Consider the following 70014-nt stretch of genomic DNA (forward strand, 5'->3'; position numbering starts at 1 on the left):
GCCATTTATTATGATGAAATAACACAGCATCAGAAAAATCACAACCTCCAGAATTTGTTAACTCGGAAAGGCATTTTGCTTCACATTCACAAGTTCACATTCAGCAGTGTCATTATATCCTGCATCCCTGATGGGGATTTCAATGTAATGGTTGAAATAACACAGGAGCCCAAGCAGTGTCCTTATTTGGTGTTCTTCAAGGAAGCCCCTCACTTGGGAGTTCACAACACCTGCTGACACGCCTGAGCTATGACACGCCTGAGTTATTAGTCAAGGGCAAGAGTTGCTACACTCTTAAAATGAATATGTTGTCCCTATATCTGGACACAGAGGTGTGTTAAAAAACAATGCAAGTTGTGTTATTTTCAACACATATTGTGTAACAAATTAAAAAGGAAACAACACAAAGTGTGTTGTCACTATCTAGACACATGAGATGTGTTAAAAACAACACAAGTTGTTTCAACACATTCATTTTAAGAGTGTACATATTGTTCCTTGAAGTTGGAGCACTATTATACAAATGTATTACATCTACAAATATATTTACTTGTTTGCTGTGTGAGTGGTTAGTCCCTTTGATTGGTGGTCATATGGGTTATGTTTGATTTGTGCACATAATAATTCTTAGCAATCACACATATAAATGTACTTTTAAGTGATTGTAATGTTCTCAAGACATATTTTCTTAACTCTTTACAATGAATTGTATCAAGTTCTATTTCTCTCCTCCCAAAACCATAAATGTTGGTGGATATTGCAGCTGTATGCCTTAAAAGGACCAGACAGATCTAAATCCTGTGGGATCTCTTTACATAGCCTCCCAACAAATCTTAAGACAGATTTGGTCTGCCACTTCAAGTCACAAGTACCAGCCGTGTCGGTGGGCTCAGTGGAGGATTTCTCGTGTCTAGAATGGTAAGTTTAAATCTTAAATCCATTCATTATTTAGGATGTGGCACCCAGACAAGGCTTTTAATTATTTCCTGTTTGTGTTCACAAAGAACAGGATCACATGTTCATAGTTTTGAAACACTGAGCTTTACATGTGTCTTAACACATCCTCCAGTGCTCTCAAATGGAGAGAAATGATATTGTTGTTGCAGTAACCTATTAATTTGTTCACTGATTTAGTCAACAGTTCATATTCTTCTCTATGGTCAGTTGAAATTAAATAAGTATCTGACAATATAACATTAACCTAAATGTTTGTGAACACTGAACACTGTGTTTTTCCAACCAAACAGGCAAACAAACTGACTCCAGAACAGATCACAGAGTACAAGGGAGTGTTTGAGATGTTTGATGAGGAGGGAAATGGAGACGTGAAGACCCAGGAACTGGAGAGGCTCATGAGTCTGATGGGCATCAACCCCACTAAGAGGGAGCTTGTCCAGATGGCCAAAGATGTGGACCAAAATGGTACGGTTCAGTGGATTTTACCCAGTCAATGCACTTGTCAGTCTCTCAATTCAATGTAATAGAGTCAGTTTTTCGTTGAATTAACATTATTCAAATTCGAATTCAGACATACTGTGGTTCCCTTTATGATAGTGGAACTGAGTGACTTGTATTCTAGAGCCCATTCAAGTGGCACATGTGAAACTTGTCTGTCAGTTCCTTAATGGGTTGTTTTAAAGCAGGCATGCAAATGGGCCAATACCTGATGGGGGTCACTTTGGGGACATGTGGGTTAAAAGCCACAAAGGCCTCATGAATTGTAAGGTGAACACCAGAAGAAACCTGTAGAAAGGAATGCAACAAAAATGTTCGAGTTTGAGGAAATTGCCGGCAGAGAGTTGCCAGTAAGGAAGAGAGTAGCACCCAGACTGTTGTTGCACTTTCACTGGAAGGCATGTCAGGCAAGTCAGGCAAGACTGTAAGCGCACAGCAAAGTGGAAAAAAGTCTTGTTTTTTTCCTATTACATCCGATCGGCGTTAAATGCATTCTGGTGATATTAGGATGATAATTTTAACAATTCATGATTTTTGTACTTGAAAAACACAGGCATTGGTGCAGTGTTCAAATGGGAATCTGATATATATATAATTAATACTCATGCCTACTTATTACCATTTTTTTTTCATTGTTTAAATCAAGGATTACAATGCAATGCATAACTGGAGGAAAGAACACATTACATAATCCACAAAAAACCTGCATTCAAGCAATTTTCACGTATCTCCAAACAATGGGCCAGGGCTTTACTGACCTCTGGTGTCATATTTGTGCAATTGCAGGAAAAGGAACTTTCAATTGTGACAGCTTCTTGGGATTGATGGCCTTGTACCTTGAGAGGACAAAGAATCAGGATGCAGAGCTCCGGGCTGCTTTTAAAGTTTTTGATAAAGAAGCCAAGGGCTACATTGATTGGAACACACTGAAGTATGTTCATCGTTAAAATATATGTCTGTACATAAGTGTTATTTGCCTATAATGAAATGTATTATGTGCTCCTGTCTGTGTAAACTTGGTTTTTATTTAGCTACTGCTTGGAAATAATCAGAACGGGAATATGGACTTCGATAATTAAGCAAAAGATTATAGTAGACCAAAGAGGATCACTTCCATTTTGCCTGTGCACATTGAAGTCTACCTAAAAATAGTACCGAGCACAGATTAGAAAAAAGCACAGAAGAATATGTGGTGACTGACCAAACTATTTTTGCACCGATGTAGCTAAATTTGGAAGGACTGATGATCTTTGTAACTCTCATGGGAGTAATATGAACTGAAGTTTATATAGGAGCTATTTATTTATGTAAATGCCCTTCTTTATGTATGAATTCCCTTCTGTGGTAGATATGTACTGATGAATGCAGGAGAGCCCCTGAATGAGCTGGAGGCGGAGCAGATGATGAAGGAGGCTGACAAAGATGGTGATGGAACCATTGATTACGAAGGTAACAGCATTTACTGTTGGTTTCCAAATATCAATATGGCTGCAGTGTAAATAGCTGCTACATGCAAGATTAATGTGCGTGTATATTTTAAATGTGCTTTATAAATAAATTGTACTTTCTTACTTTATTATGGTAATGCAAAAAATAAAATGGTACCTTGTTGGTATACCTTTATTCTATTTTATGTTAACCATGAATTAATTTTCATGTTCACAGAGTTTGTGGCTATGATGACGGGAGACTCATTCAGGATGAGCTAAATGTCATGATGTGAATTGAGCAATGTGGACTGGATGATCATTATAGAACACCATTAAGAGAAAACAAAAACCTAACAGTGAAAAAAAATTACATTTAAAATGAGATGCCATATATCAAAGTTATTTAAATTATATTAAATAATTAAATTATAAATTATATAAATTGTTTTTTTTATCTTAAGATTCATTATTTGTCATTATTGCATTGTCTTTTTTGAGAACTTCCAGTCATCCTCAATAAACATACAAACGAAAATATCTTCTGAATATTATTGTTCTGTGTTGTAGTGCTTGTTGAGAACAAAATTGTTATTGTAATTGTAAACATGGGCGGATTATGAACTTTCGGGCCCCTGGGCCCAGATTTATTAAGGGCCCCCCACTTATTGTCATATATGTGGGAGGAGGGGTTTGGGGGTCCTCCCCCAGAAATTTTTTTATTTGTTTGATGTGATTTCCTGTATTCTGGTGCATTTTGGGGATGGCCAATACTAAATTCAATCAGATTCATAGCCTACATCCTGATTTGTTGATATTGAGGCAATGATTCCATGCAAAGGCTTGGGCTTCAGGGCCCCCTGACCCCTTGGGGGCCTGGGCCCAGTAGGCCCGTGCAGTAATCCATCCCTGATTGTAAAGTAGATATTGATATTTCCAAATTTTCCAGTACAATAAGCCATCCATCCTTTTCAGTGTGTGTGTGTGTGTCTGTCTGTGTGCATGTCTCTCTCTCTCTCTCTCTCACACCTCTCTCTCTCTGAGAGAGAGAGAGAGATGTGAGAGAGAGAGAATTGTAGTTTGGGATAGACCAATAAGATCAATAAGAATTCTGTTCAACCAGTTTATAACCAGGCATTGGACCCTGTACTAAATATAGAACCAAACAGTAATTTTCTTTGAAGTTGTGACTTGATTTTGAAAGTCTTAAGACCTCCCCTCAGTGGACACCCTACTGATTCAATAAAAACAAAGGCCATAATCTTGAGAAAAGGCTTTTCAAATACCCCAACAAAATGAATGGAAAAGGGCTTAAGGGCATTAAAATGGCACAGCACAAAGCATTCCAAAGTTAACACATGGACATCCATCTTATTATCAGTAAAACAACTTTCTAACCTATGTGTTTACTTTCTTTAGTTAATGGTTATGATATACTGATCTACCATTATTATTTCAAGTATGATCAAATATGTCAATTTCTTAATTCTACACTGCTAAACTGCAAGCACTGACTGCTATTATGAGCGAATACATTCATGTTTGTACAGTATCTTCAGGTCAGCTTTGACAGGAAAGGGTTAATTTTCCATTAGCTGTCTACCCGGATGCAGTCATGGCATCTGGTGTGCACAGCCATAAAATCCTGCTGACATCCCTGGTAAGACAGATGGACAGCCCAAGGAGCCAACCAGAATGTCTGATAACATCCCAGCTGGCCAATGGCACAGTGGTGGGGGATGGCCTGGTGGCTTTGGGCTCGGGGAGCTCAGCCTCTGTGTGTGTGTAGCATCCTTGAAGCTGCTTGCGCTGCTTCAACTGCAAGGAGCAGGAGGAAAACAATGGGGTCTAAAGGGAGAGCTCTGGAGAGCGCTGCAATTAACGCTTGAGTGGGCAGCACAACCATTGGTGCATCCTTGTCTCCCGGAACTACTGACTCACCGGGAATGGATTTTGCTGTTAAAAAATTTACAACCCTTCAGCAATAGATCCTCCTCCTCCTCTTCCTCTTCCTCTGGATCTGAAAGGAAGAAGGAGAAAGAGAAGTGGAAGGGAAAAACAGTGAGAAAGAGACAGCAAGAGAGAGAGAGAGAGAGAGAGAGAGGTTATCTCTTTTCTTACAGGGTCCTCATCATCACACTATCCTGTGGCTCCTACTATCAGCTGTGTCAGTGTATTCCTTCCAGATAAGGTAAGCACCTCCATCTCTAATCTAGAAGGTCAGGAGGGGTTATTCATGCAGTGACGCTGGAGGGATTGCAAGGCCAGTGTTGCTGCAATGTGATAGACTTTTTGTAGGACTCTGGTTAAACAACAGCAACAACAACAAAACACTGATCGAGGAGGCAGTGGGGCATAATTTTTTTCCTCCTGGGAATATTTGTGTGTATGTCTTTGTGCAGTGCTGGAGCTTCATTGGATGAGAAGGGAGGCTCAGATGGGTCTAAGCTGTCTGATTGGCTGGGAGGTTCACATGTTCCTCAGTACCAGCAGACTGAGAGTACACACTCCAGGCAGCGCTGTGGTCTCTGGCTTATTCCTGTCGACTAAATAAGTGTCAGAGTGTACCGTTACATAAGGGGATTACTCTCACAGCTATCCACACACACAAACACACATACACAGAGAGAGAGATCAGTGACATTTCAAACCTGGATGTCACACGGTGCTTAAAACATTAGAAAGTAAACAGGAACTGGACATAAATATACTAGGAAAATACATGTCTCAAAAGGTGTGATTTGCAGACCATAAAATGTTTAATGATTGGCTGATATTGCTGTGCATTTCTGGCATATTCCCTCTTTCTTTCAGAGGATCATGACGCATTTATTTGAGCAATATCAGTAATATCTTTGTTGGTCTTTTGTTATAGTTTTTCTGGAATGGCAACTCAAAGTGCTTTCTCCATTGATGTGTGAATTAGCTGGTGTGGGGAAGCAACACATGGGCAGGAACTTCTTGAAGAGGTTGGCAGAAAGGTAGACAGGGTAGGCTATAGGTGCTATAGCAGGGTAGGCGAATCAGCCAAATACCTCATATTTGTTGTGTTTTGAAAGCCTCAGTAGAACATTGTCTGTTCCCCATAATTACCATTTTCAATCCTTTTGTTTTGACTGCATCACCAGAGAAAAGAGGATTATAGGAGACATTGAACAGTGTCATTTAAGGACAACACATCTATTTTTTTGTGGCAGCAGCACACAAGGTCACATAAAGAGAGTCAAAAATAATCTGCTATTTTCTCCCATTGCAAGAAATACTCGCCATAACCTGTGTGAGTTGACTTTGACACTTTTGTTGGTAAATTGTAACTGGGGAACAGTCAGGTGCCTATCGGTAGTGGGGCAATCTACCTCTCTTTCATGGGGACCCATCTTTCTGCACTGTCATGAGAAGGTGAAGCCAATTGCCTGACCCTTGATTTGTAAAAATATTTTTTGCTTGGAACATCTCTATTTAGGGCCATTTGCTTTGGTTTAAAGTACAACTGCGATCTAAGAACAACCTATTTTTGGATTATAATGAGTGTAAACTTCATTAAGGACAGAAAAATCTTGATCTGAGTAGTTTTGAGTAAGACTGGTTTATGCATTTACAACAAAATAACAAAATAGCATATGGCAATTGCCTGGGGCAATCTGGCTATTGACAAGGCTCAAAAGATCATTGCACTTCTGTGGTATTGTGAAGAGGATCCCTACTGTCACACCGAAGTCATTGTAACTTTGTAAGTGTACAGAAAGAGTATACAAAGGAGTACTTGGGTATTATTCAGTGCCATCTTGTGTCTGTACAAGTCATTTACCAAACTCTCCTCCTTATGTCCATTGATATTTTGTGTGGCATCCGTTAATCGACTTGTATGGACTTCATATAGCAAGATGGCAGCAACTGGAAGAAGAAATAATGTAATGAACTGACTACACAAACAGTACTTTTTTATAACCTTTCTGTACACTTATAAAGTTAAAATTACTTTGGGTTGTCTGTAGGCATCCTCTCTATCAGAGAAGTGTTGTAAAGTGGCTTAAAGTAGGTCTATAGTGATTTACTTTGATGAAGCAAGCTTGCCCCAAGGCTATTGCTATATGCTATTTCATTGTAAATGTATATTTCCGTCTTACTTGAAACTACTTCGATTGGAATAATTTTGGTGTACAGCGAAATGTTACACTCGTTACCATCCAAAATTGACCCTGGGTTGTTCTTAGACAGAAGGTCCTTTTAATTGGAGCTAAACTGGTGCCAAAATTAACCTTGACATTTGACTTTGACTGATTTGGACGATATTTTTAACTGTGTGTAACTTGAGTACAGCAGCCAGAATAAATCAGGTCCAGAGCAACTTAAAATTTGTTGAGTTTGTTGGTGAGTCAGTCGTTGTAGAGATGATGATGATCCTCCTGCTGTGGCCTGTCTTTTTTCCTCTTACTTGTTTTGTTTTAGGGAAATAGTAGATGCTGTTCTTAAAAGCTTTCAGATGTGGTTCTGGAAGTAATGAATGCCGTCAACTTATCAAGTTATTTACCATATGTCTTGCTTTTTTAATCAATTTAAGTCCTTGATAGACCCTCTAGCTGTAGAAGTGATCATATAACTAGTTGTATAAGAGTTCCTAAATAAATATTGGGACATATATGGAAATGATTCGGCAGCTCAACATATCAATACTTTCCAAGGACAACTACACTCTTACAAAATTCTTTCTTGAACCTCATTACATTTTTTATCCTAAAGATGGTGCCAAATCGCTGGGCCAATAAACCACTTATCTACATAACCTGGGGTTGGTTTTCCCATCAGGTTTCCACTACCATTGTCAAATGGCAGAGAGACTATGATTTTGAACACTCTCTCCTATAGTGGCTGGGACAGATAGTCCTGTGTTTCCTGATGCATTAGGGCATTAAGTGTACACATAGACTGTTCTATATATACAGTCTTTGGATGTATATGTCAGTGTTTTCTAACAGTGTCTTTCATGTTAAAGCTAACACGGTCATTCACATGTGTGGTGTATTTGTAAGTTATAAAAATTGCCTTTAACTTCTTATTCTGGATGACAATGAAGTAATTCAGATAACATAATTACTTAGAGAGTGTTTAGTAGCCTACAGTTTATTTCAAATCATTCTTATACAACAGTTAGGTCCAGTCGAACTATTTTTTAATTTCTGATTGGATGAGAGGTATTCCATGAGTCATTACGAATGACTAATGGTGATATCCCAGGACATCCCCACTTTTAAATGATCCAATGCGAACATTCCATTCATTCAAAGCGAGAGAGCAGTGACTTCATAACATCACATTTGAGTGAGAAAATGGAGCAAATAAAGAGTAAGTTCATATATAAAAAGAGGTAGTCACCGCACACTGTTATATTTCTTTTGTGATTTTTATTGAGCAACGCGTTTCGCCAGTTGCTTCATCAGGCTCAATTCAAAACTAAGCAAGTGCTTAGGTCGTGGGGTTGGTAAAGGATATCACCACGACTGTAACTGCCTTCGGCGCCCTCGTAGTTACAGCCGTGGTGATAGCCAGCCTTTACCAGCCCCACTCCCACTCATGTCATATTGCTTAATTATTGTGTTTTGGGCTTCAGAATGTATTTCTTTACATTTTGGACCTAAAAACTGAAAACATCATCTGAATGCATGAAGCCTGAAATGACTTAAAATGTACAACAACAAAAAAACTACACATTGTACATTTTTAATATTTTGAGACAAATCATAAACTTCATATCTGACATTTCCTGTGTCTTATCTCTTGCTACAGTGTTTACATTTGATTTGCATTCAACCATCGACAGTGCTGTGGTGGCATTTTGCATGCAGTTCCTTATGCCTAGCGTCAAATTCCCCTTAAGGCAGGTGAAACTGTGTATCTATGTCGATGTGATGTGCGTCGATGTGATGTGCGTGTGTACCTGTGTTCTCCCTCTTGAACGCCCCTTCACATACGTAAGCCGCGTCTTCTGGGTATTGCTTTTCCTCGGTACAGTATTTGCCAGGCTGTGCCAGGCTGTGTTCTCGCTTTACCATGTGACCACATCCTGCCCACAACACTTGCTACTGCCCGGGCAGGGAAGGGCCGCTGGAACCCGAGATGGTGCACTGAACCGCTTCTGCTTCTTCCATTCCTCAAAGTAAACACAAATACACACAAAGACATGCACACACACACACACACACACACACACACATGCGTATGTAGATGCTCAATTTAAGCATATGGTGTATGTGTTGCAACACCAAACCCTGCTATTGCCAAATCGTTTCGAGACCTCGATTCTCAAGAAAACTAAGCTAAGCAGAAACTGTCTAAGAACACTTTGACATCTTGACAAGTTGAGAAACAGTTGCCCTCAGCTAAACAGATGCTGGCTCAAAGATATGAATGAAGTTCTCTTTAAATTGTGGAGTGTGTCGACACAAGCAAACCACACGTGCATGAATGACATTGGTTGTGTTTGACCTGCCGGTGTCAGTTCGAACCAGTGTGACTGCAATACTCGCAAAGTTGTGGTTAGACACAGCAGGCTTCCTTCTGTCTTAGACCCCACACACAACAAAACCAACATCCTAACGGTCTTCAACTGGATGTGAGGGGGCCTTTTAGTGGTTTGGACATTCAGTGCCACATGCTCATCCACTACACACACACACACACACACAGACTATCTCTCTCTCTCTCTCTCTCTTTCTCTCCATCTCTCTCTCTCACACACACACTCAAAAAAAGATCAAGCTGTAATTAACTGTCACGATTGAATCAGATGTCTTTGAATGACTAAATCAGCCTAATGGTGATGATGATATCATGAGTGCTGATGAGAGACGTGGCCCCGTGTCTTGCAGGTCTAGCGCTGGGACATGTCTCTGGCGGAAGCAGCATCCTGGGAGCAGCCGAGCCGCGGCCCTGTGCCAGCCGAGGCGCAGCACTGAGGCGCAGATCGGAGACGCCACGCTGAGATAACGGGCCCCAGCTCCAGTACCACCCCCACACAGCACCGCCGTCTGATCGTTTGTCTCGTCTGCCACGCTTCCTCCCCCCCCCCCCCTCTCTCTGTCTCTCTCTTTCTCCCTTCTCTCTCTTCTTTCGTCTTCCTCTGTGCATCTCAGCATGGCGGTGTCTACAGCTGCAGGACCGGACCTCCTCCTGACTCCCACGCCCAACCCCACCACCCTGCCCTCGCTGTCCGCCGTGCCTGCCACCCCCACCTCCTTCCCTGTGACCACCGTGGGGCTCACGACTGCCGCGGAGAACATCACGACTGCCGCCGCGCCGACTATCCCTCTGACTACTCTGCTGACCACCACGCTGTCGGGCAACCAGACGGCCTTCAATGGCACAGGGCTGCCCCAGGTGGCGGAGCAGGCGGCGGGTATGGGCATGGTGCTCGTGCCCTTCGGCATCATCACTGTCCTCGGCCTGCTGATAATCGTGGTGAGACGAGCCTTTATTCGACCGGCCCACACAAAACTCAGTTTGTGCCAATGTCCAAAATGTATTAAACACCATGGATTTGGATGACCATTTTTTGCAGCGTGTCAATCATGCCTCCTTCTAGGCCCACAGAATGAATGGATCCCTTTTCATAGTATGAATGTCAGGCTCTGACCGTAATACTACCTTTCTACAGCTGCCACTTTTATAGACTTTCTTGAGCAATGCAAAACCTAGATCCACTATTTTCCCCCAAGATTATAGTCAATCACATGCCTAGAACTTTTGACAATATAGGTTTATGACAAACTTGTCTGTGACTTTAATTCTATGATTTGCTACATAAACAAGGCACCTGTCAACACCTGATCCTTTGGGTTTCATGTGTTTGAGGTTGGAGAGTAAAAATCCCTCAATCCCCCCCCAACATATTACATATGAGAGTTGTATTAGCATTCTTGATGTTATCTTATAGGATAGGCTTGCCTCCAACTAATGTCTATCTATCTATCTCTAAGTTGCTTACTGATACTTATTTGACTGTTGATGTCTTTCCCACAGCTGTTATATGTAAGGAAACGGAAAAGGTAAAAGCTCTTATGCGCACCTTAACACACTGATAAACTGAGATTAATACTTGGGTAGCAGACACTGCCCTTCATAATGGAGTTGTGTACATCAGTCACACCATTAACAATTGTGACTTCTGACCCCGCTGCCAGACTGGAGAAGCTTCGGCACCAGCTCATGCCCATGTACAACTTTGACCCGGGAGAGGAGCAGGACGACCTGGAGCAGGAGCTGCTGGACCATGGGCGAGACGGCAGCCCAGCTGGGCCCAATGCCAAGGTGAGCCAATGCCGCAGTCTGTGGATTAGGAGATTACTTGCAATTTTCAATATTACTCTCACAGGAGAATTTATTTTGCATGACATCTTTCTTTCATGACAATTTTCTCACAGGAGAATTGTTTTTTTTTTTTTTTTACATTTATTTGAGTAAGAGTATGCATGTTTTTGCTTTAGTTGGTCGCCATTTGTAATAAATCAATTGTCTCTCCTAAGAGTGTTTTGATCACATGATTTTGTGTGCTGTTGACCAATCGATCTTTTTTTTTATTAAAAGACATATCTGCTGCTTTTTTGTTCTTTTTCTTTGCATGGCCTTTAAGTTATGACACCTGACTGGTGAAATGGTGGTAGTACCGTGTGGTAAAGTATGCCCAGTTGTGTCTTTGCTTTGAGTGTCTATCACTCTTGTGATCCATTGTTGGCTTCTTCATACCCATCCATGTTTATTTATAGAACTTAAGCTCTCTCTGCAGATCAAACCATAGGAAACAAAGACATGCTGTACCTAACTGTCACAACCAGCCCTCCCCCTCTTTCTCTCTCCTTGTCTCTTGAACCTTTTTTAACTTAAATCAAAAACTATGCCACATCTTCATGCTCAATTTTTTCAGACCTACTTGTTCTTGACCACTCTCAGTTGCATAGTGGTCGATAACTTAAGTATAAGTATACTTTTGATCCCGTGAGGGAAATTTGGTCTCTGCATTTATTCCAATTCGTGAATTAGTGAAACACACTCAGCACACAGTGAACACACAGTGAGGTGAAGCACACACTAATCCCGGCGCAGTGAGCTGCCTGCAACAACAGCGGCGCTCGGGGAGCAGTGAGGGGTTAGGTGCCTTGCTCAAGGGCACTTCAGCCGTACCTACTGGTCGGGGTTTGAACCGGCAACCCTCCGGTTACAAGTCCGAAGTGCTGCCCCCTAGTAGGCCACGGCTGCCCCCTTCTCTGTGTATCAAAGCCCAAAGTCAGCGTGGAATTTGGAATGCATGCAGCTTTGCTTCTTTACCTTTGTCTGATTCTTTTCTTGGTATGAACTTAATCTATTTGAAAAGTTGTGACTAAACACTGTTTCAACTGACCTTGACCAAGTCCTTCAGTGAGGAAACTTAACACCAACAATACACACTTAACCTCCATCTGTATTTATTTCCCCATGTTTTCTTCTGCTCTTGTTCTTCTCCCTTTCTCATCTTCTCTCCTTCCTCTGCATTTTGTCTCTCTTTTTCTCATAATGTTTTTTTGCATTCCCTTATGAGACGTGAGGACTCAACAGTACACCAAAATGTTTCTCCTTCCCCCTTCCAGACACTGACAACAAGCCAGGGTGCCACTCAGAGGCCCAGCCGGCTGGTCTTCACCGATGTGGCTGACGCCATCAACGCATAATGCGCATGAAGCTGACAAACTAAATTGAATGATGACAGGACTAAAGATCTGAAAAGATGGACTGAAGACTTTGAAGCAATGACATCCTTGGAGGACAGCTCCAGGTTTTTGGCCATGACTTTGGGTGTGTGATGAGAGGGAGGAAGATTGTTATCTGTGCTGGTCTGCACCACAAACAACATCTTGTCTTCCAATTCGAATTTGTCTGTCATGGACAGATAATGATGTTTGTTGACGTTGAATGATGAATGGGGGTGATATTAATTTGTTGATATTTCAGGCTTCATGTATTCAAGCAATCATTTCCTGAGTGTCGGTTCTTGTTTATTGTAGGTGTATCTGAGAACATTGCACTATCTGACACCTTTTTGTGTGGAAATTCACTGCTGAATGGATGGCATGTCAACAGTGTTCTTGTATTCAACGTTTATTTCCTTATGGTCACACCAATCCTCTAAATAGGGCATAGAAATATGACTTTATATGAACACCTGTGGGAAGAATTTAGAAAACATGAACTTATCATTGCCGTGGATTCTGCCAGTTAGCGCAGCGTAGGTGATGACGTTCAAGTGTCCCCTTGACTGGAGCTATGTTGCTGGAGCTGGTCAGACGACTGGAATCAGAGTTCTGAACTCTTAAGCTGACTTTTAGATGACACTTGGACACACGCTTCTGTGGCTAAGCGGACGATGTGGACTGGATTCCTTTGATGACTGTTCTGTTGTTTGGATACACTGCTGCATGCATTTTAGTGTCTCATGGAATGTCTTAACGCTGGGTCCTGGGAACCTTCAACAACAATAGTTGGCCAGTTGTGGAAACGACATGCGGATGATAAAGGGAAACAGAAGAGTGATGGATCAGAGGGAGAGAGAAAGAGAGGAATAATAAAAGAAAGAAGAAATGTCCTCTGCCCCACCTGACATACTTTACAAGGGGTCCATTGTGAGAATTTAGTGTTTTAATTATACTTTTGTGACTAAGGGAATAAATACATGAACAAATACTTTCTAAACTGTAAATTAAGTGGTTTTTAAACTTACGCAAGATATAGAGTCTGCTCGACACTGTTACACTACTGTATCCAGTCTGTCTTCAAGGTTAACACCCATGTACCTGCGGTACCTCTACAGCCTCCATCTCTTCTGTCAGGATGGAGAGGGATTTCAATTCAGTCCTGGTCCTTCTAAAGTCTACAGTTGCTTTCACCACATTTAAAACACGGTGGTTATCTTATCCTCCCAAAATGTAACACAAAGCAATCAATCAGTTCCCTGTGCTCAGTCTCTGCAGTTGACAGGCAGAGTTATACAAATAAGTTCCTGTCAATAAATAGATTTTAAAATAGACTTAATTTCACTTATTTTATTATAAACACACTTGATAGTTCAGCCAGTACAGTAGCAGTCAGCTACAGTAATGTGTTTATTTCATCCTGGTGGTGCTAATCATGTTCAGTAATGTAAGGCCAAACGGTTGTATTCAGTTGGGAGTACGGTGTACATTTTAGGACATCCTCAGCTGTCAAAGTCAGGTGTCAGACATCAGATGAAAATGCATCAGGTCTCAGGAAAACTGCTGTCAAGTTTTTACGGAATTACACAGTCATGTCTCAGACATCAGATGAAAAGGAGTCAGGTCTGAGGAAAAGCGCTGTCAGAAAAAGGGGAGTCAGACAAAAAGGTCTCAGATGAAAAGTTATCAGAGTCAGGTTTCAGAAAAAGCAAGTGTAGCCTAATAATTTACAGTAAATATAAAAATTTTGTATTCAAATTAGGGCTGTCAAAATAAGATTCATTTCGATTAAATCATTTGAGAAAAAATAACTGATTAAAAAAAATAGCACAGATTAATCGATTCCGTATGACCTTTGACCCCGAGCCGTTCTAGTCAGTAACAATTAGACTGTAAAATGAAGGAGAGAGAAGAAAATGTGCTGCCTAGATCATTGATTGGAACATTTACTTTTAAAAAACAGCCTGATGGTGTTGATTAAAAATAAAGTGGATTAAAATAAAGTCCTCTGCAATGTCTGCAGCAATGAATTTGCATATCACCGGAGTTCGTCAACTCTAAAGTCGCACATCAATGCAAAGAAATAGTGTTGACATTGAGGGGAGTGTTAATTTATTTTCATTGTGTCCCCTAGGTTATACAGTATCTGTGGCCTGAAATGCCTTGTAAGTGAAAAAAAACTTCTTCCCGAAGCACATTTGAATTTATTTCCTCAGCATATTAGGTCATATTATAGATTATTATGGCCATTATTTGAACAGTGAAAATAATAGTAAAAGAGTTTTTGAACTTTAATGTCACTAATGCTGATTATTCAATGATTCATTTAAATTTAAATATTTAAAATACTTGCACAGCAAAAATTATATATGCGATTAATTTAGATTAATTAATCACAGAGTATGTAATTCATTAAATAAATTTTTGTAATCAATTGACAGCCCTAATTCAAATGACTAAATATGTTTAGCTATTAGTAATTATGCAGATCATAACATACTATAAAGTATAAAGTATACACATAAAGTTTATATGAATTCCAAAATATGAAATAGAAATCTATGACAACCATCACTTTCTATGTGTGTGTGTGTGTGTGTGTGTGTGTGTGTGTGTGTGTGTGTGTGTGTGTGTGAGTGAGTGGAGAGTCAATCAAATTCTATGATTGCCACTGATGTGAATGATCACACAATATTCAGTATTACTGATGGTGTCAAGGAGGTGGGGGCCCCCAAACCAAATCAAATTTAAAAAAATCGCAAAAGTATCGAAATTGAGATTCTTCACTTGGTATTGGTATTGAAACAATAATGTTGGCATCGTGACAACAGGAGTTGGGGATCTGTCCCTACCAAAGCTGAGACTAAACCTACGCCCTTCCTTCCTACTCCAAGAGAGACTCACAGTCACACTAACACCTATAGTGCAGACCTGTTAATCAATTTAATGAAAACACATAGCCACACACAAACAACATCACAACAAACAATATGATAGGAAAACTCAAGGAAAATTTATTAGCAATGTTTTTTTTTTAAAAATACAACAAAATTATGCTTTTGAGGTATAAGGAATGACCATTTCCAATTTTCTCTTTGTCGGGTAAAGGCAATGAAAACTTGGGCAAACTAGCTCAAAGCAACAAAACAAAATACATGATTTAGCATACGATGACAATGAACAGATGTCAACAAATATATTATAATGGAACAAAGGGTTCTAATAAACCTTCATGATTACAAAAGACTAAAAGTGATTTTTTTACTTATTGAAGTTGTCCCAGCAGAAAATATCTTGTTTGTCCTGAAAACAGAACACTTATATTCATATGCAAGTCTGAATATGAAAAAAAAAAAAAAAATTGGCTTTGTTGCAAATAAAGGCTGTTTGGTGAATGCAGGGTGCTTGAACATGACAACATTGGTACCACAGAAGCATCACTCAGCTGACTTGCATTGTTCAAGTAGATGGAGGCTGAGGAGCATGTCAAGTAAATTTTGCAGCGTTAGGAATACTGGCTCAGAGTAACGCACTATATTGGTGTGAGGATGATCCGAAGCTTTGGAGGTACTGAGTTGTGTGCAGAGGCAGTGAATGCAGGAGTTGAAGCCAAATAATAACATCCGCTGATTTCTTACAGCATAAACGCCCAGGTAAATCCATAATCAACCGGAAGTATGGAAATGCAAAGTACACAATATGGATAACAACATTCAATACCAGCATGGTGGGCCATTCAATGACAAAATGAGAAATATAGGATATTGTGTATACAATGAGGTACTACCCCTGTATGTATCAAAATGTCCTGTTGTATCTATACAGACATTTCCATGATATCTACATTTTAAAATACATTTATATTCCGCTGTAGCATAGTTACTTCCATTAAAAAACGGATGCCAGAAGGGCATGTAAAGAGAGGGAATAATATAAATGTATTACATTAAATCTACTGATGGACCAAATGAAAGGACAATTGACTTATGCATCTGTCAATATACAGTATAAAAAAGCCAATGACGAAAAAAACATTACGCTGATAGCTATCAAAGAAAGCCAATCTCAAATCTCAACCCACAGTGTCACTTTAATTGAAGGCCTGTAAAACTTCTAAGAACCAGAAGATAAAGAAGGAAAGTGCCGGTTCACAAACCACACCATCTTGTGACAGAACAGAAACACAGAAACATTTCCCATACTTTGCCATAAATGACCATTACCATATGTGGATTTAAATACACTGAGAAGGCGTAACAATTTGTTTTTGAGTCATTGTGAAAAATTTATTTCATATCTAATTCATAATTCTATTTCAATCATTTCCTTCATTTGAGCAAACACATTTTTTTTTTTTCAAATACAAAATAAGTTTAGCCTTATGTGCCCATATTTCATTTTGAAAACGTTAATCCAACTTCACCATTTAGACATTCAGATGGCTAATTTTACAGGCTTACAGTAATGACGCACACTGCACAAAAATAACAATCATACACCTTTGAGATCAGTAAATGTTTTTGTCATCTTGTTTGATCCTAAAAAATACTGATGTGAATGTTCAAGCATTATCAGATAAATGTAAACTCCTGTGCTTTGTCCAGAGCATATCCTGAGTATTCTGCATTCTGAGAAGGTGTGGGGGGGGGGGGGGGGGGGTGTACAGTATGTTAAGACATCCTGAGGGGTGTGTGTGTATTTGTATGTGTGTGTGTGGGGTGGGGGTGGGGGGCAGTGCACCTGTGTGAGGCAAGCCCGATGTGACTGCTGTGTGGTGGAAGGAGGGGTTGGAGGCGGACCAACCGACCCTCCTGAGGCACTAGCCGTCTTCACAGCCCTCCCTGCACGGGTGGGGGCGCCGTGGGAGAGGGGGGTGCGACGGGTGGAGCCTCCGCTTCATCTCGAGCCGCCTGAGAGGAGCGAGAGATACACAAAAAGGTGGAAATGAGACTTTGTGTGTGTGTATGTGTGTGAGTGTGTGTATGTGTGTGAGTGTGTGTATATGTGTGTATATGTGTGTGTGTGTGTGTGTGTGTGTGCGAGAAAGAGAGAGATAGAGAGAGAGATAGAGAGAGCAAGAATATGAACAAGTGTACGGCTGAGAAATGCGACCGTTGCGTCCAGGAAACCATGCGAAGTAGGGAGTTTAGTGACAGTTTAGTACTTAGTTTCCCTCGCTGCTCCTGAGTCATTTGAGCCGCACTCGTGCCCGTTTGAAAGAGTCTGGGGGAATTTTATGCAGCCTTTTGCAGGTGCCTCTATGAGTGCACTGGGAGTTTCTTTAGGGTTTCAGGTCCCTTGTCTACCGGCTTCTATACGCCCCACAGCAATGCTGTGCCCTGGCTGGCCTCTTCTTTCCCAAATGTACAGAGCACAGGGGTTTTCTTTAACAGCATTACTGAAATAACTCAAACACTCCTATTTCCAATAACAACTGCAAAACTGTTTGATAGGACCTAATTTCAGTAGCTCAACTTTTTTACACACACACACACACACACACACACACACACACACACACACACACACACACACACACACACACACACACACAGACACACAAAGACACATACATTCATACATACACCAATGACAGACAGACTTCAAAGTCAAATTATGCACCAGCAACTTGTTAAGGCACTGAGCTGGCAGCAAATTCAGTTATACACACCACCAAGCTGACTGAAAACACACCAGACAGAGCCCCCTTTGCCAATTTTTTAAAAGATAATTGATAACGAAGGTTTTAGCAAATTAACAGATAAAATATATCTTTAAGCACACTAACAGGTAAAAACAAACTGTCTACTTGTGGTTTTAGGTTTTTAAAATCAAAAGTTCAGGTAGAATGATAGTAATGGGGATTGCCATTATGCTGTCTTTACAGGATAAGGAAGGGGGATTCTAAAAGTCACAGGTTGATGGTACATATTCCTCTTTTTTTCCAGTGTACTGTTGAGTTGACATGACTGGTTAAGATGTCTACTCAACTGCTCTGTATAACTATAGTGTAACACATACCATACCATGTGTAGACTGTAGACTTTGAGTTGTTCACATATTGCATTAGTATGCTCTAGTCAGTGTGTTAAGTCTTACCTGTTGCTCTTCCTCACTCACTTTCTGTGGCTATGGAAAACAAACAGGTTTAAGTTAGAGTTAGAATAATAAACTGGTTTTAGGCACTTAGTTAATTACAAGACAACAGGTTTTCTTGTTAATCTCCAGTTCAGATGTTGGTGTAATGTAACTACTTATTGGAGTAGTGTGTGTCACAGGAATGTGCACTCACCCATTTTCTTGGACGTCCACGTGGCCTTCTCTGACCTGCTGGCTCGACCTTCTGCAACAGTGTGAATGAACGCAGGTTAGCAACCCCCCAAGGAGAACAACAATGGTGGAAAGAATGAATGCTAATAATGACAGAGCTTTTACAATTATTTTTTTAAGGCTTTTCAAGGACTCTCTCAGATCCAAATGCTATTTCACTTAATTTCTAACATGAATGTGAATAGAATGTGTGAAATTAAATGATAATTCAACAGTGAGAAACAGTGGCTTCATAAGAGGTGGAGGGCTCTTGGGGATCAACGCTTTTCAACACAAGCTCTATGACACTCTGGAAGCTCTTGGACCAGATGGGCAGTGGTCGATCAGGGTGTGCATACCTTGGGTGTGACCTGCTTGTTCTTACTTCCTCTGGGCCGCCCACGAGGTCTCCTGGGAGGAGGAGGACCAACAGGCTCCTGAAGATGATGAGAGAGAGAGAGAAAGAGAGAGAAATGGGGAAATTAATGAAAATTAATATGAGAGGGAGAATTGAATGACACGGAGAGAAAAGGAGAGAGGATAAGAGAGAGGGAAAGAAAGAAAGAGAACAAGATAAAAAAAAGTAGAAAAGAGAACATTTCAGAATGACTGGCTATAGACCTGACTCAGGATCTTTCTGATCATTTAACTGATATTTTCATGTGGTCTTCAACTGCCACTTTCAGCTACCTATTCATTTCCAAATCAAAACAGTCTTCATTAGTGCTCTGAAACCACTGAGCCCTTGTACTGCATTCACTGTGCTTTTGATACTGCGCTTCAGATAATATAGTGCCAGTAAATTCCATAGCCTAGGTAATTTGTACAAAATCATCTAAATCAAGACACATCAAATAAATATCAGCCAATGAAAATTGTTTTGTCATGTTTGTCAACTGACCTGGACAAGTGGGCTATTTCGCTTCCATATGTCTGACCTTTTGAGCCCAAGGTTTAGCAGAAACTTGCTTTGGGAATCTAATTCTACTGTCTAATCCTCTGTATTCACCCAACTTCTGTCTTGGCAGTTATTCTACAGTACATTCTACATGTACTAAACATCATTTAAACATAAATAGAAATCAGTTGAATACTTCGTCAAACAGTGTCTTGGTGTGACTTATTTCTGGCCTGATTCTGGCCAGTGTGAAGACTACAGCAAATTAGTTACCTGCCCACTTGCAATTTACCATTGAGGCAGAGGGCTTCCTCTACACACCCACTGGCATGTCATTCTTCTTCACAATCCCAGTCAGAGTGGTATGCGTCATTTACAACACTCTTTGCTAATTAGCTAATTGGGTGTGACCACCCCCAGTGCCAGACAGGGGCATCACTAGCCCTATCTTTGGCTAAATTAACATAACTACAGTTTACAAAAATACTTTTAAGTGACAGAGGTAACCCACACTGCAGCATCAGTGACATTACATAGCCAGCTTTTTTAGTTATTTTAGGAAATGGTCTGATCTCAATTCATCTCATTCTGAGGAAGCCTGCTTTGCCCTGTGATCCAATGGGAGTTGCCACTGGCACCCATATGATTGTAACCTCTGACCTCTTGCTGTTTTCGTGGTCGACCCCTCCCACGCCGTGGTGGCTCAGGCTGTGGCTCTTCCCCTGAGGTAGGCCCCGCCTCCTCGGCGCTCTGACTGCTGGACCCCGCCTCCATCAGCCCTGGTCACCTGACACACCTCGGCAGGCACAGGAGCATGGACTACCTCAGCAGCTTGCTGTCAGGATAGGCTTCAAAGCTGGGCTGCACAACAGGCAGAAGGTCATTATTAACTGGCACAACAAAAGACCTATGTGAAGTGAGAAACTGATCCATTTTTTAAGGCAATACATTGGATTTTAGATTCAACAACACACACTAACCATTTCAAGCGACAAATCCGTCAAAAACTTGTTTAGGGTAATTCTCTTTTTGGTATATGGCACACTAAACAAATGTGGTGAATAAGTACAGTGATAACTGTATGAATACCTCTGGCTCTTCCGAGATCTTATGCGATTCTCTTGCAGTTAAGTGTTAACAAATAGCTTAGGCTACTCACTTCATAGCCTATGTAGGGTGGATTGCCCTAATTTGGGAATTTGTTTGTTTTTCAGACTTCTGTAGTAGGCCTAGGCTAGGCTACAATGTAGGCAACACATTGAATCCACGTCCAATTTTGATCACAGGACCCTACAGCTTTGGCTTTACCATAGTTTCACTGACATTCATTACTTTGGGGAAGAGCCACACCCACTGTAGGTTAGGTGTTCCACATTAGGCAGTGTCCCACAATAGGACAAGTAAGTATATTTTTCGAGTTCTGTGAAAAAAAAAGAATCACCTGTAGATAGCTAAAAGGGCCTAAAGTTAAAAAGTCCCACTCATGGTATGAGTAGGCTATTACTTATCTAAATTGTTATTTCACACCCACATAACTTCTGAAATAACTGAAACTGTAGGCTACCCTATATTTGGGTAGACTACACAACACACATTTCTTATTAGTAGGCCTAATATAGGCTAATATTTGCCTACCGAATATATAATAAAATAAAACAAAAATATAGGCTATTGAAAACATAATAAAGTTAGCCTATTTAAGATTTCCAGGTTTCACACCATGACATTTAAATGGGCAAATCATTGTATCCAGACTTCTAAAAAACGTTTTTTAAAAATAATAGAAATAAAGAGAAGAAACAACATAGCCTAAATAAAAAAAATACACTTGGGCTAATTTAATACATTTAAAAAAATGTCAAATTGTAAACATGACGAAGATCGCAAGCGGTGCTCTCGGCATCCGTACAACGTGCTGCAGACACTCATGTAAACATTGCTTGATCGCTGTCTGAACTGGTCAGCTACAGCCGCATAGGATAGCTTACACTTCGCTATAGCAACGAATCTATGCCAAACTGAATAGTCTTTAATGGACCGTAGTGTGCATTACTCTAAACAATTAGGGTAATCTTTGAATCGTAGGCTTTGTTAGAAAAGTAGTTTAGCCATTAGCCATCATTACTGGGCAAAACAATGTAGGCTATTGCATATTGAGAGTCAATGCCTCTACGAGCAAAATGCTTCTTTAGATACAGATGCATGCTGTTCGTGACTGCTCAAGTCAGACTAACAACATTAGCGACGTTGTTGTGGTGAGAAGGTCTTGAACCTTAAAACAAGTCTGAGTTCCTTCTCCACACCCTTGTTGGAGGAAACTGCGTAGGCTGCTGTAAACATGATGAGCTAATACACTTTTCTGACACTTGAAATGACGTGGAATTTAATAAACATGTTGTTTACTTTCTATAGCTGGCTTCCACGCTACAGCTGTATGAGCTGCATAACACGCACATCAACACAATAGAACGAGCCACAAATAATAATTATTACAATTATAATTATTATTATTATTTTATTCCAAATAAAAGAGGTTCAGTAACCTACTCACATGTGTCTATCTGCGTCTCTCTCTTTTCTCTTCCTCTCTAATGCGCAGAGAGCTGAACAGCTTAAGTCTGCAGCACAGACCAGACTCAAGCATTGCTGACTTTGCCAAGCCTTAGGAGAAATGTAGTCTATAGGCTTTCGTAACAGCCTTTGCCGTATAGCATAGTGAAAGACACCTCCCACTTGAGAGGCGGACCTAAATCACATAAAGATCTCTTCGTGAAATCTATGTTCAAGATATTACATATCTGTGTAATGATGTCTAGACTACTATAACTTGTTGTGTTGTAAATACCTGATGTATCCATAGCAAAACTTTTACATGAGCTTCTTATACTTTATAGGTTTATTTAATCAAAATGTTTTTGAGGATGAAAAATGTACAGAATGGGTTCATTAGTGTGAGTACTCTCCTGTGTGTGTGTGTGTGTGTGTGTGTGTGTGAGTGAGTGTGTGTGTGTAAATGAGCATGCATTGTCTGAGATTGCGTGCGGCTCCAGTCTTGAGGTTTGTTTAAGCTGGATTCCATCAGGCTCATTGGCGCTGGCCTTCAGAAATCCTCCTATAGAACTGCCAGGAATGTGCAGTGCTCACACTTCTGTCCACGGCTCAGATGCATTCATGGCACCAAAGGATGGCCAGCCGGACACCCCATTGCACCAGAGAGGGGAGGAGGTGTGTGTGTGTGTGTGTGTGTGTGTGTGTGTGTGTCTGTCTCTGAACTTCTACATCAAGAATGATGACCACTGTAGGAAGATCTCTGTATTGACACTGGATACCATAATTTCCCGTCTGTTAATAGAGATTTATTGATTTTGCAAATTTCCTCAGCTATGAGGTTAATATGCAGGAGCGGGATTTACATGGGAATGCATTTCTTTTTTCTTCATTCTTCGTTCTGATTAAAGTACTGATCTCATTCTGATTCATTGGATTTTTGGACACTGTGCTTAATACACAGCTGTGGTCAATACAAGGATTTGTCTTTTTTTGTCAGTTTATACATGATGTGGCTAATACATGGGAAATTACTGTCATTTAATAAATAAAAATGATTGTAATTCCAGGTGCAAGTGAAAACAAGAGAGAATGAGAGAGAGATGGAGAGAAAGATAATCATGCAAATACTAAGAAAGAAAGAAAAGTTGTTATGTGTAAATCTATAATAGGCATTACAGTACCTAAATAGATAACTCCATAAATTCTGTAGAGGCGGGGGATGGTTGCATAAACGTTGATGCTGATGTCAGGTGTGCTAAGGTGTGCAGTAATATTTTTCAGTCGTGGTTTTCTTTGTCACGCACATACCAGCCTTGTACCAGCTGTGCTGTCAGTTGGTTGCTTACAAAGCTGTTGCACTTCACAACCAAACAAACCAGATGACAGCCACAGAGCGGAAGTTATGTGTGCGTCACAAGATGCGTGTGTCACTACATAACTTAGAGCATCCTAGGTCCCACCCAGCATCATAACAGTGACGCAGGTTGCAGTATCTCTGAAACGAAACGATAAGTTACTGGTAGTTGCGCATTCCCGCTTACTCAGAGCCATGATTAAAACAGTGAAACGCCGCTCACTCAGAACTTCAGTCACTGATTGGAGTTGTTGTCAGTCTCTGTTCGAGTAGCGTCACACATCGCTTATGAGACCCAACACACACACACACAGACATACACACAAAAATTACTGAGTAGGGGTGTAACGGTACAAAAAAAAAACTATTCGGTGTATGCCCCAGTTCCATTAATTTTTAATTTTTCTGTTAATTTTTGTGCAACGGGAATAATATTTTGAAAAAGAGCAAATTTAAATTTTTATTTTAATTGACTAAACTAGACATACAGTCTGCCACTTAATATGTGTACTCGAATTTGAAACATCATCCACATGCAAAAAAGCCTACAAAAAGACTGCAATTTGGTACATTCGGTACACATCTGTACTGAACCTAACGCCCTGTACCTAAACGGTTTGGTACGAATATGTGTTCCTTTACACCCCTATTACTGAGCATATTGAGCATATTACCTATACTAAGCATATTTATCTGACCCAAATCTCTCATGAAAGACACAAGGCAGACACTGTTAAGTGTACAAAGAGTGTAATGTTCACAGATAAAAATAACAGCAGAATATTTGTGTTTATGCCTAAATTTGGACCATCATCATCAAAAAAGCACTGGGTGTGTGAGGGTGTGTAGAGGTGGCTCTGGACTACTAAGCCATGACCATGACCTTCTTGATCCAGTCCACATAGGCAGAGACGCGGATAAAGATGTTGGGTTGTCCAGGATGGCCACACCGTCGCATGGGGATGATGACCCCCTCCAGCACCCAGCAGTCACTGTACTCACAGGCCAGGGGCCCTCCGTAATCCCGCTGAGAAAGTATGAGAGAAATAGACAGAATGGGAAAAGTGAAAGATCAAAGAGAGAGAGAGAGAAAGAAAGAGTGATGAAAAGAGACATACAAAAGGAGAAGAAAAAAGAAGTCAGCTCTCGAGTAGACTGTGCAAGTGGTAAGCGTGAGCAAGTGTGATGCCTTTACCTCACAGGCACCCACAGGTCCATGGAAAGCCGTGGTGCACATCTCATTCTCCTTTACACGACCTCGGAAGTACTTGTTGCACTCTTTGTTGCTAAGGACAGCCATTTGAGCAACGTTTAACACAGACTCATCCCCTGTGCCTGAAGGGAGAAGGGGGGAGATTGAGAAAGATTTTCAGAGATATTTTCAATAACAATTCACTGTATAGCATAATGTTACAATTTATGATACAAATATGATACAATTGAATGTTAACTTGTAATTTAAGTTATAATCAAATATTACACAGACTACAGATGTTATGCAATGCAACTGTGCTATTGTTATTATTTGTTATCATTATCATAACATTGTATGGATGCATTAGTAGTTAATACAGCTGCTGTTTGATAGGGATTTGATGGTGCGCAAGTCCAGTGGGAGAGAGACTGATGAAGATGGAGGTGAAGAGAGACTGATGAAGATGGAGGTGAAGAGAGACTGATGAAGGTGGAGGTGAAGACAGACTGATGAAGGTGGAGGTAGGTACTCCGATGTGTGTTTACCTTTGGTCTCCCCCCATCCAGCGATCTCACAGGTGGTGTCCTCTGCAACGATGTATCGCTCTGGGGGCAGGCAGATCTGAGAGACGCGCTCATTAAACTGTGCTGGCCTGGAGTGAGAGAGAGGAAGGGAGAGGGAGGACTGACATGAATGGATATGGACACCCAGAGGGGTCGTGAAAATATGGGAGGGGTTGCGAAATGATTTGCAGTCTGAATTAAAGGCAATTTTCTAAAAAATTTTAGACCAACATGTTTAAAAACTGGAATATTCAGTAGCCCTAGATGTAGGTTTACAATTCACAGGGCTCTATCTTGGCGATCTAAAACTCACGCAATGTCACGAGATGTAGGCAGCAACTCTTCTGCACGATAAATGTCCTTAGGTTTTTTATTCAATCATTTAAATATTATTGGGGTAAATGTTGCTTTTTTCAGGCTATGTTTTCGATGGTAACCCATTGTCAGTCAATAGTGAAAGTAATTAACTGTGTATAACTGTTTTGTTGTTGACTATGACGATGAACCACGATGAAGTTAGTTTCACTTTGCCAATGAGTTTAAATAATAGACGAGTGTAGATACGTGTAAGCTATACTCTGCTAGGTTTTAGTAAAGTTTTTAGTGGAATACCTGTTCCACACGGTCTCATGTGGAAGCAGATTCCTTCAAATGTGCCGCTGACTATCAAAATATCGATGCGAACATAAGAACCGCCTTGTGGTGCCAGGCGTCCGACGTTTGATAACGTTTGATAACAAAACCTCCCCCAATGTGGACTGGACAAACCCCTAAGCTATTCGCCAGTGACCATGCGTTTTAGATCGCCGAAATAGAGCCCACAGTGTTTCCATAATGTTCCTCTGAAAGTGGAAGCTCTGTTTACAGAAACTCAAATCTCTACCTGTACCTCTTGCAGTGATGAGCAACTATGCAAACCATGCAATTCTTTTGCCCCAGGACTGCCAGTTATACAATGATATACAATACGATGGGTTCTCCATCGGAAAATAATTCAGATTGTCAAAGGCTGCTATTACCTATACCTATTTGTAACGGTTGGACAGAAGGGGGTTGTGAGACTTGGCCAATGTTTTTAAGAGGAATCACCACACAAAAAGTTAAACTTGAGGAGTGAATTATTTTCACAAAATGTTTAAGGAATCACTGCACTAGACTATCAAATGCTGCTGTGTCTAGTTAAGCAGTTTTAGGCTTAACCTTTACAGCAAACATCACTAATAATGATAAAGATACAGTAAACACCATTTCTCTCTTGTATTATTTTCAATTATACAGTACCATCATTGGGGGCAGCCGTGGCCTACTGGTTAGCGCTTCGGACTTGTAACCGGAGGGTTGCCGGTTCGAACCCCGACCAGTAGGAACGTGCACTGGAACGTGCACTGAAGTGCACTTGAGCAAAGCACCTAACCCCTCACTGCTCCCCAAGCGCTGCTGTAGCAGGCAGCTCACTGCGTCAGTATTAGTGTGTGCTTCACCTCACTGTGTGCTGAGTGTGTTTCAGTAATTCACGGATTGGGATAAATGCAGAGACCAAATTTCCCTCACGGGATCAAAAGAGCATATATACTTATACTTATATGTGCAGTAATATCCAGTTCTTATACAAGTGAGTATATCTAATGATGAAAGTATCCGAAGAACTTTAGAAAGAATTTGTTCATCTGTGTGCATGTGTGTGTAAGAGGGAAAGAGAGGGAAAGAGAGAGAGAGAGCAACAGAGAGAGAAAGAGAAAGAGAGTATGTGTGTGTGTCTTTGTGTATGAGAGAAAGAGAGAAAGAGTGTGTGTCTCTGTGTGTGTTAGTGTTATAAACCACATACTTCTCCAACTGCAGCATGACCAGGTGGGACTCTGAGGGTCCACAGACAATCTTGGTGAGGGAGATGACCTGCCTGTCAGGCTCTCCTGCTTTGGGGTCGCGGAAAAGAGTTCCCATCACTGCAGAGTATCCAGTAAGATCCACATAGCTGCTCACATATAATCAATCATGCACATGCATGCATGTGGGCACACACATACACACACACACACAGGCACACAAAAGCAATAAAGAAGAGATTAATCAGCAACATCAAATTAAAAACAGCAATCATGCAAATTAATGGTCTGTATGAACAAAATGTTGCCTTATGTGAGGCTTTAATATGATCAGAAGTGGAGGGAGCCCTACCAGGAGGAGAAGCACTGCTTTGTGCTGATAACCCATTTGGAATTTACCAGAGATCCCCCACAGAAGTGGTTCCCTTTTCTGTCCAGAGAGAGAGAGCCAGAGGGAGAGATAGAGAGAGCTGAGAAACGGGGAGATTTTTTTGATGGGGGCGAGTCACATACAAATACAACATGTCATTACTGAAGTGATATAATGAATCTTCAAATGAATAATCATATATGCACTCCATATATCAATACTGAAAAATGTTCCACTGAAGCAATGTCAAAGCAAAACAAAACATCTTTCAGTGAACAAATTATTTAACCCCTCCTTCCTGAGCAAGAGGATATGCAGAGGTTTAAAGTGAAGTCAGGGATGTGTACATTTGACAGTGGTAACCTAAACATGTAATTAAGGAGGTTCGTTGAGACTGAAAAAGGCCACAGCAGACCTGTCTCTGAGGCTGACGGTCCAGGGAGAGTTTCCTGGTAAGCCTCCAACGATCCGCAACTTTGGGGAAGGTCGGTTCTCTCGCTTCCCGCACTCACTGAACTCAACTTTCTCTGTTCCCACCAGGCACACACACACATATGAACACACACACACACACACATATATGCATGCATGCACACACACGGATGCACACACACACACACACACACACACACACACACACACACACACCACACACACACACACACACACACGCAGGAAGACTCCGTTTTTGCAAATATATTTCCACTTCTAACTCAAGACCTATAGAGCCCTAATTGATGGACAAAGTGCAAAGTCTTAGGTCTAAGGCAAAAATCAATTTGCTAATTTAACGGCACGGGCAAGAACTTAACATTGCTGAGTCAACTTCCCAATGCTCCCACATGCCACACGATAACTATAATTTCTGCATGAAAACTTTGCCTGTTAAGAGACTTTCCCCTCTGCCTGCCATTTACAGTAAATTATGGCCCATTGAGTTAGACTTATAGACAAAAGAGTATGGGGTGATTCCCCATGTCATGTCTTTCAGTTTTTAGTTGTATACAAAAATAACATGCTAATTACATAAATATGTCCAATAAAGAGTCTGAAGAAATACAAGTAATTGCACATCTATGTAAACACCTAAAATAAAAATCTCACCTGGTGGTCTGATACTGGGCTCAGTAACCACTCCATCTGCAAAATAACATTAGTTAGGATGAAGAACCTTATGGACCCTCCCAATCACAGTGAGGACAGAACTGAAATCACTACACTGCATCGGAAGAATTTCAAAAGAGCCATCTCTAATATGAGGGAAGAGATGCTCTAATCATGCAGAGAAACTCCATAAAATGAAATTAAGCCGCAATCCTCAAAGAGAGTCAGAGAGAAGATAGCAGTAATCATCACTGAAGGAAACGAGAGATTTATTAATGTGTATGAAATGAGAGAACAACTGGAAATGAGTGAAATGAACTGAACATCCAAAGAACAGCACTGATTTGGAGATGTTGGAACAGAGGGAACCTGCTGTTCTTTGCTTTGATGAACAATTTGTTACATTACCACAGCGTTTGATGGCGCAGTAATCAAACTCTGTCTTGGGATCCGTGGTGTAACACCAGGGTCCATGCAGGTCCCCATCTGGGTTGCGGCAGTAGTTCTCTGTCAGGTTTGCATCTGGGTTTGTCTTTGGGTTGATTCTGGAGATACGCAAAAACAAAAGCCACTCAAACCCCAGTTTTTTCAAATATACACTGGAGAGTAGGGATTTAACGATATGAAAATGTAACCTCACGGTTATAGTGACCAAAATTATCACGGTTTTCGGTATTATCGCGAAATTTTTAAAAGTGTGTTCAATATGTTCAGAAAGGACTAATGGGCTGAAATAGTTTCAAAAAGTGTGACAGCATTTACTATTACAAAATATAGGCAAAACCTTATCAAAAGTGCAACATTTAACCAGGGACGCTGGAACACATTTTCATCTGGGGGTGCTCATAGAGGGGGTGCTGTGGGAGGGTAAAAAATTGGTACTGAGTAGATGTGATTCTTTTATTCTGGTGCATTTTAAGGTGGCCTATTGCTACTGGAGAAGGGCATAATTTCATTCACATTCATAGGCCTACATCCTAACTGCACAAACAAACCTGGCTGAGCTGAGCATTCTTAATTCATAGTATAACGTTACCGTGACATTGTGTGTTGTCCCGTTCACTTTTTCCTTGGTCATGTATAATTGGCTTTGTGCCACAATTAAATCCATCAAGTACATAACAGAATCAGTAGGGTACCAGTTTTGTTTCATTGTACCAGGCCTATGTCAAAAGCAGGCTTGGATGAAGCTGGGAAGGATTAAATACATGGTTTCCACACCGTGGTAATCATCCGTGATAATCATGATATTTGAAATGAAAACGATAATTGTTATCGTCAACATTTTTATCGTTACATCCCTACTGGAGAGATGTTAAATTCCTAGTGCTATAGGTAGGGGATTTCACACAATAGGATACTCCATCCTCATTTTGTAAATTGCTTTGGATAAAAGTGTCTGCTAAATTAATCAATGTCCAATGAAGCAGTGGAATTCACGTTAATATTCTGATGAAAGAACTGATACTGCACTTGACAGTTTATACACAGTCTATGCACTGATTCAGACATTTTTGTTGTTGTTGATGAGGTACTGAGGGCTATTCAGTGAACTAAACTGCATTCAAAGATGAGGTGCTTAATAAATCATTTTGGCAGAACTCACTTGGTTTTGTGTGGGGTGTGCCCACTCCACTTCTGGCAGTTGATGCCTTTGCGGGTCTTGTGGACCGTACCCCTGTAGTTCTTTCCACTGTCATGATAGCAATCTGTAATGTGAACACAACTGTCTAGAGTACAATGACTGCCTTGGCGATCTGCCCTTTTTTGTGAGAATTACTGGATTAAATTGGGATTGGGATTGGGCTGATGTGGGTTGTGACACATCTAAAGACTTGTGGTTCTTCATAGGATTCTAAAGAATCAAAAATTCACATGCAGAGAATTTCTTCTTGAAGAATCATTTGGAGACAAAGAGTATGCTACTTTGCATCTATGACTACATCTGGATTTACAGTATTATAGAGCTGAAACCAAACACAGGCAATATGCTGGGCTCTCACTAGAACCGTTAAAGCGAAATGGTTCTATACAGCACCTTCGGCCTCAATGTCGTCAGCACAGCGCTTGATTTGCAGACACAGTGCGGTGCGCATCTCTGGAACCGACGTGAAGCACCAGGGGGCTTCGGATCCATCTGGGTTCCGACAGTAGTTCTCCTCCAGACCCCTGTCAGAGCCAAGAGAAGCTGAGTCAGCTGGGTCACTCAGGACATCACATGACCTCACATCTTCCCTCTCACAGAATAGGACGCTCATTGTTTTGTCACACTAGACCATACAGTCTATGCACTAGACATCAAGTCTTGGGTGTTCTGTATTTTTCAGTACATCTCTCTAAGACGGTATAAATGAGCTCTTTATGTCCTGTCTTTGCCTGATTCTAATTATATCTGACTAATGCACACTAAAGACCCTAAGGTATAATAATGCAGTACAGAGCATGGGGTAAAAACTTGGGGCAAAGACAGCTGCAGTGCAGGCTAGTTGTTACTATGTGCACAAACAGGGCTATGGGATGACCTGTGCTCTGCAAGATCTCTGGGTCAATCAGTCACTGTTGCAGCTCATATGTGTGTGTGTGTTTCTTTCAAGAGACAAAAGGTTAACAGCAAAGGTCAGACGTCGATGTGTGGGAATTCTGAGGCGCGTCTGGCTCACTTGCACTCGTAAATGTGTGGGTAGAAGGGGTGAATGTGAGGCCGCTGGGCCTCCCAGCGCTGGCAGGGGATCCCTGAGGTTGTCTCGTTCACTTTCCCCCGGTAATCCTCCCCACGGCCGCGGAAACAGTTGGTGGTGTAACTGGAGCGGAGGCGCCGCTTCGGAACTTCAGGAGGCTCTGACAGGCAGGGAGGAGAGGAGAGGAGAAGAGAGGAGAGGTGAAGAGATGAGAGGAGAGGAGAGGAGATGAGAGGAGAGGAGAGGAGATGAGAGGAGAGGAGATGACAGGAGAGGTGAAGAGATGAGAGGAGAGGAGAGGAGAGGAGAGGAGAGGAGAGGAGAGGGGAAGAGATGAGATGAGAGGAGAGGAGAGGAGAGGAGATGAGAGGAGAGGAGAGGAATGGAGAAAAGGGCAAAAGAGCCAGAGGATTAGAAGAGCAGGAGATAAGAAAGAATGAGATGAAAGGGGGAGAAAACAGGGAGAAGAGAAGGGTGGACATTGGATGAGGGAAGAGGAAAAGGGGGATGAAATGGTCAAAAAGAGAGAAGTTTCAGGGATCCATGCAGGGATGAGACAAGAAAGAGAAAGCAAATCTTCATCTCAAATCTTCATCTTCAAACAGATTCTACACCACAAATAGCCACCAACAGAGAACCGGCTCTCTTCTGGTTCACACTCAGAGACAGAACTGTGGTGTTGAACTGTGAACTGTGCAGAGCATTTTGACCAAAGATAAATCGGTTCGGAACCTGAAAGTTTGGTTTGGAGCTGGCACCAAAAAAAAGGTTGTTTTTTCCTGTGAACTGTGGGTGTGCCATCCGACAGGCTAGTTATGCATGCAGCACCCTCTGTTGATGACGCATCCTAGGTTCCGTTCAAAACTGGTGGAAATGCACGCTCACTAGATTCACTTGACAGCACCAAAGTTCAAAGGATTCTGAACGGAACCGGTACCAGTACTAGTTCTCTGTTGGTCAAAAAAACCCCAGAGAATGTATGTTGGTTAAACATGTGCATACTGTATACAGCTGCTGACACAAAGGCATTCATGAAAAAGTCATGGTATCATTGTTAAAACTTAATATAGACTTTACAGATGTCCTAAGCTCTGTGTGGCTCATACATAAAGCAAAATGTAAATTTCCCTGTAAATTTCCCTTTGGCTGTTAGGTTCCAAAATGATTCTTGAGGGAAATATGTTTCAATCCTGCTGAGAGGTGTCTGAATGTGATGATATTTAAAATGACCAAAAACATGATTGGGTTTTAGAGCAATAATCTGAAGTGTGTGTGGTTAGAGCACCACCTATTGTTTGTCGGTGAAAATTTCAACAACTGCTTCTTGTGGTTTGGCAGGTTTACAGCCATGTGCTAATGTGCTGTCAAACCACAATCACCTATCAATTTAGTTTATGGATATTAGCAATAATACCATACTTTGGATTTAAACTTGTGAAAATGAGCTGTTTATGACATTGACATTGATGGGCCAGATCTACAGTATTTGGTGGCATCGCAAACTACCAACTTTGGCCACTGTTCATTTGATGCCGTAATTGTGATGGAAGTTGCGTTCTAACACTGGGTGGAGATTGAGCGGAGTGGTACCCAAATATAGCAAATGTTGGCTTACCGCATTTGCGGATCTCACAGTCCTCCCTTTCAACCAGAGGGTCGGTGGTGTAGCACCAGGGCACTGGTGACGCATCAGGGTTGCGGCAGTAGTTATCATCTAGGCTTTTCTCTGGGTACCTGGACCACAAAACACACACACACACACACACACACACACACACATACACACACACACACACACACATATACACACACACACACACACACACACACACACAAATGCACAAACTCAAACACCCACACACACACACACACACACCCACACACACACACACACAACCAGTAAGTAAGACTGTAAGTAAGTGGAGTAAGCGTGTGGTGTGTGTGGAGGGTGGTTGCTGCGTGTGTGAAGGCTGGGTATGGGCGCACTTCTCAGGCTGGTAGATGTGCTGGTGAGGGTGCTGCTGGTCCCATCTCTGACACTCCCGGCCAGTCTTAGTGTGGTCCACCTGCCCCCGATAGTCTTCCCCATTACACGTGATGCATACCTCTGACAGAAACACAAGCACAGGTGCACACACACACACAAAAACAAAACAAAAACGCTCAAACTACTGGTCTTATTTCGCTCTTCCCTTACAACTATTAGTTAGAAAATGACTTGAGTGGAGTAATCTGTACTGAACTACACTCAATTTTCAAGCATTGTTCTGTTGACCTCCACATTAGCTAACTAACACTGTAAAGGTCATACCGTTTTTGCAGTGGGGAATATTGCAGCTCTCGTAGCGGTGCTCTTGGTGAGTGGTGTAACACCAGGGCCCGATCGGATCCCCATCTGGGTTCCGACAATAATTCAATTCCAGGCCATTAGTGGCTGTGGGAGTCCATCTAGCAGCACACAAGGGGTAGCTTTAGTGTGTGTGTGTGTGTGTGTGTGTGTGTGTGTGTGTGTGCATGTGTGTGTATGTATGCCTGTGTGTATGCATGTGTGTGCATGTGTGAGTTTCACGTGTGTGTATGTGCGCGAGTGTGTGTACAGTGTGCATTTGCATACAGTATGTGTTTACCATATACAGCACATGGGAAGTGCGGGAGAAGGGGTGATATGCTGGAACAGAAGTAAGAATGTCAGAGTGACAGAGTGAGATAATCGGGTAGAAACAGAGAGGAAGAGAGGAACAGAGTGGGTGTAATTGTGGTGTGTGTTTGTGCTTAAGTTTGCGACAGATGCAGAGAAAGGAAGCATAAAAGAGAGAGTGGAAATAGTGTAGAGGATCAGAGAAAGGGAGAGAGAGAGGCTGGGGGGGGTTAAGACTGACAGGATGACTGTGTAAAGTTAAAGTTAGAAGCATAGAGGACATGTAGAGGAGAGCGTCTCATGTTTGCTGTAGTGTCCTATGTGACACCTATGACACCTGAGCAGAGAGAAACTCACCTGTGGTCGTGAGGAAACTTTGACCACCACTGCTGACACTTGTGTCCATTTTTTGTCACAGACACTTTCCCACGGTAGTCTTCTCCCTTTCCCACAATGCACTTCCTCACATACACTGAGCATCAAAGAAAACAAACACACAGTTATTGTTTACTTCACAACCATCATAAACAGCAATAGTCACCAAGCAAATCAGATCCATCTGCCATCACTATGTAAGACAACAGATGTCTGGAACTAGAACTGAAAACTGGGATTTGGAAAGCTACTAATGTGGATTACAAAGCTCTTTGAAGACAGAGAAAGATTTAAGGTTATGGCAGGCTATACTTCAGAATGCTTTAGTTAGTTTGTTTTACACTGAGGCAGCTTTCTTAAAAATAGATGGGGCTCTCCAAGACTCTGTAATCAGCAACTGAAATATCCACACAATCTAGCCACTGATAAGCAAACACCCAAAGAAATGGGCATCCCTGTTACTTTGTGTGTGCACTGGCTGAATCCGGTTATTAAGAAATGCTAACATGCTAACAGAGTGTTCAATATCATGACTGAGTTTTATATTAAGTAGCATTCTGATGACAGGCGTTTTAAAATGTAGGAGACCAGACCTTTCTTCTCATAAAGGTCACAGTTCACATTCCTTTTGACCTCTGCATTGTCTCCATCTCCAACCCAGGGGAGCTGTTTGCAGGCAATAGTCGGACGGGTCTCATAGTTGAATGCCCTATAAGAGGAACAATATAATTATAATGCCCAAACAGGTCGACAACACAAAGGGCAATTCCACGCAAAACTGTGACATCCATAAAGCCAACTAAACACCATGGCATTGTGTTGGCATTATGGATGTGTTAGTTTTGCGTGGAATTGCCCTAAACTAGATTTAGAAGCTTAAACTGTATTGTTGTCATTTGCTTTGGTGATATAAAGTTTGAATATTAGTTCCTCTCTCTGTTTACACATGGTTAGACTTATAAGTATCTGATTGTAAATATCAACATAGACTTCTTCAGTTAAACACTAATGACTACACATTTGCAAGGTTTGTGTCATACTGTGGGGGAAAATATCCTAGCATCATAAAACGGCTGAAACACATATTTGTGGGTTTGTATACTTGGCAATAACAGTATATTTGTATCTGTGTTTGTGTATCTTGCATTGTGCATTTGTGAGCTCCCAAATGTGCGTGTGTTTGTGTGTGTGTTTGTGTGTATGTATGTGTGTGTGAGCGAACCTGCAGTCTGTTCCATCTGTACATCTCTGGGCACACTGCTCCAGTGTGAGGCCGGGGATCAGACGCACCCTGTCTACATTCCAGGGTTTAGCCACCAGTTCCCTCCCCTCGGAGCGCTGGTAGTCATTTAGTGCACTGCGACTTCCTGCAAGCAAAACACAAACACAAACATTACAGGACTATTTATGCATGGACCTCTACATTTTAAGAAAATACCCATCCAAGATAAAGCATTTTATGAAACCCAAAGAAATCAGTAAGGAGCATCCTAAAGATGATCACAGACCCAGTAAGGACTGCAAACTTACAAATCCAAATGGTTTTAAAAAGAACTTATGGAAAGGTAAAAACTGCAGATGTATAAGCATGATTACAAAAGTGGCCACAGTGTTGTTGGTGTTTGATGCCTGATCAAACATGATCTGTTCTATTCCTGAATTCACGTAGACTATTGTGATAATGTAGCGGACCCTGGACACACACACAACCTTTGGACCTATAATCCTTTTTTCTACCACAGAAGGAAAAGCACACCAACAAACAATGCAAATATGTAATCACACCAGAGGCAGTCCACAAATGGACAGCCACACACATTCTCTTGGTGTGTATGACTGCAGTTGAACAATTTTGATCCATCATCACAGTTGGCACGAGTGGCAAATTATTCATGTCATATGAACCCTCGAAATTTATGAATAAAATACTTAAAATAAAAACGTTTTGAGACAGAATGACCAGATAGGGCAAATAAGCTATACGTGTTTGTTAACAAGTTACACATATTCAATAAAAAAGATAGACAATATAAAAAGGCAAAATTCCACATGCGTTATTAACATGAAAACGCGTTTACAGGGTATATTGTATTGTTATATTAGTTCTGGCAGCACGTTAAAAACCTTACCGTCGACTGCGAGAAAGCTCCAAAAAACAAAAAACGTGCTGAGAAACGTTGCGTTCATAGTTGCTCATATGGTGACCCTCGGAGGTAGCCTGGGGATGGTCTAGCTGGAACTTGTCCCAAAACTGTTTAGGCTAGTGATCGCTTGGTGTCCTGGCTGATTTCTGAAAAGCTTCATAAAAACTCACCGTTTGTTGTGGTTCAATTCGAAATTGAATAGCCTATTCGTGATACATTTAATTCATGTTACAACATGTCTGTATGACAGAATAAATATTTTAGGAAAGGCCACAAACGGTCCTGACGTCGCTACGAACACCCACACTGGCGCACTGCAACCGTGCAATCAATGAATTAATAGTTAACCAAATCTGACTTTTAAACACGTTTTTCAATGAGTTGCTCTTGGCAAGTTTCCTTTCAATTCTTCATAGCCCACAATTATCCGGATGAATGCATTTAATGCCTTGCCAAAATATGCAGTGCTTGCGAGCCTTGGTCTTTCGTGGAATAAAAATGAAATAAAAAAAAGAGTGCAGTCTGGTGATAAAGTTCATAGTAACCCAGTTTGGTGAGAATAAGGCTATAGGGGGCATATAAGCTACCCTAATCATAGTCAATTCGTTGGGAAACCAAATTATCCAAATTATCCGAAACAATTATTGATAAATAACCTACACCAATAAAGAATAATAATGTCTTTTATATATTTAATATAACACCAGCGAGTGGGTAGATTTGTGTAAAAGAAAATGTAAGCAGTAAGTGGCACAGTTTTCTTATAGGCAATAACATTTTGTGATGAAATTTTGTGATGAAATTAACAAATGTTGAAACATCCTGATTGATCAGGCAGACAAATTATAGGTCAGGGCAATGTGTCTCCTTTACTAACTAACTAACATGAAGGCTAATTTTATGTTCCCTGTCATTATGAAAAAGAACTATAGGACTCTTATAATAGGCTATTTTGGGACGAATTATTATAGCAATATTATAGTAATTTTGGGACATAGCCTACGTAATATTGTATTTTGGGGTTTAAAAGTAATATAAGACTGTACTTTATGAACAGAGGGTAAGGATATTATAGACTAGAGACATTACAGAACATCAGAAGTATTATACACTACTATAGAAATCGTACTTTTCTTTTTTGTGAGGGTGTAAGAACTATATGGGACATTTTGCGAAACATACATTTCCTGGGATTGTTTCAATGAATGAAACTTGTATAATCCAAAAATGTTGTAAACTGACTAGATGATTGATTTAGGAGTTGTTCTGTAAAAAATATGCAATTCATTAGGCTCTCAGGTGTTTTTTTTCCCTTTTTTAAAAACACTTTTTAAAATTACAAATCGTGAAAAATGGGCTATCCCCAGCCAAATCTGAGCTACATCTTTCACAGTTTTGTTGTGATAAAGACTGATGTTTAAAAAAGAAAAATATTTTAAATATGTCATGAAAGTTTCACGTGAGCACATGAAAGTTTCGTGTGCGCACGCAAAACCTTTTCACATGACACTTTCATGTGCGCACATGAAAGTTTCACGTGCGCACCTGAAAGTTTCACGTGAGCACATGAAACTAAACTTTAGATTTTGTTTTGCTCATGTGCCCTTAGGGGCTCCGTAGTTATCCTTCACTGTTATCGGTTAATTAAGCATACATTCTAGAAATAAATGGGATTTTACAACTATCCCCAAGTTTTCATCATGTCACGTTTACATAAAACTGTCACGTTTACATAAAACAGTACATAAAAAATGTGCAGTGTGATTTTAAAGTTACTACTCAAAGGCTGTGACCTCAATTGACCAAAATGCTGAAATATCCTAATAATGGAATTGTTGTATATTTAAAACATGTCTGAAGGTCGCTAAAATCCCTGCTTATATGTAAACAGTTTTGATTCTAGCATGTTCACAGGCAGAGCAATGGCCATTAAATTGACTGACCGTCACATCACATGTGTAACAGCCCTATATAACTGCCATGGTGCATGACAGGGCCTGACAAATAGCCTATTAGTTTCTAACAGTTATTTTCAGAAATGCATTTTATTCAAGAATAAAAACTGAGATGGCACAATAGGTGTTCATCATAGTTTAAGATGGCCTCTATGACTCAATATAATAATACTTTTTTTATTTTTATAAATGTATTTCTATATATACTGTATATAAATGTATGTTTCTGGTAGAATGTCCCATATGACAAACTAAGTAGGCTACTTTCTTTCTGTAGAGGGACTCAAGAAATTCCCTCAAGAATTTGAAATGCCTTCATGCATGTTAACTTCAGGGCCACCGTACATGTACAATTTTTAGTCAGCCGTTAGAGGTCAGTAAAATTCTTTTAAAAAAATGTAAACTTCCTGTGAGAAAAAAAAAGAATGAACTTCAATCCAATGGTCTCAAGATAATGGTTGTTGTTGAGTAGGCTACATTTGGTTACAGTAACAGATCGCGCGCCACCCGTTTTCAAACTATTTTGTCGATACAGTTGATGATACAGTTGCAAGAGCAATATACTTTCTGTTTGCATTATTACTTTACTGGAAGATGTCTACAGTGAAACTCTCAGAGGGTACAATGACTGTGGACATTTGCGGTGGGACTCCGCTGTTCTACCGACAGGGTGAACCAGGAACGGGAGAGCCTCGCCTCTCTGTGCTCCTGTTGCATGGTATCCGCTTCTCCTCCGAGAACTGGCTCAATATCGGCACCCTTGAGACATTGGCAAAGGCTGGCTGTCGAGCTGTGGCTATTGATCTGCCAGGTAGTGTGTTTGTACCCTGTTGCAAAAATGGGAATCCCCAGAATTTCCTGTTTGCGAGGTTGTTGGCCTTTAGTGTTTAATTTAGGTATAGCCTAAAGAGGACTCGGCTCAAACTTGTAGCAACTAGAACTTTCTGGTACTGAGAGGAGGAAACAAGACAATATCTGGATTTTGACTTTATTAACGTTACTTTTAGAATTCTGTCAACACGGATACGCTTTTAAGTAATCTCCCACGAGAGAAGGTGAATTTATGAACATGCTTTCTGCGTACATACGCACACATAAGAGGAGATTATTGCCTTGCGTTTTCAAAACAGTGTAGACAAGACATTTGTCTAGATTTGAAATGTGTCATATAAACTAATGTTACTCTTACTGCACTCCACCCTAACAAAAAAATCATCATGTTAACATTGGCAGGGTCCTTTGTGTCTTCTCCATAGGCCTAGGGCAATCGAAGGCTGCAGTGGCCCCAGCAACTGTTGGGGAGGTGGCCCCAGGATCCTTCTTGAAGCAGGTGTGTGAGGGTCTTGGTCTGGGCCCAGTGGTGGTGGTGAGCCCCTCCCTCAGTGGCATGTACTCCCTGCCTTTCCTCTTCCAGCATGCCCCCCTGCTCAGGGCCTATGTGCCCATTGCACCTATCTGCACTGACAAGTTCAATGCCCAGCAGTATGCCAGTGTCCAGGTACGTGGGCTTATATTGTGGTATCTTTATGTTCATGGCATCCCTTGGGACCAAGGCTGTGTAACTCATATAGAAAAATAATCTGCTGTTGTTTTTGGTAGTATCAGGTATTCAATTCTGTTTGAAGGGGAAACTATGCAGAATTACTTTAACACACAAGCAAGTACCTTCACAAATTTAGTCCTAGAAAAGTTAAGCCAAAGGAATCACAGCCAACACGCTCTAGGTGAATGCAGTTAGTAGCCTTGCAAGTGTGGTATAATAATTTAAGCAAGTTTTTTCTTGTGTCAACAATAACCTGAATGGCTTGGTTGGAGCATCTAATTTCCAATACCTCTGCCCTCTGTCAGACACCCACTCTAATTGTCTATGGAGACCAAGACACTCAGCTTGGGGAATTGTCGATGAGCAACCTCAGACACTTGCCCAATCACAAAGTTGTAGTGATGAAAGGAGCTGGGCATCCCTGTTACCTTGACGACCCAGAGACATGGCACAAGGCTCTGCTGGACTTCCTGCAGACATTATGAAAGAGTAACTCAAACAGAAAGAGTCAGGATGAACAGAAAACCCTAATCAGGTAACATGGATGAATCTACACACAGAAAGTGGTCTTCATTTTGATTAATTTACTGTACAATAGAATTGGAAAGTGTATCTAATTAACACTATCATATGACTAAATTGCCAAATACCCAACTTCAGGAATTCCATTAGGCAAAATAGCATTGGAAAGTGTACTGTATCTGATTAACACTCTTATGACTAACTGACCAAATAACGTCAGAAAATCACATATTTTTTATATGCCGTACTGCATGCCCGTAAAATTGTGTGTGTGTGTATATATATATATATATTTATATATATATATATATATTTGTTTAAGTTGTCAAAGTGAAATAAAATACTATACAACATACTTTTAGACTTTAGCTGTATGTTTGGATACGTTGAGTGTTGTATTTCTATGTAATTACCAGTGTAATCATTGCTTCTGTTGTGATAAGACGTAAACACTAAGAAGTTATACTTTACATGCCACACGATACTAAAGAGCAATGCTCGCACTTTGCAGACTAGACTATGAATCCACTGCCATTTAAAAAGAGCTTCATGTTATGGAGGTCTTTAAGTGTGGTTTGTATTTTCTCAACATGTCCTGTGCATACATTAAATGACTCATAGGATGTTTGAAAAAGGACACTGCACACTGAGCTGAAGTGAAAAATATGAACATTATTTAATAACTGATTCTCTGTAATAAACAATTTGAAAATATTTTACAAGGAGTCACAGACACAATATTTTACAAATTTTGCCCTCATCTTTTTTCTTTTTTAAGTTTCTTCTGTACAAAATAATGGAGCGATGTGGATCTGTCGTAGGAGGCCACACACTGGTCAATGCACAAACAGAAAAAACTCCCACTGGATAGCAGACCTCAAACTCAGGATTATTATCAGATGTACTTTAGTCCTATATATATATATATAGTATGTTTATATTTGTTTTTTTGTCTCACAATGTTGAAATCTTATCTTTTATACCGATTTTTTTCTTTTACACATTTGTCAGACATGGTCACAGGGCACCAGACTAAGGACTACAGAATCACATACATACGTTGTGTTGCCCACAGAAATGCACCTACATAGACAAGGCAACAGGGTGGAGAGGGGCAGGCAAAAGTGTCGGGTGGGGGGGGGGTTTCAACCCCCCATTAATCTGACAATGAACAGACACTCTGCGCTCTCTCTTCCCCCTCCCCCCATAAGACCATTCCTGTCATTTAACTTGTCTTTTTTTTGGCAAAATTCAAAAAACAAAAACACAAAAAATGTTGGACCATGGAGCCCAAAAGAAATCTCTCCCTTTTGTGTTATTTTTTCCCCCTTAGAAGGACACGCACACAAAAATATGTGCACACATACACACACGCACACACAATTCCAGGCTCTCCTCTTCCTCCACCTAAATGTGTTCCACACCTTAAAGTGAACAAGTCAAAGCATTAAAATCCATGTCAGTCGGAGAATAAGGTAATGACTATGTACACCACTCCAGTTGTAAGGCCACCATAGAGTCTTCAGTCTTACTAGTAGAGGTCTTACTAAAGGGAGGATGTTCAAAGAGTCAAAGACAGAAAGTGAAGTGGGTATGGGGACATCAGAGATTATTGCACTCATGAACATCTAGTTGACATTTAGCTTTTCACTTGTGACTTGAACACCAAACAGCCTAATACATATGTATGGTGCTTCTTAGCCAGGGGAGCAGGTTGTTGGGTGCCACTGAGACAGCAGACATTGTCTACTGTTGTCAGGACTCTCCCCATTGATTATGAAAAGTAGATATGAAAGCCTAAGGAACAGTCACAGCCCCTGGCACATGGGAGATGAATCCTCATAGCCTCCCATCAATATATGCCAGGCATGAGAGGTAAGAATAGACTTGTTGCTAATGTGGATAGGTTCTTTTAACAGGACATGACCAGAGGTCATCAACGACAATGGTCCATGGTAACCTTGTGAGGGGTAATCCAATACATCACGAAAGAGATAAGGGGAATGAGGAAATACAGTTGGGTGGGAAGGAGAGAAAGGAAGAGATTGCAGGAGAGGACGAGTTTTAGAAAACACAGGGAGGCTTCCTACTGAGGTGGACTTAGAAACTGAGACATCAATATTGAAAACATTCTTTTTTTCACAGCTGTGATGATAGAATAATTTCTCCCAAACGATATGACTGGGTGTTCTTTATTATTATTATTATTATTTTTTTATTTTTTTTTAAAACAAGACCCTTGCCCCTTTCCAAATCCCAACCCACCCAGACATAAACACACACACACACACACACACACGTCATAGGAGACAAATGAATCTGCATGGATATAGGACAGCAAACACCACCCTCTTTCCCTACTGTTTTAATCACATTGAATTGACACAACAAAGACAACCACCTATCCACATGTTCACACGTCCGTCAGACGCTTCCTCACCAACACGCGCACGCACACACTCAGCCGCAGACACACGAAAGCACAAAAAATACAAATACACGTCACACATCCCTAGCAGAAAATGTCTACAGCAATTAGGTAGCTCTAAGAGAACACTGATGCTCCAAGGCTGATTAAGTTGAACTCCTTGAAAAAACAAAACAAAAGAGATGATGGGCCTTTTCTTCAGAAGGCCTGCGAATATGCTGCTGCTAGATAGCTACTGCATGATGAGAGAAGACCTCAAAACTCTATTAAGAGCTTGATGAGGATAGCACAACCGCCATTAAGTTGTTTCTGACGATGGCATCATCACTTTAGGCAAGGGCTAGTAGACATATTGTTGGCCTGTCGCTTCAGCTGAAGTCCCCATACTAAAGAGACTGTGGCTACGGCATCCTGTGACCAATGGCGCTATGGGAAAGGCCCTTCAAGGATAACAGGGAAAGTTACAGTCTGTTAACCCAAACAGGAGGGAGAGGTTGAGTCCCTCTTCTCTCCTTCTCAGACTGCTCTGCTATGGAATCTGTAAGGCGTGACGTGACTTTGACGTGACTTCAGAAGGGATATTAACGCCCCAGAGGCTCTCAGTGCGGCCTATGGAGGTGCTGTACCGCATTCCAGAAAAGTCCAAGCTGTTCAACACAAGTGCATAAAGGCACTACAAAAAGGAGTGATTCATGTTTTTTTAAAAGATGTCCAGAAATAATAATAATAAAAAAAATATAAAAACAAAACACTGATGGAAAAGAGCACATCTGAAAAAATGCCTTAACACATGCCCCTACTAAAGGACTTTTTGTTTTACTGTTTGAACTCTGTCAGAATAGCTCTTGTGAATACAAAGTGTATGAATAGCAGATATGCACTGGAACAAAACAGAACAAAACAAAATGTAACATTATGTTTAATAAAAGTCATTTTCAGATAACACAATTTTCCTCTGGCCTCACAGCCCCATGAGTGAAGGGAACCCTTTAGTGGGGAGTGGAGAAAGTGAGACGTCAGTTTGCCATGTTCTCCCCTCTCCCCCTCTGTCAAGGTCCCAACATAAGCTCACAGCACTATTAACACCCCCCCCCCCCCCCATACACACACACACACACACGCTCACATTTCCCCCTAAGACTGTTGTGTGATTCATTATCATCATTATCATCTGCCTGATGCAGTGTTCTCACAGCTGGAGGCTTGCTGCGCGGTGATGAGAATGGCAGGTACGTTGGAAAGGACATCTGCTTACACGCACGCGCGCACACACACACACACACACACACACACAAACACACACAATCTCAGCAGCGGTGGGAAATGAGAAAAGCGCAAGTGCCGTGTTTGTTTACTGTCGTCGTGGGCTGCGGCGGCGGCAGCGCAGGAGGAGCGTGAGGGAAATGTTATCAGCTGTGCCTCCTGTTCGCCACAGAGGAGCTGTCAGCGCTTCTCCCGAGGCCCACGAATGATGATCCTACACATCGCTGATTGTATCAAGCCAGAGGAATTTTGCATTGCAAAATAAAAATGTCTGCTTTAGCTATTTTTTTTTTTTATTGTTTTTTTTTTTTACTTTCCCAGCTGTCTATTCAACTCTCAGTATCCAAGTGAACTCGTCCCTGGAGGGGAGGAGGGGGAGTAGAGGGATGGCGAGTGGAGAGGTGTCTCCACGTCGTGCAAGGTCCCTGCTGGTTCTCACTCCTCCATAAGTCCAGGGGGGGTTCAGTGCTGGCTAAGTTGCCATCGCGATCCAAGATCCCAGACAGAGAAGAATGAGGCTGTATTCCTCAGATGCTTCAGATATGCCTTCAATTTATTTTTCTTGTATTTTCTGTTTTCCCTCCAATATGAGTCCTTCTATCATTTTTTTTTTTTTTTATCTCCATCTAATTTGGCTAGAAAAATAAGACCACACCACAAAAGTCTATCTCATTTTGGCAAGAAGTAGATACAGTGCATGAACAAACAAGATGTTTTTTTGTTTACACCTACACTCTTCTTTTATCCCATTAAGTATGGAGATGCGCTTAGAATACTCACACCAATATGTTTTTTGCTTTTCCTTCTGTTTTAAACACAAAACATCACATTTTTTAAGCTTCCTTTTTTTCAATGCATGTGGATGGCTGAGTGTTCCATAGCCCGTTTCATTTAAGATAGGCAAAAGCAGCAGAACACAGATGGCCCTCTGTGGCTCTGCAATGAATTCGCGGGATGAACTTTGACCTCTGTGGTCAAGAGTCATATGATCTAAAACACAGTGTTCCATTGGCGGCAGACATCCGTTTTCCATTGTCGTTCTCTTAGCTGGTCAGCGACTGAAAGTGTTCCTGTGTCAATTTTGTCCCCCTGCCGCTGGCTAACATCTTCCACTTCTTTCCACTGCTATATCAACATTTTACATAGAGAAACACTATAAGACGGCAACTCCCTCCATAGCTGAAGGGCGATTGGCTGGAGACCACGTAGCTCAGCGACTGTCACTAGGCAACAACCTGTGAAGCTAAGTGGGCGTAGCAGCAGCACAGAGATGGGCTTCCAATTAGGTCAACAGGAAGTCCCTTTATAATCTATGACTAGAGCGCAGAAGAGGAAAGGAGAGTAAAGAGAGAGACAAAAAAGAGTATAGGTGATGCAGGAGAGAAGGGACGAAGGAGAAGGAGGACAGGAGGAGGAAGAGAGGGAGGAAGAGTTAAAGAGATAGAGGCAGGGCCTGGGGAGTGGCCCATATACAAAGGAGGAAAAACTGGAGCGAGAGAAGAGTGCTTATGGAGGGGCTGAACGAGTGACCTCGGCCACAGTCTGACGAGTTCTCCTGCAACACACAAACACAAACACCAGCTTGTCACAGTGGGAATGTGTGTGTGTGACTTTGCCCAGAGTCAGCATTCAGTATGTTTCATTTCAATGTACAATCAGCAATTCTGGAGCTACAATGTTTGTTTTCCACCTAGAGAGCCAAGACTGTGTATGTACGCTGGAATTTTTGTTTTAGTACTTGCACTGCAACGGAGGGACCATCTTTAACAAATGCATTTAATTCTTCCTAATGTACATTTTTAGTGTATACTGCTACTATTTGTGTGTGTGCATCTATGAGAGAGTTGTGACCCCATGATCAGAAGTATCACTTAAGTATTTGGGACATACCGCCATGTTGTAGTCGTAACAGCTGTTGGGGCCTTTTCGATACCGTGCTGTAGCAAGGACATTACATGGATCCTCTTCTTTGACTGGGGGCAGGGAGGTTAAGGAACCCTACATGACATGCCAGTATGTTTATGTTACATTTTAACTAAAAGGAGTTGATTCCCAGAAGAACATACTAATTAAACCACATGCATCTGCTAGAGATTACGATTGCAAAGGTGCAGAACATTTCCAATACATTTCCAGAAACTTTCCTCAAATTCTCAGAGTTTTGCAACCCTATTGGAGATGCAAGGTCCTTGCCTCATCTACCCCTATGCACAAAGAAAACAAAAGCAAGCTACTCAAAGCTCTGATAGCACACAGGACTCATGAGCCCTTAAACATGTCAACTTTCAGAACAGTTTAGCTTTTCTGTAATGTATTTATAGTATGCAGTAAGAGAATCAGTGCCATGACAGGGTTTTTGCCGGTATCCCACTCTGCAATAAAATCAATACGGTTAGACAATCCTTGCACCATTATGTGAGAGTTGTTGTGAAGTTCTGGGGAGTGTACTGCTGTCAAAAGGATACAGTCGACTTCCACTTGAGAGAGCTTTTCAATCTCGCATGAGCTGCAAGGCATGACTTCGGCCACCACAAACAGCAGGTTGGTGTTCTCTATCCGTTTAGCATGAAACAGCCTAGACACAGACATTCCCTCCATTCATATTTCTGTTGTACTGAATGTTATCAGTGTGGGAAGTTTGAATGTTTGTCTATCATGCATTGTTAACCTAATCACGTGTTTGTGCTGTGTGTGTATGTGTGTGTGTGTGTGTGTGTGTGTGTTCTATTAGTGGTGGGGGTGGAGTGTGTGTGTGTGTGTGCAGATATTACTGATTAATAACTGTACCGGGAGCAGTTGCCGCAGTCCTGTAGGGTGTTGTAAGAGCTGGTGACATTGGTGAAGTAGAACTGAGTCTGGATCTTGACACAGCTGGTTTCTCTGAACTCCATCCCATCCGCATCCACCAAATCTGTGATGTATACACGGTCACACACACACAAACACACACACACACACACAACATACACACAAACACACACACACTTGAAGACATCTTACTTATGACCTAAAACGATGAATGTGTCAGAGAGCGAACAGAAGATAACAGTAGAGAAACCACAAATGACCAAATACTGTATATTTGCTAATTCTGTTACAGTGGACATTAACACAAATATGAACAGAGGATTTCTAACAGAGAAAAGCACATTTCTCTATGCATTTTCGGTGTCTCACACCTTCCTCCACCTTCAATCTCACCAACAACAGAGAGAGGTGTGGATGTGGAGTGTGTGGAGTCCCTTTGGTTTAGTGGGAGAGCAGGAGATGCCAGAGAGAGTAAAGCAGAGCAGACAGGGCCTCAGCTGAACACGCTCACCTGTCACAAACCAGCTGCGGTAGGCCACACCATACAGCATCTGCTGCAGCACAGACCTGCCAAGACACACACACACACACACCACAGAGACACAGCAGAGGCGTCAGATACACACACATCACACATGCACCGATGCACGCACACAGACACACACCCACACACACAATCCATCACACATCAGAAGCTGGACCCTGAGAGTGTACTGTAACACTGCAAAAGTGTGTCAGTCAGCACTCTGACATGGGCTCCACACTCAAAAGCCCTCCAGTTGCCAGAGCGCCACTAACTCTGAACACCTGCTGACCTGTCTATACAGGGTGATCAGGTTGGGATAGCTAAGGCATGGGGTTGCATGTCAAAGAAAACTCAAGGGATTTGAACATTGAAACATACTAAAATGCGTGGTAAGTGTAGTAGTATTTTATATGGTATTTTAGTATAGTATTTTAGAACATTTTATCATCATATTGTATATTGTATACATTGTGTGGCTCAAAGTACAGATTTTGCCTTCTCCCTACAAATGCCCTAGATGATCTATTAATGCCTCATCCTAAATCATATCATCTTTACATTCATTTTTTTTACTTTAAATGATTTACATAAAATTACAATGACATTTCTACCAATACCTGTCAGTACAACATGTAGATAGAAAATGCATCAATTTGATACCAGCCATCCAAAAGTAATTTTCATTACAGAAATGATGTGTGTATAAATTAATACTGGAAGCTAAAAGGAAGGTAATCAGCTTGCTTACTTGAGTCTAGAAAGGTATCGTATGTTGAGTAGAAAAATATGCTAAATGAATTGGTGATGCATGGACACTAGTAAATGGATGTTCTCTCATACAAACATATTACAATGTTAATGAGAAAAAAATAATTCAGACACTTTAAATGATGCCGGTCGGAACATTTGGATGATTTGGTCTGTGCTCAATTTGCATTCGTCCTCTATGACTATTTACATCAGATGTTACAAACTACAATATAAACACACACACTGTAGTGTTCCCCTCTTGTAATATTCACATTCTCTTGGGACTCAATAATATTCTTGATTGCCTCTTGAGTCATTTTTATAAAACCTAATAAAACGTGAATAAAAGCAAACAATTATTTTATGGCTTTATTCATTATGGATCACTCACAAGAAGTCACCCCCTAAGTGTCATCAGTATATGGACGTAAATTTGGATCTTTATACAGCTAAGCTGCTCTACATTTAGCATTCGGTATTTGTGCGGTTTAGGTCTTTCAATGCTTAGACATAGAGCTGACTAAGTCATTGAAGGAAGAACAAGAAAAGATGGCATGATAAAAGGAGTCGGCAGTCGGGGTCTCACCACGCTGCTGCAGATGTCCACCAGGCCAAGTTGAGGAAATCAGCGATGGTTGGCTAAACAAAGAGAAAGCATCAGGTTTGATAAAGCCAGCAGACAGGAATGGCAAAGTCACTGGTGCGGAGAACTGGCTTCCTAACTGTCATTACCCGCCTTGCTAATCCCACACAAAGCCTGGTGCTAAATTTGTCTAAATTTAATAATTTGTATAAATTTGTACTGTATATTTCAGCTGTCACCAATTTCCAATTTGCCCCATACCAGAGCTGTCGCCAATTTCTCACTTTTCTAAAAGAAAAAAAACATAGAACTTTTTAAAGACATGTCTTTATGTCTATGATGAAATGAATGGAAAGGACTAGAGGACAGTAGTGTTATGGTGTTATTAGTGTTACGGATGACATAAGTGTTGACTTTACATGACGTAAAATTCTAAACTGTATTTGTAAAAAATCTTATTTTGCCATCAACTCCTACCGCTTCTTAGGTTATTTGTGATGAAAAGTTTAACTCTCTGTCAGTGCAGAGGCTAATATCAATAGCCCGAAGGTGAAACTATTTGTTAAATCTGAAAATATCAGTTGGAATCTGAAATACAAACAGTTTTATTTCTACAAATCTCTCCAGGATGCAGTGCAAGGTGCAAGGTAACACTGACACCATTATGCTGCAGAGCTCTGTCGTAGCTCACCACAAACACCCCTCGAGGGGCGGCCCCTGTGTTGCTGTTTTGCACCGGGGCGCACACAGACTGGTAGTCATAGGACTGCTTGCGGTTGTAGAAGGAGTTGTTGTACAAGGCGTGCATCAGGTAGGCGTCAACGTCACTGAAAAACATACCAATCTGTAGGGCCAGAACAGAGGAGTCATGAGCAGCTTTGACCACGGCAACCACACTTTGACCACACTCTTTGACATGAACACAGTCTGGAGGTCCACCAAAGCCATTACTAATACGGTCAGAGTAGCTGTCGCTGACACTAAAGGACTTTTCAAGTGTTGGATTTCTCACCTTATTCCAGTGGTCTCTCTGATTGGACATGACCAGAAATCCACCATCATCAATCAGGTAGCATAGGAGGTCCTGCAAGCAAAACAAGAGTGCCATAGCATGAGGCATACAGCAGAGGTCAGCTGAGCATTGAGTACATTTTCAGTGGCCTACGTTATGCTATGGTTATGGTATATGGCAGACTCATTTGTCCAAAGCGACTAACTGAACACTATATTAAGTAATAGATATAAAATAATAACAACAATATCAATATATTAACAATTATTAATTAAATATTAACAATGATGTCATTTATATTATGTCTTACTTCACTGTTAGCCTCACAGTCCATTTCACAGCCGTTCGATCCACACTAGCAGGAACAGAAGCCCCACAGTGTAACTCACAACCATTTGATTGAGTCATTCAAGTCATCAAGTATAGCAAATGAAACACAAGCAGGTTTTTCCGTTATAACAGACTATGAAGTGGGGGGACACAGTTACTACATATTTATGTGTGTGCGTGTGTGTGTGCGTGTGTGTGTGTGTAGTGTGATAGATGCATGTCTAAAGTAGTGAGTCATACCGAGGGGAAGCTCGGGGGGTTTCCTGTGTGGTTGGTAGCGAGCATCTTAAACTTGTCAGTCCAGGCTTCGAGGTCCATCTTAACGCCCAACACTAGACCATTCCACCACAGCACACCACAGGGTAGGACAATGAGAGAAACAAGGCAGGACAAATGTAGATGCTGAAACATTTTCCCCTTTTCATTAGACAAATGTCTGGTATTCCAGTTCCCAGTAAGATCTGATGTGAAATGACCCATGACTGCCCTAGGTTGCCAAACTCCACACAGCTCTGAGTGTTCAATTAAGTCAGGGACTTAATGCTATTGCAGAGATGAAACCCCCAGTAGAACAGCTGATGATATCTTTCCATCCCCGATGGCAACACATCTGAGTTTGAGACCTGATTTAGAGCTGGTGGGGTGTGTGTATCTGTGTGTGTGTGTGTGTGTGTGTGTGTGTGTGTGTGTGTGTGTGTGTGTGTGTGTGTGTATATGTGTGTGTGCTGTACTGCCGTCACAGCTGGTGGAGCTCTCATCTCTCTATTGCAAAGCCTCAGAGCACAGAGAGTAAGAGAGAGAGTAAGAGAGAGAGAGAGAGAGAGAGAGAGAGAGAGAGAGAGAGAGAGAGAGAGAGAGAGAGAAACTCCAGCTGAGTGACTCACCTGCGGGCTTGATGGTCCTGGAGTCCACAGAGAGCTCCAGCGCTGTGCTGACCAGGATGCCGATGGTGTCGTTCTCTGGGTCCAAGAACTCGTCGTTGGCTGCAGGGCGGGAGAGCTACATGTATTACATTCCAAACAAACCACTCCTGCATGACCACTACAAATCCACAGAGAACAAGACTCACTTACAACATATGATCATATATCATTTAATACTTAATGTAAAATCCTTTAGATGTCAAATATGTACACCTCACATACAAAGTATTGAGTCTGTCATTGCACTGTACTGCTAAACCTTCCATTCCATCATTTTATTTTATTATTAAATAACTAAAAAGCATACATATCCAGATCATGTATACTCTGTATTTTTTTCTCTCAACAAATGCCCCAGCATGTGTACCTCTGTCTTACGAGCAGCCGCAGGCTACCCCTTACCTCCCCAAACACACATGGAGCCACCAACTGGTTCATTTCAGCAGACAGGAGTGGGCTGCCACAGGGGGCTCCGATGCTGGCCAAGGGCCATGCTGTTCCCCCTGTTTTATCCACGACGTGCTCTGGTGCCCTGGCCATGCAGCAGATGCTGCTCTTACAGCGACAGGTACAATAACCCCCATTTGGCTTCGCAGAACCTTTTCCACATGTACACAGCCAGGTGGTTTCAGCTGTCTACCACTCCGCCGTAGTACATGCAGTACAAGAATACTATAACAATGGGTAGGTGTTACCATACAATTGTCTGATTGGTTGAAAAATGTTCTAAGGCTTAGAATCTAAGCATCCTGTTTGTTTGTTCTGTGAAACACCTTCCTCTGTGAAGTTCTGCACCAGCAGTGATGAAAAAGATTCTGTGTTTTGTCTGTATATCTGGATGCAGCTGAGTGAGTTTGAAGCACCTGACAATATAAGGTGCACATAAGGACACAAAGGCACCACTGTGCTCTCACTGTGACCAAAACATTACATTAACATTGTGTTCATTGTTATTTTCTATGTCATGCGTGGCAAGAATAGTGGCCCACTGCGCCGAGCAAAGGGCAGCTCAAGCGGCAGCTCGCCGCTCAGCTAACCCTCAGGCACGCCGCAGTCAAAGGTCAACAATGCCGGACTTTGACCGCGTCGCGCGGTGGCGACTATTATTTTGCGCTGGACCCAGCGGCAGTGCAGCACAAACCACTTCCTCTCTGAGAGCTCCATTAGTCTGCTGAGAGAGTGTGGAATAACGAGGGATGCACATCAGTGAGGCTGAGTCTGGGAGCCCCTCCACTTGAGACCTCACTTGAGCACTCACCTGTGCGGTAAGGAGCTCGGAAGATGTAGCCCTTGTTGTCCAGGCTGCGGCGGTAGTAGCTGGCGTTGAAAGGCTCTGGGTCCTCCTCCCAGGTTTCAGCAGCTCTGAGATGGAGGGACAGATGGACAGATGGACGGATGGATGGATGGATGGATAGATTTATACAGTGAGAGAAAACAAAGAATGTGAGAGAAGGAGAACGATGACAAGATGGAAAATAAAATCCAGTTTTTAGGCACTAAATAGCACCAGCATTTTCATTTTCTCAGTCAAATTTCAGAGAGTTGAAAGAGAGGTTGCTATGCTATATACTTATATATATCCCTACTTAATGACTCTGAACTAGACCTAAGGGGTTTCCTAGTCTATTCCTGCATTCAGACTGTCCACTAAGGAAACCAATCTGCCAGTGCAATGTATCAAAGCTTACAGTGAGGTAGCTCTAGTTCAACACATACTGTACAGTATAACAGTGTGCATGTTACTGTTACTCACTTATTGGGAAAGACTCGTGTGATCCCTCCATCTGTGGCTGCAAAGACTGCTAGGAAGCCATATCTACCAAAACAAAGACAGAGTGTTACCATGCACACACAGAAACAGAATCTGACACACACACACACACACACACACACAGAGATATGTGTGTAGAACTTACGTCTTTAGATCTTTATTTTTCCACACTTTCTCCACAAGCTGGCGAATGATTCCTGTGTCCAGTATTAGGTTGTGGAGAAGGAAATTATCACCTGTAAGCGAATACCAAGTCAGTTATGTCATGGCCCCACGACAACTTGATTTTCTCAGTGGTACAAACACAACTAAACTGGTTTTTGGTTCTAAACTGGTTAAGAAATTGGTTCTAAAATTGCTTGAATGCTTGAAAATGTAATCTGAAAACATACATTGTTTGGAGTCTGGAGTGACTTTCTCCATCAGGGCAATAAAGTTGAGAAGGAATTCTGTGTTGTTGCTAGAAAGCTCCAAGTCTTTGCAGTATTCCCTGAGGAGAATTCGTGTGGTTTTTAATACATGGATAATCCTCAATGCAAGGAGTTAGACACACAAAACAAGATCACACACACATCACAAAAGACACTTGATATACATACATGCACATTTCACCTGTTCACTCAGTTGCATAGCCTATGCATGTTTTTTCCTCTCTCATGCTCTCTCTCTCTCTCACTCACACTCTCTCGCTCCCAACCCATCGGCATGCACGCGCACAAGCGCACACACACACACTTCCACATCACCTCCACACTTCTTCACAGACATGTTTTGTGACAGGTTTTGCTTTAACCTTTAAACATCCAACACTGTACGTGCATGAATGTTTGCAGGCCACATGCAAACATGCTTGAGGTCATAGATGGAAAATGTTCAATGAAAAAATGGATGAATGGAAACAGTAGAAGAGGGAGGATTGGGTAGAGGTCACACATTAAACATATACAGAATTAAAAGAACAACTCTTTGGTAAAGATACAAAACAATAAACAATACACACAAGTGTACCAATCCACTCCCCACTGTATATGATGTACACATCCAGCTGACAGACATCATCACCATAGATCGGGAGACAGAACACACAACATATGAATGCAGACACAGACACACACCCAAATACACAGACCGCACAGACCAACACCCACCCACCCACTTACACCCACACAAACATGTCTCCAATGTGTGTACAGTATGTGTGTGTGTGTGTGTATGTGTGTGCGCGTGCACACATGTGTGTTTTGCATGCTTGTGTGCGTGTGTGTGTGTGTGTGTGTGTGTGTGCGCATCTGTGCAAGAGTGTGTATGTGTGTATGAGTCAGGAGGGGACTGATTGGCTACACTACAAGTGTGCAGGGATTGGAGTGGGCCAGAGGGGAAAAATGGACTGAAGACAACAGCAAGTGAACAAAACAAAAGAAAAACAAAACAAACAAACAAACAAAACACACACACACACCAAGAGACCAGCACAGAACAACACCATATGGGGCGGTAAGAGGAGGAGGAGGAGGAGGTGGAGGCAAGCTTTCACACACAGAGCACAGCTACCTGGGAGCAATGAACACATGGCCCTCCGACTCAAAACTGTTGGGCAGCAGAGACTCAAAATCTGCAACAGAAAGGGGGAAAATTATCCGGGAAGAGCGGTGCGCGTGGAGCGGAACGGAACGGGGGGTTCTGGGAGAACAGCGGTGGCTCTTCAGGGAGTGCAGGGGGACGCAACAGGGACGGTTACCATAGCAACACGGAGGAGTCAATGGGGGAGAACACTAGCGTTAGCCAGTATGGTGCTCGGGTGGACTTTGTCTTTCTTTCAGGTCAATTTCAGATAAATGTTTTTTCCATCTCCATTTTGGAAGACAAATTGGATTCAGCAGTATTGTCTAATTTGGAAATTTTGTTGTTTTGCTCCATCACTGTCGGAGAACTGACTTCTGCCACATTTCACAGTGAGCCGGAAGCGAGTTTTCAGACCTTCTCAGTCACAAACAGTGTGCGGTTTCCCATACTTTTCCACAAGCGGGCATCAACATGGCCAACTGTTGCAGGGGAGGTGGGTGGCGCAGGGGTCCTGATGAAGCTGATCACCCCTCAGGTAGGCAGAGGACAGCTGGCTCCAGCAGACACGCAATCAGGGGAAGTGCATTGCATTGTGAAGGGCATAGTCAGGGGCAACTCTGAAGGTCTCTACATCATCACAGAAATGACCCCATAATAGTATCAAATAGAAGAGGACGCAAAAATCAGCATCTAAGGATTCAAAATTCTCGTCAATGGTGGAAAAACTGAATGTAAAGACACACATGAGAATTAAACACCTGCATCATTCCTTGAACTTTTAAGATGGTGCCCAGGTAGTGTTCCGCCCACAATGCCTTGCACTTCCGGGTCAGAATTTAGAGGAAATGGGAGGGCTACAGCCCTGGCTGCCAGAGGGGTGATGGCGGGTATCAAGCCGATGGAGACACGTGGCACAGGAGGACGACATGTGAGCTGGCCGCCACAATGCGCACCAATCTCAGACAACAGGAGGGGACCGGAGACAGAGCCCTGAGGAACTGCTTAGTCAACTAGCTTCTATAGCCTCGGCTAACATGAATGGCTGGGCTTGCATGCATCTAAGGTTCTAACCATTCTGCTCATCTTGTCTAGACTTATCCAAGTTCAAGGTATTTGACTTGTACAACAAGATCAATAGTAACCGGTTAGCTTCTACAGTCATTGATAACATGACTCACTTCGGCTAGCAATCATCTAGCAACTCAGTTGACATGACTGGGGTGACTAGGTTGTATCTGATCAACTCCTTTTTTTGTGCCAGCATGGCAAACAGAGTATCTGCTATCACTAAGAGAAAGCTTTAATTCTATCATTTCATTGTCCTGTCAATAATGCTTCATCTTGTGTGCATTAATGAGTAAGGGAATGGAATTGCATTTATGATGCTGAAATAACTGCTAACTAAACAAAAGCTCTTCATGCAGAAGCAGATTAAGTTTGGGTAATAGTCAGAGCCTAAACTGGAACAATCTTTGAGCACACTAAATCATATCCTGAGATTATCACTCTAATATAGCAGTAGTTTATTCTCTCTCCATTTTACACATTCTGTCTGCTTTCTGAAATTGGTTATCTCTAAGGAATAAACACCACATCGCCTGGAGAAGCATAATCCCCCCCCCACCGAGGATTAGATGACAACTTTGAGTACTTGCGCTAACACAGGACAGTTTCAGCAACCTGGATTGTGGGCTTTGACAGCCCGATTAAAGAAGCCTGAGAATTAGCCTACTTGTAGAGAGGAGAAGGACATTTTTGAATAGAGGGAGAGGGGGAGAGAGGAAGGACAGACAGAAAGACAGACAGAAAGAGAGAGAGAGAGAGAGAGAGAGAGCCATTCGGACAGAGACTACTATAAAATGGGAGGGGAGTATGAAGGTTAAGTTGTCAAGGACAAAGCTTTCTTTCTTTATTTATTTAAAACACAGACGGCAAAGCTCTTAATATCCTCTGGGAGACAGTAGAGAGGCCCGAGAGAGGGACTGAAACACCAGACAGGCTGGGACTGAGGACAGGAGGTAAGATAGAGTGAGAGATAGAGAGAGAGAGAGAGAGAGAGAGAGAGAGAGAGAGAGGCAACTTGCTGTAACGTGATCCAGTGTGTGTGTGAGAGAGACATAGATAGAAGTAGAGCGAGGCAGTTAGTGTGAAATATAGAAGTGTGGGCCGCAGCGAGAGCAGGAGGGTGGGTGAGTGGCTGGACAGGAGGAGAGGACAGGAGAGAACAGGAGAGGAGAGGAGAGGAGAGGAGGACCAGAGGAGGCAAGCAGGCTGGGACAGGTGAGGGTGTGGAGGGGAGGAGGGACCTCAGGACAAGAGCAGGGGTGGGGGGTGGGGTGAGGGGGTCAGGGAGATGGACCAATATGGAGTATACTTGCCCTTGCTGTCTGACACTGGCACTGTGAGGATCCATCAGAGAAGGAGCAAGAAAAGAAACAAGGAAGGGCAGGTGGGATAGGGAGGGGGGGTCACAGACAATATTTTATTCAATTGACTGTTTGAATAAAAATATTGTTTTCTCAGAACAGAACAAAACGAAACAAAGAAAGAAACACAAACAAGACAGAAAAGATACTTGATCCAGTCAAAATGGAAATGAAAACAGAAAGCTGATATGAACTGAAAGAGAAGTGAAGAACATGAGAGAATCAGTTAAAAGAAGGGAAAGCAAATCAACTGAATGAGATCCAACAAAAGTGAAGAGAGAGATCTCTTTAATGAAGACATGTGATGAGCGGCACGCTCAAAACAAAACAAACGCACAGGAAGAGAGGCAAACACGTGGTTCAGAATGACAGAGGAACACCCTGGTCTGGAAGAGATAGAGAGAGAGAGAGAGAGAGAGAGAGAGAGAGAGAGATAAAGATGGTAGAGAAGTAATAGAGAGGAGAAAGAGAGATTCTCTCATTCCAGACCAAATAAACATAGTGTCTATGAAGGACAGTACTCTAGACACGAGCACTGTCTGAAGCTCGGATTTTCTGAATGATTCCAAAGCTGGTCACATTGAACACAACACATATACACACACACACACACACACACACACACAGGAATAAAACAATATTTAACAAAAGTTCAAAAGGGACAAAACCTTTAACAAAACAAATCAAAACAGTTTCAAGTGAATCAAACTGGTGAAAAGCATGCCTGTTTTCACTCTTTATTGAAACACAAAACTGCTTCAGAATCATTGCATGGTTTCAAGAAGAAAAGGCGAGAGCATTTTAAAGAAAAATAATAGCAGACGATCACCATTATTTTCACCTCCGTTTTCTTCGGTCAAACAAACAAACAAACAAATAAATAAACAAATAGGAACAAAAAAACACCGCTTTCACCTTTCTGTCCTTTTTCTCAAGGGATTTTCTTCCACCGAAAAGACGGGAAGAAAAATCACCATAGTTACGGCACATGATGGAAACAAGAGGAGGGGAGAGAGGGAGTTTGTGTATGTCTGCAGCGAGATACTTGCACTCCAGTTATGTCCTGTCACTGGAACCACCAACATGGACAGATAGAGCAAGACAGAGAGATAGAGAGATAAAAAGGAACTGACACAGAAAGAAAAAAAGAAAGATTGGGAAATAAACCGAAAGAGAGAGAGAGAAACAGAGAGAGGAACAGAGCGATCGTGGGCCAGCTCCAGGCTCCAAGCTGGAGCTTCATTTGCAAAATGGCCTTGGATGAAGGGTGGGAAAGTTCTTGTGCGGAAAGAGGGGATCCGGAACACCTTTTGGGAGGATAAAAAGAGAGAGAAAAGGTTTGTGCAGAGGGAGGGGGTGGGTGGCGGTACTCACACTGGACCTGAAGGATCTGGTCACTCAGGTTGGCCCGGATGTGGCTCTCGCTGTAGGTGGGCAGAACCAACCCCAGACTGCAGGGAGGAAGAGGAGGAAGAGCTTAAAGGAATTATCCGGAGTAAAATGCACTTTAGATCGATTTCCGGATGATTGGGGGTACATACGTTGAGTTGACATCAAAATTATGTCATTCGGATGTGTTTTGAGAAAGTTTGATTGTACCGTTTTCAGTCACAACTCGTAGCCTGGAAGTGAGCGGGGCATTTCAATATACATTATGCCAGTATACATATGTACCCCCAATCATCCGGAAATCGATCTGAAGTGCATTTTACTCCGGATAATTCCTTTAATGAGGTTAGCTGGTGTGGTGTTGTCAGGTAATCACAATGAGGACTGCATGGGTATAAATCTGACCCTACCTCAGGGAGGAGTAGTGTTGATGTCCACTAAAACATACTTTTCTCTCACACACACATGCACACACACCTGTAATCTGTTCCATCCACAGGGGTCCAGATGTAAGTTCTCATGGCTTCATCAATGTACCGCTACATGGAGAGATGAGGGCTCTGATTATGATATATCTACAGTTCCATCTCAACACACACCCACACCCACCCCCATCATGGAGAGATGAGGGCTCTGATTATGATATATCCACAGTTGCATTTCAACACACACCCACACCCACCCCCACCCCCACACACAAGGTCTTCCTCTTCTTCTCACAAGGTCCCTCAAGAAGGGTCAAAAAAGAGCCTATTGACTTGGAGGTGGGGTAGGGGGTGGGTTGATATTTCACATCTATCATCAGACACTACCTTAAAGGACTGCATGCCATTTCACAGTTCATCCAGTGAAGTTTAATATACCAGCAGTTTGTGTATCACTGTAATGTACTTATGCGACTATGTGAGAACAGCTGATGTGATTGGTGTTGCAATCCAATGCATATAACTAGGTGAAAATGTAAGCAGAATGTAAGTGTGATTCTTAGTGGAAGAAGACGCTATCAAAAGTGATGTGAGCTCTCTTCTGGGGATGGGAGTGGGACTGCTCGCTGAAAAAGGAGCTGACGTACCTCATCTATCGACTTAATCAGCGTCTTTATCTTCTTCTTCCCAGGCCGACCATCAATCATCAGGCGACGGATCTGCGGGGTGGGGGGAAAGAGAGACGGAGAGAGAGAGATGGAGAGAGAAACAGAGAGACGGAGAGAAAAAGAGAGACAGAGAGAAACAGATATATGGAGAGAAACAGAGACAAAGAAAAACAAAGAGAGATGGAGAGAAAAAAAGAAGAGAGATGGAGAGAGAAAAAGTGAGAAAAGAGACCAGGAAAAAAAGAATGACTCAAAAGAAGACACACAGAGAGAGGCAAAGGAGGGAGATGGAGTTCAGTGGAAATTTCCACTACTACTTTCAGAAATCTGACCAATGCACAACACATCCTCAAGTCCAGACAACTGACCTGAACGACTAAACTGAATTGAACAAACTGGACACACTGTAACTAAAACCAACATGCAGTGAAGGTTTTCTAACCTCCTCTTTGTTGCTGTCCTCAAGCTCAGCATCCAGGAAGTCTAGAGTGACGGGCTCTCTGAAGTTAATGGTCTAAGAAGGAGAAGAGAGGGGGAATGAGGGGAGGAGACAGAGAGGAGAGGAGAGACGGAGTGAAGAGAGAGATAAACAGACACAGACAGACACATGTCAATGCCACACACGCCTAAGCATGTCCATCAATCATAGGAAATGAAGAGATCCAGAGAGAGAAAGAGAGAGTGAGAGAGAGAGAGAGAGAGAGAGATACTACTACTCAAAGGGAGAACAGGTAAAACTATAAACATAACGAGGGAATATGTTGTAACTTGCTATAATTTATGAACTACGCCAGGGGTTTTCAACCAGTGGTCCGCGGCCCACTTGTGGTCCGTGAGGACATTGCTGGTGGTCGCTGACCATGGATTCAGTAGTGTAGTTGCAATGTGGGAATCAGTATTTTTATTCAGTGGTGGTCCTGGGGTTACGTAATTAGTCAGAATGGTGGTCCCTGGATCACAATCAGTTGAACACCCCTGAACTATGCCATAAAATATACTCTGTTCAGAGAGCAGAAACATCTAACTTATGGAAACACTTTCTCTATTTTTGTGCCACAGCCTCCCTCCATTTCTGCATCCTATGAGCAGAGGGGTCCCTCTTACCTTAGGCTGCAGGTTAGGATGCAAAAGCACGTAGCCATTAGGGTCTATGGCAAATGTGTATCCATTTGCCCCAAGCTGTGAAGAGAGGCAAGAATGTCAGGGACATCCATAGTTCCAACAAAACCACTTGTTAGATACAAGCATGTGTGTGTACTTTTTTACAGTTATAACAGTAATATGTCAATGCATCATTTATTGTGAAAGCAGGCTTCAACTGAACTTCATAGACAGTCAAGATTTCCTTTTTTGCATGTTACTTATTTGTTCATTTGGTTGTGCAAGCGTATTAAGCATTAAGATGGGTACCTTGTATCTAGGTGTGAGTGCTTGGATTTCATTCAGGGTAATGTCCACACCCATTACTCCAAGGATCAGCTGATTCTGGACAGACATTGTTGGGAGGGAAAAAGTTCTTAACATGCCCACTAGGGGTCACTGCTCCACTTCATTCAGCACAGGCTGGGTGCTGCACCCTTCTTGTTCTCAATGTCATAAATCAACCTATAGAGCCATCTGAATTTTTCCTGGAACAACATTGACTTAGTAATGAATTGATATGTTTAATTCATAAGCGCTCGTGTTGAAGGCACTACACAACGTTGACCAAATGACCTTAAGCGTTAAGAAAAGAATATAAATAGCAGGTATGTCTACACAGCCCTGCTGAAGGACACCAGTCCATGTCTGAACACACAGGTCTGAGGGCAGAGGAAGACTACAGAAGGGAACTACTTATATGTTTGATTAATCAAGTTGCTTTCTAAGTAATTAGCTGTGCAGCCAGAGGAGTTTCATTTTACCTGTGGCGATCCATCAGCAGTGAGGTTGAAGACTGGCACAGTTCCTGTGATGACCAGTCCCAGGCCCTATGGAGAGCCACTAGGTCATTATTTTACCATTACAATTTCAAAAAAAAAAATTGTTGTTACTGGACAACTGAATATTTTTAGTTTAAAGGAGACAGTCAAGGAAGCATTGGGTAAAAAAGACAGATTCTCATAAAGAACAATAATCTTCAAACGCAAACTGCATATACGCATATCAATGGACAAGATAAGGGAACCAAGTCTGTGTGTGTGTGTGTGTGTGTGCATGTAGAAAAGAGAGACTAAGTGCAAGAGACAGAGCAACCTAAAACAGTCTCAATGACTAGGCAAAAAAGCCAATTCTAGTGAATGACCATCAAATGAATGAATAAACGAATAACACTGAAGTTGTTGTTATGGAGATGGAGATGAAGCAGGAGCTGACCACTCAGATAAACCCACATACAGAGGCTGCGGGAGAGCACGATGGTGCCGTCCATGGGCTCAGCTCACCACGGCAACAACCAGAGCCACTCCTCAGTCCTCATCCACCCACACACAGCCCAGGAAGCCCCATCAGTCTCCTCCGGGGTTAGAACATTCCAGAACATAAATGCATCTCCCATTACCCGTAAAGCCGGACATGTATTAAAATTAATGTCAAAATATTACTAATTACTAGTTGCTTTGCCTTTCCTTCCAACCCAACCAAACTCTCTGTCAGTCTGTATGGACACGTGCTGAATCTTTTGAAGACGGTGATGGACCAATTTCTTTGGAGGGTTGTCCCCAGTCTGCAATAGAACTGTTTTTATCTATACCAAACAAAAGTTATAGTGGAAATGCTCCAGAGTTTAAAGAAAAGTCTCATCTCCAACTGGCAGTGTAAATGATTTCAGAACGATAGATATAATTGTTAAACTCTTGCTTGAAAGTGTGTGCCTGTTGGTAAGGAAGGAACTCATTCTGCTGAAGTATGTGTGGAGATGTGGGAGGCAGTAGGCTCTCACCAGAGCATCTTGGTAGACGTTGGTCCACTGGACCTGTTTGGCTGGGGTACCAGCAAGGACCATGGGCCGACTCAACACATCAAGGTACTCCTGAAATATAAAAAATCATGACACAAAATTCAAGGACACAGACACACACATTTGCCAAATACAAACAGGTACTTTCCAACATAATTTAATTTAACTGGTCAGACACATACATGATTGCATTAGTACACTGACGTAGGTTGTTTGTTTAAATACACTCAGTTACTCAGTCATACCATTACTTTACACACACAGGAGCATGCACACACACACACACGCACGCACACACACACACAAACACACAGCTATAAATGCCAGGGGAGGCAGTAAAATGACTAGCCATGACGAGGTGCCACTGTAGGAGGTATAAAACAGCCTCTTAAGCGTCTTGCCGAGAAGGCAGTAAAAACACTAGCACTACCCACTCAGGGCCAAACAGCTCTCCTCATAAAAGAGCTTTTAAACTCCTCTAGAGCCTGCGGCCCGGAGAGACGCACTGGAGTGCTGCCGAACGACGAACAAAACCCTCCTCGCACCGCCGCTACCTATTAGCGCTCTAATGATCGTTAGGGAGAGACACTCACATAGGATACTAAGAGCAAAAACTGTAGGTGTCCTCCTATTTTTTACAGTCTATGGTGTCCTCCTGTTGGTTTTCAAAGAGAAGGCAACTGTCTTTCTTTCTGGATCACGGATCCCCGAAGGAGACAAAAGGCTGCGCTGTAATTGGCTCTCGTGAAAGTCTAGACGGAAAGCTCTCCTCTCACTGGCTCTGACTGACTTATTTTAGCTGAAGCGAGAGTGGCAAGATTTGTCCCACATGCATCAATGCCTGCAGCCAGGTATGAATATGACATGCTTAGGAGGCACTTTCTCATTCCGGGGGCATGAGCCTTGCACTCGGCTGGAGACGGGGCAAATTGAGATTTAGAGGGGTGTAGAGAGGGCTTGTGGGAAAGAGCTCAAGTCAGCGGGATGAGAGCGGGATTCTTGGGCACTCCCGGCACTGAGACCCAAAGGGCTTAAGGCTGTGCATTTGGACAGGGCAGATGTGCTTTCTGTCTCGGCTTGCTCAGTGGATCATGTTTTACTGCCCAAACCACCATGTGAGCCTTCAGGTTCTGAAAGTCTTTCCATTTTAGTTCCTCTTACCACAGGTATCTTGGGGGAGATTGTACATGTAAGGGGAGGAATTCAATTAAACATCAAGCAGAAATGTTCCACAGCCTAATATCAAAGCTGGTCTACTGTGGCCTCCCCTATCAATCTGTAACCCTTACTGTGATCTAATAGGACAGGATCCAAACCAAAGCCTCAAGATATAAGACCTTTTCTTTCCATCACATTCACATACAGTCATGGACACACACACACTTCAACAACCCCTCCCCCCCATATGCTCTTTCTCAAAGCCTCTCTTGAGTTGCGCACGGCGGCACGAATGCGTTTTTATTTCTTTTTTATATTTCTTTCTTTTTTTAATCCCCGCCTGGAACGGCCAGGTGCTGACAGGCGGAACCCGTTCTATTATTAGCTCTGTAAAGCCTTCGCTCGCCGCGCCACGGGGAGATCTTTCATCTGACAGCCAGACCTTTTCACGCCGTTTATACGCCCCACAGGAAACGGCCACCAGAACATAAACAACCACCTCTACAGCAACAGCGAGGGCGAGAGGTAGAGAGAGGAGAAAAGAGACAGGGAGAGAAGAGAGTAGAGGAGAAAGGAGGAAGAGAGGGAGAGAGTCTTACCTGTGCCTGTTTTTCCAGGAGCCTATTTAGTGTCTGGCCACCCATATAACATTGTATATGACCCGTTGTTGAAGAACCCAACAGTAATGCCCCTGGCTGCACTAATTGTATGGACACAGCAACACAACCAGCATACCCTGTAGGACAGACCTCCAGTAGCATCTGATGCATGCTATGCAGGCCTGAACAGACTAACTGTCTTTTGCGCTGCGTATACAGTACACAGTTTTGCCAGCCAGCTTGTTCAGCCACAAATGAGTCCGCCGCAGTTCCAGAGTCTGACGGACTTATCTTCCGCTGGCGGGTAGACAGCCGGAGGAGCCGGTACCTGCGTGAGGAGAGAGTGTGACCAGAGGTGGCCGCGAGGTGGTCCGCTTCTGTACGAGAAGACGACGGCAGGGAAGAGCCACAGAGCCACACCGACACACCGCCGGGGGCGCGTTATTATGTTTGTCACTGGTGTGCCTGTTGAGAGCATTTCATGCATGACCTTTCGCTGCTGAAAAGAGCTCTCTGCATGGAAACAAACAACGGCTTCTCTGACTGTCAGTAGGAAGAAGAAAAAAAAAAAAACCAAGCCCAGCAGCTCTGCAGAGCGATGCTTTCGCAGGGGGACACAGGGGGAGTCTCCAAAACACTCCTTTTTTGATGCTCACGAGGAGAGGCAGGGTGGGATTCAGTACGCCTTGTGCATGTTAGAGCACACCTGGACCAAACAAATAGGAAGATTGCCTTATTCCTTATGCATATGAAACACCGATCCATTGGAAGTGGAATTTGGAGCTGAGCTGGGGGGTGGGGTCTGCTAACATAGGCATGTGTGTGTGTGTGTGTATGTAAAATGAGCCCTCTCTGATGCATGGGCGAAATAGATGTGTGTGTGTGTGTGTGTGTGTGTGTGAGAGAGACAGAGTGTGTGTGTATGTGTGTGTGTGAGTGTCTTGTTGAAAAAGTGGCATGGTGGTCTCAGCAGACCTGCATCTTGTTGGACTTGGCTGTGTGTGACTTATTGCAAGGAGGAAGCTGCCTATTTATGAGGTGTAGCTAATAACGTCAATGTTTTCACTTGGTGCGGCGCTCAAGGTGAAGTGTGTGACCCTGCAGATGTCTGGGGTGATTGTGCACCTTGTTGAAGGTGAGAAGAGCATGTTCAGTGTGTGTGTTTGTGTGTGTCATTGGGAGGTAAGGTCTAGCACAGTGTGTATATATATATATGTGTGTGTGTGTGTGTGTGTGTGTGTGTGTGTGTATGTGTGTCCTCATGGATATTTCTGGGGTGTGTGTGTGTGTCATTGGGAGGTGAGGTCTGGCAGGGTGTGTGTGTGCGTGTGTGTTCACGGCTGTGTGCGGGTGGCGATGAGCCGGTAGGGGTAATGGTTAGTGACAGGACGTGATGCGCGGCACGATGCGCAGGTGTGCCGTCCTGCTGCTGACACGGTGGCTGCGGTGGCGCTGGCCAATGGTAGCGCACCTGCTAGGGAGAGGCCATTAGCGGCGGCTGGCAGACGCCCGCTGCTAAATTAGAGCCCCGCTAATGGAACAGCTGACAGGCTATTCATGGGACCTGATCAGCACGCCTGTGGGGAAAACCTGAGGGGAGCAGGAGGCAAGAAAGAGAGAGACGAGAGACAGAGACAGACAGAGAGAGATGGAGAGAGAGAGAGACAGAGAGAGAGCGAGAGAGAGAGAGAGACAGAGAGAGAGCGAGAGAGAGAGATAGAGAGAGAGAGAGAGATAGAGAGAGAGAGAGAGAGAGACAGAGAGAGAGCGAGAGAGAGAGAGAGATAGAGAGAGAGACAGACAGAGAGAGAGCGAGAGAGAGAGAGAGAGATGGAGAGCGAGAGAGAGACAGACAGACAGAGAGAGAGCGAGAGAGAGAGAGAGATGGAGAGATAATGTTTTCCTTTGGCACGGAATCAATGATTGCCAACCCCAGGACATAAAGTGGTGATAAAATGCTCAAACAACTCAAGGATCTGTGTGACCTTGGTAACCTATTCTTTAATATTCTAAAAGCTACAGTAAAGTACTCAACTTAGGAAACTATAGGAATAAGAACATTTAGTAAAATTCAAATAGGCTTCCCTTACAGAATTTATAACCACCAAATGCATCTACACTCTCTGCACCCTTACCTATTATAAAACATCATGTACATAAAATAAATCCAAGTAATGGAAAGACGTATGAATGTTTTATTGACTTCAAGATTACATCTGGCTTGAAGGCATGTTGCTAAAACTCTTAGAGAGTGGTGTAGAGTGGCAAGGTTTCCCTATAAGAAAACATATACCTGGGACATACATGTAGTTTTTGAGACAGGGTAGATGCGTTAGGCATGGATTCAAGTCCAAGGCAGCTGTCCAACATATTCATCGATGAGTTAGCTGTAGAATTTAATCTACATCTTCTGGACTTGTTCTCAATAGTACCGATGATAAATGCCTTCTCTATAAGGATGACACGCTACTAGTTCCATCATCCAAAGAGGGCAGCCAGGAGAGTCTTGAAAAGCTATTATTTATAGCAACAACTGGGCATTACCAATTAATACTGACAAAACACAAATGTAGAACACCCGAAAAAGGATCCAAGTTTCAAACCAGAGATAGAGAAGGTAGTGAGAGGGGAAGGGAAGATAGAGAGAAAAAGAAGAGAAATGGATGGGACAAGAAAGAGAGGAGATAAAAGATGGATGGTGATACATAAAGAGAATGAGGGACATGTATAGAGGAAGAAATAGAGAGAGAGAGAGAGAGAGAGAGAGAGAGAGAGAGAGAGAGAGAGAGAGAGAGAGAGAGAAAGAGAGAGAGAGAGAAGGCTCTTTAAGCAAGCCAGGCCTTGAGGTTTGGCCTGGGAAGGAAGGCTTCTTCCCACAGGGCTTTAGTTGGGGGAGAACAAGAGGGGATGGGGGATGAAAGAAACGAGTGTTAACAGAGAGAAAGATAAAGAGGGCTACACAGATTAAGACTGTGTTCAGCCCATCCCCCCACCCTCCACCTCTCTGCTCCTCTCCTCTCCTCGCTTCCTCCACTATATGGTGCGTTTCCAGGCGGAGATAAGCATCACCGTCAGCGCCTTCAAAGGAGACGTGGCAGGCCTGAACTAAAAATGAACCGATAAAAGCACTGGATCTCGGGCATATCTCTGCGATGCTCCACTGACATTAATACTGCATGGGTGCATGTGTGTGTCTCTCTCCCTACCTCTCTCTCTCTCTCTCTCTCTCTCTCTCTCTGTGTGTGTGTGTGTGTGTGTGTCCGTGCAGGCCCATGCATGGCCCATGTGTGTGAGAGAGAGGGGAGACACAGTTGGATCATACACACAGCTGGACCAGCACAGCCATGCATGGCTCACACAGAAACAGCTTTATGATGATAGCATGGGCTCAGGGAGTGGGTATTAGCACTTGTCATATTGCAATCCCTAACCAGCAAAAGCCCACTCTCCTACTTTCATATGGAAGATCAATGGGTTTGAAGTGAGGCTAGATTACTGTAGCCAAATATAGGACACAAACATATATAGAAGACAAGCACAGTACTTAATGTACGTTATTTCCTGTCTGGGCTAATTTTCTCATTTTACTCATTCACTCACACACACACATACCCACACACACACACAAACACAATAAAAGAACGAGAGCATACCTGTGTGTTAATCCGGATAGCCCCAATGGATGGAATTTCAAAGTAGTAACCTTTTGAAAGAAAGAAAAGAAGGAAGAAAGAGAGGAGAAAATAAGCGTCAGTCAAACACCCTTCTGTTTCTCTGAACTCAACAGTGTTTCCTCTCAGACTTAATCAGACTGACGGCAGTGTGTCGTTACAATCCCATCCTTGTCTGAAACTAATTATTTAAGCAGAAGGTACATTTTCAAGGTTTGTTTGCAGACAAAATGAGAGAGCAGAATTTACCCTGACGAGACAGCTCGAAAATGAAAAAAGGCACTACACTTTATCTCAAAGGTGACTTTAATCTCCCTTATGGAGCACACAGACGTAGTAATATGAAGCGGTATTTTCTTCCAAAACTATATTTGGAGATGACAGATGAGTTCAGCATCAACCTGCTGCCACAGACGAGCGCTCTGGAGCAGTTTAGTGGCACTGCTGTCGCTGCTGCCTAATCTGGCCACATCTCATAGACAGAGACGAGAGGCCCTGTGTGTGTGTGTGTGTGTGTGTGTGATGGGAGCCAAACAGCTCTCATTTGCACACACACCTGTCCATAAAAGCCCACACAGCTGTGAGGGCCAAGGGATTCAGGGGGCTTGATTAGCAACACTAATGCACATGTGAAAATGTGTGTGTGTGTGTGTGTGCGCATAAATCTGTTGGCATTTGTATGAAATTCTGCTCTGTGGTGAACTTTGTGTCTGACAGAAAAAAAGAGACATGGACACATGATTTGTTCGTTGTGTGAGTGCATGCAGGCATCCATGTGAGTGAGGGACAGGAGCTTTGGAGTTTGTAAATACTAGGAACGGCTAGGAATGTAGCAATGATGTCTCTCTCTCTCTCTGTATGTGTGTGTTTGAGAGATAGAGAGAGAGAGAGAGAGTATACACACTTGTTTTAAGACACTCCTATATATGGAAGTGTAGCTATCATTGAGAATAGATATATACATGTACAAGCACATAGATGTGTGCCTGTCAGTCTATGTTGATCTGTAAGTCTAACTAGCATGAGATTCTGTGTGTGTGTGTGTGTGTGTGTGTGTGTGTGTGTGTGTGTGTGTGTAAGCCTGCGTGTATGTGTGTCTGTGCGCTCTTTTGTCTGTTTGTACGACCCCACATGGGAGAGTGAAGAGCTGGCAGCGTGTTTTCCTCTGTGTCGGAGGGATGTTGTGTGCACTCTGCTTGCCTGTGATACGGACACAAACAAGACCAAACCCAGAGTGAGAGATCAGCTCCTCAGAGAGAGACAAACCGAGAGAGAGAGAGAGAGAGAGTCAGAGAGAGAGAGAGAGAGAGAGAGAGATAGCGAGAGCCACAAAAGAAGAGAGGAGACGAAAGAAAGAAAAAAACACTGAGTGAGCTTCCTCCAGTCTCCCGTCTGTCTCCGCCGTCGCTGCTCTCATTACGCGGGAGAACATGTCGGCTCAGAGCCCCTTAATCCAAACGCCCGCCGCAGCCTTGGCCCAACCGGAAGGATGTCACGGTTATGGGCGGAAAAAGCCAGGCTCCTCCAGCTAATTAATTAAAACTTGTGGGGAGCCCTCCCTCTTACCCTGACCCCCCCCCCCCCCCCACCCCAGACTCGCCTCTCTTGAGCACTTGGCACAGCTCGCAATTAACTAATCAGCCGCTCTGAGAGTGACGATCATTAGGCTGAGGCTTAACGAGGGGAGAGGAGGGCGGAAATAATGCAACCAAACAACATACACGCAAGAGACAGATAGAAAGAGAGAGAGAGACAGACCAAAAGAGAGAGAGAAAACAGCATTTCTATATGTCTACGCCTCTATGTCAGTCTCTCTCTCTCTTTCTCCCTTGCATGGATCTCAGTTCATTCCAGCATTACTAAATTACTACATATTGTTTATTCAGGGAAATTTGACTGAGCCCAAAGAGCTCTTTTGAAGCAAAGCCCTATGACAAACAGTCCAAAGAAAACAGAGTACAAGATACAAATTGAATCCAAGAAGAATACAATAAAAATGTAAGAACACAGAAGAAAAATTAAAACATAAAACAGGCAAAAGCAAGTTAGTTAATAACAGGAGCACTGTACCGTAGCCATATCATTAAGAAAACACTTACATTTATCAAAGGCTTAGTTTCAGACTTTCTTGCAGTTTGTTCCATATATAAGGTGCAAAAAAGCT

At 42.4% G+C, this 70014-nt stretch overlaps 6 protein-coding genes across 9 annotated transcripts in view; 3 read left to right on the top strand and 3 right to left on the bottom strand.

The window, feature by feature from the left end:
- The first annotated feature begins 305 nt into the window (after positions 1–305).
- Positions 306–3234, top strand: LOC143104528 (calglandulin-like). Its single transcript, XM_076268625.1, has 5 exons — positions 306–332; positions 1248–1422; positions 2242–2386; positions 2804–2904; positions 3121–3234. The coding sequence occupies exons 1-5, from the start codon at positions 306–308 to the stop codon at positions 3162–3164; spliced, it is 492 nt and encodes a 163-aa protein (XP_076124740.1). The 3' UTR covers positions 3165–3234.
- A 1453-nt stretch (positions 3235–4687) lies between these two features.
- Positions 4688–13571, top strand: cunh3orf18 (chromosome unknown C3orf18 homolog). Its single transcript, XM_076267684.1, has 5 exons — positions 4688–5073; positions 9749–10337; positions 10899–10924; positions 11060–11186; positions 12500–13571. Exons 2-5 carry the CDS (start codon positions 10014–10016, stop codon positions 12578–12580), a joined length of 558 nt encoding a protein of 185 aa, XP_076123799.1. The 5' UTR covers positions 4688–5073; positions 9749–10013; the 3' UTR covers positions 12581–13571.
- Positions 13572–15589: 2018 nt separating this feature from the next.
- LOC143104254 (uncharacterized) lies at positions 15590–22473 on the bottom strand. 3 transcript variants are annotated; one of them, XM_076268239.1, is made up of 6 exons: positions 22357–22473; positions 20466–20661; positions 19267–19344; positions 18891–18941; positions 18698–18727; positions 15590–17508 (listed from the first exon to the last, which is right to left on the bottom strand). In XM_076268239.1, exons 2-6 carry the CDS (start codon positions 20577–20579, stop codon positions 17428–17430), a joined length of 354 nt encoding a protein of 117 aa, XP_076124354.1. In that variant the 5' UTR covers positions 20580–20661; positions 22357–22473; the 3' UTR covers positions 15590–17427. The 3 variants fall into 3 exon arrangements, with proteins under 3 accessions (XP_076124354.1, XP_076124351.1, XP_076124353.1); XM_076268236.1 differs by having other exon boundaries at positions 20466–20666; XM_076268238.1 differs by having other exon boundaries at positions 20466–20666; positions 22353–22473.
- Positions 22474–24455: 1982 nt separating this feature from the next.
- Positions 24456–36642, bottom strand: mst1 (macrophage stimulating 1). Its single transcript, XM_076268627.1, has 17 exons — positions 36585–36642; positions 35678–35822; positions 35049–35164; positions 34438–34552; positions 33754–33890; positions 33429–33549; positions 33058–33176; positions 31425–31602; positions 30803–30933; positions 30371–30473; positions 29134–29309; positions 28076–28187; positions 27643–27720; positions 27293–27439; positions 25450–25556; positions 24905–25044; positions 24456–24736 (listed from the first exon to the last, which is right to left on the bottom strand). Exons 1-17 carry the CDS (start codon positions 36640–36642, stop codon positions 24575–24577), a joined length of 2145 nt encoding a protein of 714 aa, XP_076124742.1. The 3' UTR covers positions 24456–24574.
- A 2333-nt stretch (positions 36643–38975) lies between these two features.
- Positions 38976–40974, top strand: abhd14b (abhydrolase domain containing 14B). Its single transcript, XM_076268268.1, has 3 exons — positions 38976–39365; positions 39811–40052; positions 40403–40974. The coding sequence occupies exons 1-3, from the start codon at positions 39149–39151 to the stop codon at positions 40580–40582; spliced, it is 639 nt and encodes a 212-aa protein (XP_076124383.1). The 5' UTR covers positions 38976–39148; the 3' UTR covers positions 40583–40974.
- Positions 40975–44182: 3208 nt separating this feature from the next.
- The window catches only part of cacna2d2a (calcium channel, voltage-dependent, alpha 2/delta subunit 2a), a 210424-nt gene continuing 184592 nt past the window's right edge, over positions 44183–70014 (bottom strand). For both annotated transcript variants that reach the window (XM_076267984.1, XM_076267983.1), the window contains 26 exons: positions 67833–67882; positions 62405–62494; positions 61389–61454; positions 60895–60969; positions 60589–60663; positions 59927–59998; positions 59464–59535; positions 58869–58930; positions 58377–58453; positions 56955–56975; positions 54565–54625; positions 53406–53503; positions 53159–53249; positions 52996–53058; positions 52501–52604; positions 51204–51302; positions 50560–50651; positions 50300–50344; positions 49990–50061; positions 49669–49821; positions 48981–49033; positions 47630–47685; positions 47098–47221; positions 46776–46885; positions 46201–46283; positions 44183–45865 (listed from right to left, as the gene is read on the bottom strand). In XM_076267984.1, coding sequence (XP_076124099.1) covers positions 45743–45865; positions 46201–46283; positions 46776–46885; positions 47098–47221; positions 47630–47685; positions 48981–49033; positions 49669–49821; positions 49990–50061; positions 50300–50344; positions 50560–50651; positions 51204–51302; positions 52501–52604; positions 52996–53058; positions 53159–53249; positions 53406–53503; positions 54565–54625; positions 56955–56975; positions 58377–58453; positions 58869–58930; positions 59464–59535; positions 59927–59998; positions 60589–60663; positions 60895–60969; positions 61389–61454; positions 62405–62494; positions 67833–67882 — 2087 coding nt within the window. In that variant the 3' untranslated portion in view covers positions 44183–45742. The remainder of the gene's footprint in view (positions 45866–46200; positions 46284–46775; positions 46886–47097; positions 47222–47629; positions 47686–48980; positions 49034–49668; positions 49822–49989; positions 50062–50299; positions 50345–50559; positions 50652–51203; positions 51303–52500; positions 52605–52995; positions 53059–53158; positions 53250–53405; positions 53504–54564; positions 54626–56954; positions 56976–58376; positions 58454–58868; positions 58931–59463; positions 59536–59926; positions 59999–60588; positions 60664–60894; positions 60970–61388; positions 61455–62404; positions 62495–67832; positions 67883–70014) is intronic.

Source organism: Alosa pseudoharengus, unplaced genomic scaffold (genome assembly GCF_046254945.1).
Source record: "Alosa pseudoharengus isolate Yale_2024_CS ecotype anadromous, Long Island Sound unplaced genomic scaffold, YU_APseudo_1.1 YU_APseudo_1.1_scf_5, whole genome shotgun sequence".
Lineage (NCBI taxonomy): Eukaryota > Metazoa > Chordata > Actinopteri > Clupeiformes > Clupeidae > Alosa > Alosa pseudoharengus.

Coding starts and splice junctions, on each gene's coding strand:
- LOC143104528 (XM_076268625.1), top strand. CDS start 306: ATGTTGTCCCTATATCTGGACACAGAG. Junction 333..1,247: donor CCCTATATCTGGACACAGAG/GTGTGTTAAAAA, acceptor CCAACCAAACAG/GCAAACAAACTGACTCCAGA. Junction 1,423..2,241: donor CAAAGATGTGGACCAAAATG/GTACGGTTCAGT, acceptor GTGCAATTGCAG/GAAAAGGAACTTTCAATTGT.
- cunh3orf18 (XM_076267684.1), top strand. CDS start 10,014: ATGGCGGTGTCTACAGCTGCAGGACCGGACCTCCTCCTGACTCCCACG. Junction 10,338..10,898: donor TCGGCCTGCTGATAATCGTG/GTGAGACGAGCC, acceptor TCTTTCCCACAG/CTGTTATATGTAAGGAAACG. Junction 10,925..11,059: donor TATGTAAGGAAACGGAAAAG/GTAAAAGCTCTT, acceptor CCCCGCTGCCAG/ACTGGAGAAGCTTCGGCACC.
- LOC143104254 (XM_076268239.1), bottom strand. CDS start 20,579: ATGGAGGCGGGGTCCAGCAGTCAGAGCGCCGAGGAGGCGGGGCCTACC. Junction 18,942..19,266: donor ACAAGCAGGTCACACCCAAG/GTATGCACACCC, acceptor ACACTGTTGCAG/AAGGTCGAGCCAGCAGGTCA. Junction 17,509..18,697: donor TGAGTGAGGAAGAGCAACAG/GTAAGACTTAAC, acceptor CGCTCCTCTCAG/GCGGCTCGAGATGAAGCGGA.
- mst1 (XM_076268627.1), bottom strand. CDS start 36,642: ATGAACGCAACGTTTCTCAGCACGTTTTTTGTTTTTTGGAGCTTTCTC. Junction 35,165..35,677: donor ACAGATGGAACAGACTGCAG/GTTCGCTCACAC, acceptor TTCCTCTTATAG/GGCATTCAACTATGAGACCC. Junction 30,474..30,802: donor TGACGACATTGAGGCCGAAG/GTGCTGTATAGA, acceptor TTCACATTACAG/ATTGCTATCATGACAGTGGA.
- abhd14b (XM_076268268.1), top strand. CDS start 39,149: ATGTCTACAGTGAAACTCTCAGAGGGTACAATGACTGTGGACATTTGC. Junction 39,366..39,810: donor TGTGGCTATTGATCTGCCAG/GTAGTGTGTTTG, acceptor TCTTCTCCATAG/GCCTAGGGCAATCGAAGGCT. Junction 40,053..40,402: donor AGCAGTATGCCAGTGTCCAG/GTACGTGGGCTT, acceptor GCCCTCTGTCAG/ACACCCACTCTAATTGTCTA.